General features: G+C 46.4%; 1 protein-coding gene across 1 annotated transcript; it reads left to right on the top strand.

The window, feature by feature from the left end:
* Positions 1 to 11,060: 11,060 nt before the first annotated feature.
* On the top strand, positions 11,061 to 65,591 carry Fstl1 (follistatin like 1). Its single transcript, XM_041673409.1, has 11 exons — positions 11,061 to 11,185; positions 11,326 to 11,382; positions 49,567 to 49,671; positions 53,248 to 53,377; positions 54,390 to 54,422; positions 55,822 to 55,952; positions 59,150 to 59,268; positions 60,441 to 60,553; positions 60,847 to 60,957; positions 63,220 to 63,296; positions 64,905 to 65,591. The coding sequence occupies exons 2-11, from the start codon at positions 11,326 to 11,328 to the stop codon at positions 64,947 to 64,949; spliced, it is 921 nt and encodes a 306-aa protein (XP_041529343.1). The 5' UTR covers positions 11,061 to 11,185; the 3' UTR covers positions 64,950 to 65,591.
* Positions 65,592 to 71,391: the final 5,800 nt, after the last annotated feature.

Genomic DNA, 71,391 nt, shown 5'->3' with positions numbered 1-71,391 from the left:
GTTTTTGTTTTGGTGACCCGCTGTATTTTATTAGAGCTTCTTAGAAAATTCTGGTTAGGGGATTGTTTACTAGAGCATTGCTCCCTATCCATGGCTAGACCACTGCAGACAATGTCTCTTCCATTCCTGCCAGCTACTAACTCCTAGAGGGAGGGCAGAACTAAGTGTAGCCAACATTATCTACCTATAGATATCTGCCCAGTCTTCGTGGAGTGGCAAAGCTTGTACTCCCATCCCTGTCCCACATGCACCATGACAGGTCGCCAACAGATCCAATCTAGGACAGATGTTATGCTGATAGTCACAACTTCTATGACGTCCAGTATGCAATGACGCTGTCAACTTCACCTCCCTCCGCTCCAGCCTCTGGCTCTCACATTCTGTCCACCTCACCTTCTGCAGTGTCTTCTGAGTCTTGTCAGGGGGTGATGGGAACATCGGGCTTATGACTGAGCATTCTGCAGCCAGCCCACCATTATCTTCATGTTGACTACTTTGGAGTCTCTATGATTACCACTGCCCACTGTAGAAGGGAGTTTCCCTGACCGAAGCAAACAGCAGCGCTAGTCTATGGGTACAAACACAACTCTTCAGAAAGTGATTGTGTGAACACATTACCTCTTCCCAAAACAAAAGCAGCAGCTTCCCCAATACAGCCTATAACCTCCCCAGCTGCAGGCCTTTAACTTGGCTTGCAGAACTGGATGTGGGTCCCTCTGGTGGGAAAGGCCTCGAGTGCAATCGGAAAGTGGATGGCAACCCCCTCCCCGGCCCCGTTCTGATTTGCCCTTGGTGCACCAGCAGGCACTTTTACCTGTCGTGACCATTCAGGTGAAGTTTGTTGTTGTTTTACAGATAATATTATATGTCTTCATGGTGTCCTTAGGCTGGGAAAGAGCCCAGACTTCGGGCCTATTGCCTCTTCATGGATATTTAGTCGTCCGATGCCCTTCTTTGGAAAGACCTTCCCCTCCATTCCATGTGGACTGTGAAGCTATTGATAACGGAGGGTATCCTGCTGTAGGATGGTATTAAGACCATTGCCAAAGCCAGAACCTCCTCCTTGGCAGGATGCTTTGTCCAAATGGTGAGCACAGGGTATAAACAAGGCTAATCAGAACCCTTCCCTGGATGGATTCTTGTGCCTTAGAAGAAGAAAGGCTTGTCTGATGCCAAGGCAGAGAGGAGATGTGAACGATCAGCCTTCTTTACAGCCACGTGAAAAACTGAAGCATCATCATAAGCTGAGAGACTAGCACGTGTTTGTGTGTGTGTGTGTGTGTGTGTGAGAGAGAGAGAGAGAGAGAGAGAGAGAGAGAGGAACACACAGAGAGAGAAAGGGACAGAGAGAGAGAGAAAGAGAAAGAAAGGGTGAAAGAGAGATAGAGAGAGAGAAACGGAGGCAGGGGAGAGAGGGAGGAAGGGAAGGAGAGAGACTAGGCTCACAACATTACATCTGGCATTGGTTTCCTAGAATTACCACAAGGTTAATGGATTAAAACAGGAGACTTCCATTCTCACACAAAGCTAGAGGTTGGAAGCCCCAAATCACCACGATGCCATTAAGGTTCAATCCCCTCAAGGAAGAACTTGTTCTCCATCTGTGCCACTTTGGTGCCTGGCATTCCCTGGAATTCCCTGGCGTTCCCTGGCGTTCCCTGGCATTCCCTGGCATTCCCTGGCACTCCCTGGCATTCCCTGGCATTCCCTGGCACTCCCTGGCATTCCCTGGAACTCCCTGGCATTCCCTGGCGTTTCCTGGCATTCCCTGGCATTCCCTGGCACTCCCTGGCACTCCCTGGCGTTTCCTGGGTTGGGGTTGCCAACACTCCATTCTCCATTTTCATCTGTGTCACCCTGTCCTCTGCATTTCGCTTCTCCTCTTCTGTCAGGGCCCGGTGCACTCTGCTCTGCTCCTCTTTAAGGGTGATGCCTTTAGGGGTGCCCACTTGGATAATCCTCCTGGGCTGAAGGACCTTAGTGACCTCTTTGACACTGAAGAACACATCCGCTGTCCCGCCGTGTGAGATGGCACTGACTACTGCAGGGACATTTCCTTAACCTGCCGCACATGTCCTTCAGATCTCTGAGCTGTACTTACTTCCGGCAGCTCCCCCAGACCCCAGGAGCCACCAGGGCTCTTGCCTTTCACCACGCCAGAACGTTTCCCTTTGGTTCAGATGAGCATGATTTGGACTCAGTGAGTCAAGTCAAAGGTGTCTCAAATCACACAGGTCTGTGTCCGCAGCAGGCCAGGCAGTGGAGGAGGTGCAAAGGGCTGTGGATGGAACCTTGGCTCTTCCGCTAAGCTGCGAGAAAACTTACTTCCCTTTTCCGGAAGTGTTAGTTCAGAACCCTGACAACTGTCCCACTTGAAGGACTAGTAAAGGCATCGATAGTATCTTATTGGCCAATTACTTAAGCATATTGCTAGCTAGCTCTTACATCTAGAATTAACCCATCTCCATTATTTTATATTTTACCACGAAGTTCGTGGCCTACTGGCAAGGTCTTAGCATGTCTGTCTCTGGTGGGGCTCCACGGCTTCTCCCCTGACTCCACCTTCCTTCTCCCAGGATTCAGTTTAGTTTTCCCCACCTAGCTCTGTCCTGCCCTATCAGGCCAAGCCAGTTTCTTTATTAACCAATGGTATTTACAGCATCCGGAGGGAAATCCCACATCAATGACGTAAATATTTTTGGAGATGGAGGTTTTCCACAGGCATCATGACCCACAGATTGAGAAGCGCTGCTCTGGGGGAGGGGAAGTGCGCAGCCACGAGTGGCACAGGAATGAAGTGGAAAGCTGTTACTGGAAGTGTAGTGACAGCACACAGCAGAAAAAGGAATGGGCACACCCTGCATGTCATGACTTTTAAAAATCCTCCCAGGTCCTGCTCTCTAGCCAACTGCATCTGCCTGTCAAGCTCACCTTGGATATGTGGCTATCATAGTTCTATAACTAGAATATGAAAATTTATATACCTAACATATAAAACTTTCCAAAAATAACTTAGAAGTCATCGTATGTGACTTGAGATACCCTTAACCTTTAGAAAACGATACTGCACTAGACGTATCAATGAATGTATAAATGTTGAATAAATACTTTATTTCCCCCAAGATGATGACCAAAGAATCTTGTCATGGGTCTTCTCAATGATTAGTCAAATGTCACCATGAGTTTGATTAACTAACCATGAAAATATTGTATTTAAGGAGTCCTTTTGGCCTACATGTGAGATTTTTTTTTCTGTAGCCAGTGATCGTCAGACTTCTAGTTATATACCACCACCAGTAACTGTGAGATATTTATACACCACAGCATATCCCAGCAAGAAAAGACACAAGGAATTAAAGATAAATCAATGCACACTTTAAAAAGCACTTTTTAACATTTGTGTGTGTCTTAGTTAGGGTTTCTACTGCTGTGAAGAGACAATAGACCATGGAAACTCTTAGAAAGGAAAACATTTAATTGGGGCTGGCTTACAGTTCAGAGGTCTAATCCATTGTTGGAGGCACACAGGCAGACATGGTGCTGGAGAGGTAGCTGATAGTTCTACGTCTGGATCTGGAGGCAGCAGGAAGAGAATGAGACGCACTGGGCATGACCTAAGCATCTGAGACCTCAAACCCCAGCTCCAGTGATGCACTTCCTCCAACAAAGCCACACCTCCTCCAACAAGGCCACACCTCCTATAGAGTCACTCCCTCTGGGCTCATGGGGGCCATTTTCATTCAAACCACCACAGTGTGTATGTGCGCATATGTGGTACCAGGGACCAAACTTAGTGTCTCATAATGTTACATATGCATTGTACCATTGAGGCCTTTCTCCCTTTCCTTTTCAACAGTCAAAACATTATTTTAGTTCATTGGAACAACAATAATGATAAAAACAATTTAAGTAAGTGATGTCATCATCCCATTTAGAAATATTTGCTGAACGTTCGTAGCAGTGTTGCAAGGCTAAAGCCACTTTTATTACACATTTGGCTTTTATGGCTGTCAAAGTTGGAGAAGTGAATTCATTGCCATTGCCTGAAGGGCATGTGCCCCAAACCTGTATGCAAGTTTTATTCTATTTGGTTAGGGAATTAAGATAGAGTAAGATCGTAGAAAGATTCTAATCTGGTACCACTGAGTAGAAGAGGGACAGACAGCAGACAAAAGGCCACATGAGGCCCACTGAGGAGAGGGATGATGGGTAAGCCGGGTATTGAGACCTCAGAGCAACTAGTTCATCTGGATTCCTGGATTTCTAGCTTTCAGAATGGTGAGAAATAAGTTTGGGTGGTTGAAGCCACCTCCTTCCGCAGTTTCTGTCATGGTTACTCACCCTCCAGGATGAATCCACTCCCAGACTCACAGATCTAATGAAGATGATGAAGATAGGTCCCCCCTCTTCATGCCCCAGACTCAAGTATTCAGTTCTCAGCCCTGGTAATCAGTCTTGCAAAGGTTTGTGTGGAAATTCAATGAGTAAATTTCCCTATAAACCAGTCATATTTCAATTTAAATAAAAGTTGCTGCATTTTATATTTGTGCTAAAAGAATAAACAGGCCACTGGAACTCTCAACAGATTATACCAGAGTTTTTTTTTTTTAAAAAATACACATCTGTGAAAGTCTTAATTTAGACAAAAATCACTTAATCATAAAATACATCCAATAATCCAATTTCAAAATATTTCTCCATAACATATTTCTTTGAAAGTGACTGCTCCTTAGCAGTCCACATTAGCGTTGTCCTCACTCCTGAGGGGATGGATTGTGTGTGGGTTTGCTTCAGTCTGGTAGGGAGTGCTGTGCGGTCAATAAGCAGACAATAACAAATTGAGGACAGCTACCTTTTTGTCAAATAAAGATGCAGATTTTCAAGTTTAACAACATCTAGAACCTCTGTCCCGAGATCTTCTGGGAGCATCGATACAGATAAAATGTTTCCAGCCACTTCTCGTCATGTCAAAGTATGACAAACACCTAGCTGTGTGGGGATGCATAAAATCTGTCGCGTTAACCGTATCGTGATTTCTGTCACGCACTGTGCAGCTCCGGCCTCAGGGTCCTGGGTGCAGTCCCTTCTCTATGGACAGGGCAGTCACGGTTTCGTGGTTGAGCCCTGCTAGAGCCCTTCCTGGGAAGCTGTCTCCCCTGTGCAGCTATATTCCCACAGCTCCTGTAGGAACTACTGTTTCCATTAAAGATGCAATGTATTATTAAGACTACATCTACCCTGATATTGCTTTCCTGAGCTGCTCATCAAACAGCAATTCTTTGCAGATTTCACACTAAACCTGGATGTAACCAGTGCAATAATCTCAGGAGGGTTTTTGAGACAATTGCGTTTTCATTCACTTTACATTGAGTCTCCCACAAGGCATAATTTGCTGTAATATTTGTTGTCATTGTTTTCCTTTATTTTGGCCTTTCTACAGCAATTTATATACAGTCATCCCTTGTTATCCTGGAAAGGTATTTCCAGGGTACCTCAGAAGTGTCCAGAATCCATGGATCATCTGTTATGTAAAATGGTGCAGTGTTTACATGTATCCCATTTTATATTTTCCTGTATACTTTAAATCCTATGTATATTGCTTAGAATACCCAGTAAAATATAAACACTGCAATAGACATTAGGTAGCATTGTTTAGGGAACAATGACAAAGTTGAGAAGTTGTGACAAGTTCAATACCAATGCAAACATTTTCCTGAATATTTCTTTTAGTGGTTAGTTGAATCTGTTTGTGTAAAGACATGGGAAAGCGATTATCCCTGATGTGAGTGAGGACCAGAGAAATGCATTTTATTTTCTCTTCATATTGTTCTTCATTTAATTATTTCTACCATACTTCTGTGCATATGTGTGAGCGTGTGTGCATGTGTATGTGAGTGCATGTGAAAAACAGAGAACCACCTTAGATGGCATTCTTGAGACAATGTCCACTTTGCTTTTGGAAACAGGATCTCTCTCATTGGCCTGAAATTCATGAAGTAAGCTAGGCTGCTGGTGAGCTCCAGAGAGCCACCTGTGTCTGCCTCGTCAGCCCAGGGATTATACAGGCTTGTGCCACTGTGCCCAGCCATTTTCACATGGGCTCAGGGGTTCAAACTCAGGCCCACCAGTTTGCGTAGCAAGCTAGCAGACTGAGTTGCCTTCTGAGCCCTTATCTCTACTATTGTCGAGTAAAACAGGAAGATACCTTCCCCCAAAGGTATGTATTTTGTGAAACACTTAATGGAGTGGAGTTTTCCAAAGTATCCTTTTGACTATCACAAAAGGCTGCCTTTGGTCCAGATACCCAGGTTCTAAAAGCCCCTGAGGTTTCTCAACATTTAGCTGGTACCCCAAGACACTTAAAGTCAGGGCTTCACTAACAACAACGAATGTGCATTGTCACTGAGTTAACTAAACTCTAACCTCTGCATTTTAAAGAGATTTATCATTTACTTTTGAAGTTTCAGTTGACCTAATAGATCTAATTGCTGTTATTTTCACCAGGTTAGTAGGGTAGAACTGAGCACTTTCAAAAGCAGGAACTGTGTCAACTCTACTCTTTCCTAAGCTTTTCTAGGAAAAGCTTTACTTTCAACTTAGAGGTCCTGGTTTTTGCTGTTGTTGTTGGTTGTTTGGTTGGTTGGTTGTCTTTTGGTTTTTGTTGTTGTTGTTGTTGTTTTAAGCTGAAATGTTGTTTAATATAATTTAAACCAAACAACACCCCTTGTAACTCAGTACATCACAGTCTATTACAGAGAACTGGCTCTTATTAGCCCCACTGACTCTCCTCGTGGAGTTTGGTAAATAGGATTTAATTGACGGTTGGGCACACTGACTGAATATGGGGCCAGATTTAATCTATGTATTTCCAAAGCCATGTTGTGTTTTTATACGGGTAAAAGTAAAATGAGAAGTTAGAATTTTATTTCCCATGTTTTCTGGAGACTCCACGACCCACTCCGAAGAGCAGAATTCACAGTGTGAGCTGTAGACTCACCCTGAGCATCCATCCCTGCATCTCTAACCAACATCAGCCTTGGCCTTCAGATGGATCTGAGGGTGGGTCCTCACCTGTCTGAGTCAGCCAATTCCCCCAGTCCCAGTGGCCAGTGAAGGGGACACCAGGAAAGCCAGTTTGGAGCTCTGTGGTTCACACATGCAATCCCAGCACTGGGAGGGTGAAACAGGAGGATTGCTAGTTTAAGGCCAAAGAGCAAGTGTAGCTGGGTTTTTGTTTGTTCGGGTTTTTGTTGTTGTTGTTGTGTTTTGTTTTGTGTGTCTGTTTTTTCTCTCTTTGAGGGGCCTGTCACAGAGCTCCCAAATAAATCACACAGAGGCTTATTCTTTCTTATAATGCCCTGCCTTAGCTTGGCTTGTTTCTTGGCCAACTTTTTATTAACTATCCTCTCTATCTTTCTGCCCTTGGGTTTTATCTTTCTCTATTTCTGTACACCTTTCTTTAAGTCTTACTTCCCTAGATAGTTGTGTAGCTGTGTGATTGGCCTCCTCTTTCTCTCCTTCTCCTGCTCCCTGATCTTTCTTCCCAAATTTCTCCTATTTATTCTCTCTGCCTGCCAGCCCCACCTAGCCTTTCTCCTGCCTCGCTATTTACTGTCCACCTTTTAAAAACACCAATCCGGTGTTTTAGGGCAGGCAAAGTAACACTGCTTCACAAAGTTAAACAAGTGTTAACATAAAAGAATGCAACACATCTTTGCATCATTAAACAAATGTTCTACAGCATAAACAAATGTGACAACAGATATACAACTAATATTCTGCAAGTGAGACTCTGTCCTGAAAGAGAGAAAGAGTGGCAGAGAGGGAGGGAAGAAGGGAGAAAAAACGAGAAAAAAAAAAACTCTTCCTGAATTGTTGAAGTGTGTCTTAAGACTTCTGTGACATCTCCAGAAAAAGGCCAACTCTGTTCCCTCCATGAGACCACTGTAAGTCAGTTTATCACCCTGCAGATGGCAGCTCTCAAGAGCCACCCTGTAAAACCCAGGAAAGAGATGGCTGTTGAAGGAAGAAACAAAGGATGTAAGACATTGGTCCTTGTGAAGACTTGCCTAAACCCAGCCATTATCCTGGGACTTCTCAGGTACACAGATCACTAAGCTCCAGTTAACTGAGCAGCTATTTGTTTAAATTGGTTCGACAGAGACACACTTAAATATCACTGACAATGAAGCACACCCCTTACCAACATGACTGTTAACTCCCTCTTAGAGTTTGTTTTGCTGTTATTTTTATTTCTTTTTTACTCAGTCTAATGATTTATTTATACTCTAAATCAAGAACAATTATGGCCTAAGTATTAAACAGAGAGTAATAGTGTATAATAAAACACTAAATTGCAAAACTATCTAACCTTGGGGAAATATCTGAATTTTTCTAATCTTCAGTTTTCTTATTGGAAGGTAGAAGCCACTTTTAAAAAGCCTGCATGTTTATTATAACAGTTACCTTAAAATATGGCATGTCGGATGTTACCGTGTACCTGGCACATAGTCCCGGGTACAGTGTAGATGCAAGGCAGATCGATGAAGCAATAATGATTATCATTTATAGAAGCCAACTATCTATCTGCCGGGCACGTCTTATAGCCTACCACTTTAAATTTCACAAACCCCAGAAGGGCATTATCACTGTCAGTCATCAGATGCCGGAACCTAGTTTGGGAGAGAGCAAAGGTGAGCGACTGGATAGATAGCCAGGTTGGCTTGACTTCAAACTTCAATATTTTCCACTACCCCAAGCTGTTGTTCAGAAAGCTGTGGCTGATGCAGTGAAACTCACTTTGGGTTCTGAAAACAAGAAAGGAGATTTTAGTAGAGGAAGGATGTAGCCAGCTTTGACGGGCACAGAACATTGCTAACTATTAGAGGACAGAAGCAAGACTTCACACATCAGAGCTCTCTTCTCCAGCCCTAGCACAACGGCAGGCAGGGTAGATGATGGAGCCGTCTACTTCCTGCTCATCTCGTTCCAGCAAGCTGGGAGGCATGCACTATCTGACCGGTACGCTTCAAAGAATGTGTCACGCTCCCCTTTTTCTCTTTTCCTTTCTGTTGTTGGGATACAACTCCCGAACCAAAAGCAACTTAGAGAAGAAATTATTTCACCATAGAGGTCACAGTCCATCACTGGAGGAAACTCATGGCAGAAGGAACCCCAAACAGGAACCTGAAGCAGAAACCCTGGAGGAATGCTGCTTGCTAGCTTGTTTGCAGGGCTCGAACATACCTAGCTTTCTTCTACAAGACGGGACCGCATGCCCAAAGAATGGTGCTGCCCAGGTGAGCTAAGTCCTCCAGCATCAGTTATGAATCAAGACAGCGTCTCCACAGACACAAGCCCATCTAATGCAGGCAGTTCTCTCCTAGATAACTTCAGGCTGCATCAAGTCAACAGTGAAGGTGAACTAAGTCATCCATCTTAGGGATAGAGAATAGCAAGTGTTTTTTGTTTTTTTGTTGTTGTTGTTGGGTTTTTGGTTGTTGTTGTTTGCTTTCCCATGTAGTTGATTTTACACAGGGAGGTTCCCCAACTCTACCTGTACCTATGAAATTTGTTCAGTTCTGGGGCTCTGCACTAGCAGACCCATGACCCTGTCAGCTCTCCAACCATGGCTGACATTCCAGTTTGACCAGTAATGGTGGTTACATTTTGCTTTCCATCTCTGTAAGGATCCATCCACTTGCAGCTATCTCCGTGTGGAATTTAGGCATAATTTTGAAACCTCCTACCCCTTCAGCATTCAGCAGGCCTTGGTAGAAGTCACATTCTGATATGGTCAGAGGGCACCATGACACCTGGTGTAGTGTGAGCAGAGGGTGTCTGCTGAAGAGGGTGAAGGCAAGCCAGATAAGGGGGGAACACGGAGTAATGGAGTGCTTACCAGGAAGACAGAGAGTCTGGGTTTGATGTGGGAGAAGAATGTGAATGAAGACGTGAAACCTTAGTGTCTGAACCCCAGAGTGAAAGAATAGCGATTTTGTTCCTCCAGTGCAGACAAGAATGAGTATGCCTGGAGTCAATCCACTGCCAGAGGCAGCTTCTTGAATTTCTAAGCGAGGAAGGATAGGCTGCACTAGAGAAGTAGACATGTGCACAGGACCGAGGGCTGCATAGTAAAGCTCTGCGGGGAAAGCGATTGGGTTATGGTGACAGTCCTGCTATGGGAAAGGCACAAGGGGTTGGGAGACAAGCTCTGAAAGGAGTAATGAGTGGAACCCCTGAGCTGGTGGGGAGTGGGGCGCAGCATCCAGATGTTGGGTTTGAAATGTTGACATAGATATATTCCTGGTCACCAAAGACAGGGAAGTCTTAACGTAGGGGGTCAGCACCCTTAAAGAGGTGGCACACCTTTGAAGATAGCCACAGAATGCATAAATATGGAAATGACCAGAAATGGCAAGGGTGCCTTACAACAGGGACATTGGTGAGGAGTGGATGGGGGAGAGGGGACCACGGTCCTGGCCTAGAGGGAATAATAGAAAAACGTTGCACTCAGGCTCTTAGCAGAGCAGGGCAGTTATGCCCTCTCTTCAGTACACTCACAGCTGAATGCAAAGTAGCCTTCTGCTCAGCAGCCCTTCCTGGGCTCCGGGGCCCACTTCTACTTGCTCCCTTGCATCCTCTGCTCCCTCTATCTCTTTCTGAGATGAGGAGTGGCTCTGGGATGCTCAGGTTCGAGTCCCAAGCCCGGAATGGGCGCCCACTGTGCTGCCCACCTGGTCGGTTCTGCAGCCCACAACTAGTTCCTGCTGTCATCCGGACTGCCGCAGGCCAGCGCTCCTCCCGCGGGTGGGGTTTCCGCGGTCCCCCAACCCCCGCCTTTGTTGTAGGTTCCCCCAAGACACAGACACCCCGTGTCTTGAGGTGCCTGAGGATTTTTAGTGAGGGTCCGGGAGAGGACAGGGATGCCAATGGTGCTTGGAAGCTCCTGGGCTCCGGGCGGGAGCCGGGAGGAGGGAGCGCAGCGGGAGCCGCGGGGATTGCGCTGCAGAAGGGGAGGAGAATGGGGAGGAGCTGGGGGGCCGGCGGGCGGGGAAGGAGGGGTCTTAAGGGGCGGCCAGCCCAGGTCGGACTTCCTTGGAGCCTGGCGGTCAGCGACGAACACACCTTCGACTCCAGCTCTCTGCCCTGCTCCGCGCCTTCCGGAGCCCCGGACCCGAGCACCGTGAGTGCAGAGAGGAGGTTGGGTGGCTGCGGGCGGCTGGGGTGCTGGGAGGAGGGGACGAGTCTGCGGGACCCGAGGAAGTTTCCAGGGTCCGCGCGGGGCCCAGAACCTTCAGTCTCATCCTATTCTCTCTTCCGCAGATGTGGAAACGCTGGCTGGCGCTAGCACTGGTGGCCGTCGCCCTGGTCCACGGAGAGGTAGGTGACCGGTCTCTGGGGGTGGGACGTGCGCCCCAGGGATGCTCTCTGGGGGTGGGACTGGGGGTCCCCACCCTTTCGATAGAGTGGGACTCTGGAGTGCTCCCAGCAGAGATTCTACGTAACAAACTTAAATCTCAATTCTGAAGTAGTTTGGGCCATTTAGCTGGAGCCCCACCACGCCTAATATGGAGGGAGGCTGGGTAGTGGAAAGAGGGGACAGACTGGGCGGATAGAAGCAGAGGCGGCGGCCAGAGCAGCAGCAGAGTTCAAAAAGGCGCCGTGAGTTCTTCTGTTCACTTCAGAGGAAACTGCGGATAGTTACGCACTTTTCCTTTCCAAGTTTTTCCTGGTGGGGGAGGATTTAAAAGATTTAAAATAGCAGAATGAAATTTCCTTTTTCTTTTATGGAGTGAATTGTGATCCCCCAAAATGTCTTCTCTTTGTAAAATGTCCTGGATTTTTTGTTATCTGGGCTCCATAAGAGCCCTTCACAGTCCAAATTTTCCCTCAAACTCTGTTGAGCAAGTGTGAGAATCTGGGTTCTGCCCTTTGCGGGGCCTCTGGTTCTTAGTTAAAACATGCAGCAGTTCGTTCTCTCTCTCTCTCTCTCTCTCTCTCTCCCTCTCTCTCCTCTCTCCTCTCTCTCTCCTTTCCTTCCTTTCAGCTCTTTATCCCCTTTCTTTCTTTCTTTTTTTCTTTCTTTTTTTCTTTCTTTCTTTCTTTCTTTCTTGTAATGTTTTCTTTTCAACTCCGGTGACCTTCCTGAGACACTACAAACAAACCCTACACTCACAAGCCCCTCCATTAACTCAAAGGTTTATGGGCAGAAAATAAACAATTCTAAATTCCCTGGGCTCCAGTCTCCAGAAGAGTGAGGTCAGAAACTAAACATTTGATAATTATGGCAGGAAATGTGGAAGGAATTAAAAAGCATGAGAAAGAAGTGGAATGTGCCTTACAAAAGAAATAGCTCCCTGGTGGGTGGTTTATGGTCCCTCTTTGAGTGTTTCTTTCATATTACAGTTTAGCCCCGCCCTTTACATCACAGCTTGATTCTGTCCCAGAATTCATAAATGCATGCAGTCTTCTTTCTTCAAAAAAAAAAAAGACACATTCTGTACTGATGTTTTCTTTAATTCACTCCATTATTGATTGAGGTAGAAGTAAAGCTATTTTTACTTCCATTGAAATAAAAGCAGCAAGTTTTTATTGGGTAGCTACTACTTGTAAGAAAATTCTTCTTCAATCATAAAGAAACCGAGTCAGAGAAGTTTGTGTAACTTATCAAATGCCTTCAGTTACAATAGTGGGGGCAAAATGGGAACCAAAGCCTTCTAACTCCAGACCCCAGACTCCTAATTACTGCCTGACCCCACTTGTAAGCATGAAGGCTTAGAATTCCACCAGGTATTGTGACATCAGACATTGGGTGCTTGTATCACTTGTATCATTTCTTTTAAAAGCCTTTCAAAGCCTGCGAGTGGGCTTTGCTAGTTCCATCTGGCAGACAAGGGACAAAGTTAAGGAAACGAGTTAAACCGTCCATGTTCATATAACCTATTAGCTCTGAAAGTGGATCAGTATGAGCCCTTACTACCCCGCAAACCCTGATCCTTCAGCCCCAGCTTGCTCCTCATTCATTTTTCTTTAGAGTCTGAGTGGAGGAAATAGCCCTGACTTTTTTAGTCCTGGTTAAAGAATACTCCTCCATCCCTGCTATGGCCCGTGGGTTGTTTGCCTCTAAGCCTAGCACTTGAGAGACTGAGGCAGGCTGATATCTGTGAGGCCAGCCTGGTCTACATAGTAAATTCCAATACAGCCAGAGCTATGTAGTGAGACCTTGTTTCTAATGATGATGATGATGATGATATAGAAAAGGCAGCTGCTGCTCTGTGGTAGATGAAGTGAATCCCTGGTTAGTTTTACAGCCAGCTTACAAATTGCCAGCCCCTTTGTAAACCCGCAGGAACTCTTTGCAGAGGTAAGGACTTCGGGGACTGGGACTCTTCCACACAAGGCTGTGTGCTTCAAGGTCTGGGTCTGTCCTAGGTAACCTGCCCTTCACTCTGGCCTCCTCAACCCACTGCACTACAGGGAACCACTCACCCAAGGTAGCTAGGCCCTCAGCTGCAATTTCCTGCTGGAGCTCTACGGAAGAACAGCCAGTATTCAGTTCCCAGTCAAAACCTTGGCGCTGCAGGGTGGGGGAGTTGGGGTGCTGAGGCATGAAAACCGAGGAGTTGATGCAGAAAAGAGGCAGTGAAGTCGGAACACAGGCACAATGAAGAGGGATTGTGGACGTGAGCCACAGCCATGCTATATTTCATGACTTCACTTTATTAGGGATTATTATCTTTCAATCAACCCAGCCTCTATTGCCTGACCTTTCAGGTAACTCTGGCGAGTTTTAATGCACGTGTTTAGTACGGCATCTCTAATCATGGTGGAAAAGTAAATTAACCCTCTGTGGGAGACGTGACTTGGCATACATTTTAAACACTGTATTTGCAGTTAATGATGCTTGCAGTACAATTTTTTTTTTCCTTGTTAACCATAAGAACATTCAGCAAACACTCAAATATGGTATTTCTAGTCTTTTGGCATGAGTCCATTTTAGTAAAATTTAGATCTGCGGCCATTGTGCAAATACTGTTGAACTCCCAAAAACTGAAACATAGAAAATAAAGTGAACTTTCTTGGTGCTATTCGCTGTCATAATCAAACCCAAGAATTTAATTCGCTTCTTAAAAACTGTGATGGTTCTACAACTTCTGTTGGCTTTTGAAAACCCAAAGCCTTTGGAGTCAACTTTCAGAAGCAGAGCTGTTCCTTCTCAGGGAAGGGTGGCCTATACATTCTTAATACTGGTGTAAATTCTACTTTGTTAACAGTTGAGAAACTATTACCAAATCTCACTAAAGAGGAGTATTACATTGTTTCCAATGTTTTCCAGTAGTATCATACCTGGGACCTCAGAGTAACAATGTTGGGGCCGTTTGCTCCCTCCTCCCATCACCTTGTCTCTACTTTACCACCAGGGTGTTTTTTTTTGCAACCAGCCTCCACCAGAATTCTGTCCCATCCATGTGAGCACACACAAGTGTTCTTCAGAACTCTGCATGTCTCTAGATCTACACATATTGGACAGGACTAGGCTGGGGGGGGGCAGCAGCAGAGAGGGGGCTTGCACTAACCATCAACCTGCCTGCTTTTTCTTTCGAGGCTTCTCCCACTGGGAATGACCACAGCTCTTTTGGAAGCTTTGGTAATGCAATATAGGGGTGATTTAGAGAATTCCAGGCATTAGTTTGTGTGCCCATGGAGTCTTGAGGAGTGTAATTTAGTTCCTTTGATATGACAGGCTAGAGGGGACACATAGCCCAATGGCCTGCTTTGGGAGGACAGTCTTTTTTTTTTTTAATTGATTTTATTGAGCTCTACATTTTTCTCTGCCCCCCTCCTTTTCTCTCCCCTTCCCTTCAGCCCTCTCCCATGGTTCCCATGTATCTTTTTATACTTCCCTTGTAGATTAGATCCATGTATAACTCTCTTAGGGTCCTCGTTGTTGTCTAGGTTCTCTGGGATTGTTGTTTGTAGGTTGGTTTTCTTTGCTTTATGTTTAAAAACCACTTATGAGTGAGTACATGTGATAATTGCCTTTCTGGGTCTGGATTACCTCTCTCAATATGATGTTTTCTAGATCCATCCATTTGCCTGCACGTTTCAAGATGTTATTATTTCTTTTCTGCTGTGTAGTACTCCATTGTGTAAATGTACCACATTTTCCTTATCCATTCTTTGGTCAAGGAGCATTTAGGTTGTTTCTAGGTTCTGGCTATGACAAACATGCTGCTATGAACATAGTTGAGCACTATGTTCCACAATTGTGGAATGATTGAGCATCCTTTGGATATATATACCCAAAAGTGGTATTGCTGGGTCTTGAGGAAGGTTGTTTCCTAATTTTCTGAGAAATTGCCACATTGATATCCAAAGGGGCTGTACCAGTTTGCGCTCCCACCAGCAATGCAGAAGTGTTCCCTTTACCCCACAACCTCTCCAGCATAAGTTGTCATCAGTGTTTTTGATCTTGGCCATTCTTATAGGTGTAAGATGGAATCTCAGAGTTGTTTTGATTTGCATTTCTCTGATGGCTAAGGATGTTGAGCATTTCCTTAAGTGTCTTTTAGCCATTTTAGATTCCTCTGTTGAGAGTTCTCTGTTTAGGTCTTTACTGCATTTTTTATTGGGTTATGTGTTCTTTTGATGACCAGTTTATTGAGTTCTTTGTATATTTTGGAGATCAGTCCTCTGTCCGATGTGGGGTTGGTGAAGATCTTTTTCCATTCTGTAGGCTACCGTTTTGTCTTGTTAACCTTGTCCTTTGCTTTACAGAAGCTTTTCAGTTTCAGGAGGTCCCATTTATTAATTGTTTCTCTCAGTGTCTGTGCTGCTGGGGTTATATTTAGGAAGTGGTCTCCTATGCCAATGTGTTCAAGTGTACTTCCCACTTTCTCTTCTATGAGGTTGAGTGTGGCTGGCTTTATGTTGAGGTCTTTGATCCATTTGGACTTGAGTTTTATTCATGGTGATAGATATGGGTCTATTTTCATTCTTATACATGTTGATATCCACTTATGCCAACACCATTTGTTAAATATGCTTTCTTTTTTCCATTTGACATTTTTTTGTTTCTTTGTCAAAGATTAGGTATTTGTAGATGTGTCAATTAATATCCGGTCTTCAATTCAGTTCCATTAATCCTCCTGTCTGTTTTTATGCCAATACCAGGGTGTTTTCAGTACTGTAGCTCTGTAGTAGAGTTTGAAGTCAGGGATTGTGATGCCTCCAGAAGTTTTTTTATTGTACAGGATTGTTTTGGCTAGACTGGGTTTTTTGCTTTTACATATGAAGTTGAATATTGTTTTTTGAGGTTTGTGGAGAATTTTGCTGGGATTTTGATGATCATTGCGTTGAATCTGTAGATTGCTTTTGGTAAGATTGCCATTTTTACTATGTTAATTCCACCTACCCAAGAGCATGGGAGATCTTTCCACTTTCTGGTGTCTTCTTCAATTTCTTTCTTCAAAAATTTAAAGCTCTTGTCATACAAGTCTTCCACTTCTTTGGTTAGAGTTACTCCGAGATTTTTATGCTATTTGTGGCTTTTGTGAAGGGTGATGCTTTTCTGATTTCTTTTTCAGTCCAGTTATCATCTATATACAGGAGGGCTACTGATTTTTTTGAGTTAATCTTGTATCCTGCTACATTACTGAAAGATTTATGAGTTGTAGAAGTTCCTTGGTAGAATTTTTGGGGTCACTTATGTAAACTATCACATCATCAGCAAATAGTGAGAGTTTGACTTCTTTTCTGATTTGTATCTCCTTGATCCAGGAGGACAGTCTTAATAAGTGTCCAAATGCACCTTCATGCGTTCCCCTCTCTGCATGCTCCTTCATGTGTTCCCCTCTATGTATCCTCTGACATATTTTTTTTGCTGTGGTTCCCAGCATTCAAGGTCTAAAAACTCATTATTGTAAATTTATATACATATATATATATATATATACACACACACACACACACACACACACACACAAAGGACAGGTTTACAGAGGAGATCACTCATTCCAGTAGGGGATCCATACTTGAGCTGTGAGCTGGGAATGTGTCTCTTGAGACAGTGGTGAGGAGAAACAGTAACAGCTCTACAGACAGATGGACTCTCCTTAGCTGTAGGTGTGCCACGCTAGCGGACTGTCAGGGCTTTGTCCCTTGGAAGCCTCACTGCCTAATGTCATTTATGCCCCCCCACCTGCATTTAGTTAACCCCTAGGGATGTCTCTGCCAGGATGGGAAGGGCTGGGAACACCTCTGCCTTCTGTAGACCCGTCCTTGAGCCTTCAGTGTAACCCACACCCTCCAGCTGCAGAGCACCAAAACCGTCTCCTGTTTATCCTGTTGCAAATAAACTCCTTGCTGTGATTCTGAAGGCACTGTTGGGAACTGAGCGGTTAAAACAGAGCAGGGGCACCACTGAATAGCCAAAGCAGATGGGCAAGCACCTGGCAGATGGAGGCGCCGCTGCTGCTAGTGTCTCTAGAAGGTGGACCCGTTACAGCTTCTGTCAAAGAGAGTAGGATGGCAGGAATCTCATGTGAACGAGCTGAAAGAGCTGTCCTAGGAAGAGCCTTGGGACTGTGGTTCAGGTGGATACAAGGACCCCAGAGGTATATCCCAAAGAAGTGGTCAGCTAGACAGCAGCACAGGTCTTGGCAAGAGATGAGCTATAAATACCCAGGGCCACACTGGGGGATTGGAAACGTGATGGTTTCTTTCTTTTTTTTCCCCCTCTCCAAGCAGCTGGACGTCCAGGGGACTGTTTTGAACAGACACTTATTTTATTGGCTCCATAACACCAGATATCATGCTCTAAGAAAAAAAAATATGTGTTCATTTTGTAAGTGAAGTGATGAGCGACCTTAGAGGTTAAATGCTGACGTCTTCCCAGATCACCCAATCCCAACCCCCATGGCTCTGGCAAGGGTGGTTTCTCCCTGAGTGAGCCATGAGTGGCACCGGGCTTCCTTGCTCTGTCTGGGTCAGGACAAGCTGTCCTGCACCTGTGCACAGAGCAGAATCCAGGATGATGTACAAGGCTTGGTCTCTGCCCTCTGATCCCTTAAGGTCCACTGGTGGTCCAGGAGCCTTCAGTGCTAACAGATAAAATGTAGATTAGAATAACATAATGAGCAGGGGAATTTGAGGACAGCCTGGCCAACATAGAGAGTTCTAGACCAACCAGACCTGCATGGTAAGAACCTGCATCAAAAAGAGAGAAAGAGGATCTGAGGGGGAGGGGGAGAGATCTGAGAGGTCCTTCCATAATTTTTTGTGAATTCCCATTTTAAAAAAGATGTTTATTTTATGTGTATGAGTGCATAATACACACAAAGTCTGCCTGGCTGTATGTGCACCCCCTGTGTGCCTGGTGCCCTTGGAGATCAGAAAAGGGCATCAGACCCCCTGGTTCTGGAGTTAGAGATGGCTGTGCTCCTCCATGTAGGTGCTGGGAATCAAACCTGGGTCCTCTTCAAGAACAAGTGCTCTTAATCGCTGAGCCATCTCTCCTGCCCCTGAAAATTCCTCTACATTATTGATGTTTAACTTGATACACTTCTATCCCAGACCTTCCAGGGTAGCCACTCCCCAGTGAAGACAGAGGGCATTGGTGAAGAAAGGCTGTAAGCTCAGGGTAGAAAGCCATGTAGTAGAAACGGTGTGTGTAAGGCTTTGGCCTAGCGCACACTTCATGGTTCCTTGTCCATCAGTGGTTTCCTTTTAATCAGTCTCTTGGTATTTGGCAACGTTTGGCAAATTTTTCGTCCACATTTTAGCAATAATGAGTTTTTACGAATCAGTGCAAAGGTTAATTAATTCTCTCAGGAGTCTTGCAACTCAGATGTTATATAACTATTTGCATGAATGTGTAGTTGATTATTCTATTCAAGGCTAGTCTTCACAAGATGCCAATCGTGTTATTTAGAACAGCTGTAAACTTAGAACTGCCATGACAACTGGTAGGAGAAGGGAAGGCACAGGCATGGGTGCCCCTCTGAGCTGTGCTCAAAACCTTACCTGTAAGTGGTGGGGTTGAAGGTGATTTTATTCTCATGTTATGTGCATGCGTTCTGTGTGTACGGGTCGGTATTGGAGACCCAAGATCAATGCTGGATGTCTTCCTCCATTGTGCTCTACCTTATGAACTGAGCCAGGGTCTTTCAGTTAAACCCAGAGCCTGGAGCTAGGACTAGATAGGTGCTCCGGGGATTCTGTATCTGCCTTCAAAGTGCCGGGCTTTATAGGCGGGCCGCCATGTCTATCCAGCATTTGTGTGGGTTCTGGGCATCTGAATTCTGTTGCTCACGTTTGCATGGCCAGTGCTTTTCTGCTACGCCATCTCCCCAGCACAGCATTAGGAGGATAAATTCTCCCCGAAAAAAGGAAATGATCACAGGAATCCTCATGACGTCAAGACCCTAGACGAAATACTGGAAGACGAACAAGGCTTACTTTAAGAGAATATGTTGTTGGATGACGCTTTATAGCTCCCAGGGAATTGATCAACTCAATACGTAAGGATTTGATAGAACACTATAGGCAGTGAAAATAAGTACCCCCAACACTGGAATGGCTTGCTGAGATGGCATGGACAAGCCCCTATCCACAGCAGGCATTACTAATCAATCATAGAATCCTTTCCTGCTGAATTCAGAGGAAGTTTGGAAATCTTATTCAACAGTATTCCATATAACCACTAGCAATCAGTCAAGAGTCTCTGTGTGAGGTGAAGGCTGTTTGTCATTCCTGCTGGAATACTCAGTCCAGTCTAGCAAGCCCTGACAGATTTGAACCAAAGCTAGGATAATAGGAAGGGTGAGTTCAGACCGGTGTGGTTGACGGAGAGAACAAGAGGTGGTGGACCCGAGGTGGGAAATGTCAAGAGAAGCCGCTTACCAGTTTCTGGCCCAAGCATCTACATTGTTTGAGTTACTGTAAACACCTTAAAGTAAGCCAAGCCCATCGTGTTGGCCATCAGCGAAGATTGGCAATGAGAGTTTTCTTGGCTGCCCTGGTGAAATCCACGCTTGCTCTGCTTCAGACTGGAAGAGAGGCTACTGTCACGGATAGCAGCTTCCGCATTAGCAGAGTCTGGCAATAACTTGCTAATAGAATGTTCTCTGGGTGGTTATAATGCAAAAATATAGCCTATAAATTTGCATTTTCTGCTGTGGTTGAAAGATTTCCGTGTAATCTCTTCACGGACTTTTTATGTCCTCATTTGGAAGTAATCATTATTTCACTATTTTCAGGAATAAGCCGGAATTTATGCTGCCTGATACGTCCTGTGTCCTGGATAATCAAGGCACTATTTGTGAGCACTCGGGCCATTGCCAAGTGAATCACGTAATATATGGCAAAAGCTATGTTGTGTCGCAGGCACATGCGTGTGTGCGCAGTGTGTGTGTGTGTTTCTGTCTGTCTGTCTGTCTGTGTATAGTGGGACATTTGAATCCATGTTAGGGAAAGTGACTCTATTCTCCTTTGTTATTTTTGAAATTAAAATCTTCTGGCTAAGTAAAAAAAAAATTGCCTTTCCCCGGTCTTTCCTGTATCCTTCAGTGATATTTAATAAATATGACTGATTAATCTGCAGAAGCCCGGGCCCTTGCTGGGGTGTGATATCCGTCACTTCACACGTGTCTTTCCATTAGCAGCAGCGTGAGACTCATAGGAATACACAGGTCTTTTCCTGGAGGCACTGTCTCCATCACAAACGGTGTGTAGCCTGAATGGGTCCGGCCTTCAGGGATCCCTGGAATGAGTAGCCAGCCCTTCCTCTCCCCTTGCCTCTGCTTTAGACAGTCCTGAAATGCAGTGAGAGGTGTGGCCCCTTCCTGTCCATAATTCCAGAGGCTGCCCCAGGCAGTCGGCATCATTTCTGCCTCCCAAGCTTGTTTTCTGTATCAGCATGTCGGCTGAGGCTGCATTTTGTAGAGAGCTTTATCTGAGATGCTGTCTCTTCTTGCCTAGTGTTTTCCCATTTTCTTGTCATTCAGAGGATCCTCAAGTTTCCTCCTTCATTGTCTCTTGTTCTCAAACTAGGTATCTCCAAGTCTGTTTTGCCTTTTTTCTTTACCTATTTTTAGTTATGCTAAAGCATTGACTCCTAGGCCTAGTCCAACCTAACCAAAATCTCTGCCATTGAGTTTGTTCCCCGAGTCCATGTGGCAGAATCTTGCTGTGCACCCCAGACTGGCCTCGCCTTTGTAATGCTCCTGCCTCTGACTCCCAGATGCTGAGATGACAACCGTGCCACCATGTCTGGCCGTCAAGCCTGTTCTTTAAACAGACTCTATTGCAGAGCGCTTTTGCTATTAAGTGAAAGTGTAGAGTATAAAATAGTTCGTGGCATGGGAAGTGTTCCCCAGCAGTGAGGACCACAGCACTGGTTCTCTGAGGGAACCCGGAATTCATGCCCTCATAGCTACCCAATGCCAGGCCAGGGCTCCTCACTGCTTTCTCACGCTCTCTTGTCCTTTCTGTCTAGCCTTTTCCTTCTCATGTTTCTCCTGCTTCCCTTCATCCCAAAAGGCCTGGTCTGTGTTAGGAGCTGACAAAATCCCTACAGTCCTCCTGCTTGTCTTCACACAGTTTAAACCGGCAAACCCATACACGCTGCTTTTATCACTCGTCCAATACAGTTTGTTTTCTCAAGGTCTACAGGAAAAAGGGGAGTCAAAGGTTTCACACCTGTGCCCCCTGTGGGGTACTAAGCTAGTGCTGGTGAAGCAGGCCCTGGTCACAGGAGCCTTCAGTCTAGTGGGTGAAGTGGGCAGGGATGGTCACACACGGCCTCAGAATGGTCCAGTGTGAGAAACAGGAAGATGAGGCTGAGAAGAACCTCCCTGCACTGAGCTTGAAAAAGGGCAGAAAGTGAATTCTCACACACTGATAAGTAGCTACTCTAATCCTCATTTTACCCGTGAAGAAACTACTCAGTTACCCCACAGCAGCTAGGGGCAGGATGTAAACCCAGGACTTGAAGCCCCTGCGACGGTGTCTTGTTTCTAGAAGTCAGAATCTGAAACTCCAGGACTTTGCTGGTAGCGTGGACTCTGTACAAACCCAGTCATCCCCCCTCTTCGGGGTACGCCAGTGGCTGGATGGCTTTGGTACCTGAGTTGATGCTGCTGCCTCGCCCGCTCCAGCCCCGTGAATGCGGTCATGAACTGTGCTTGGGTCCAGCCCCAGCTGCTTCTAGGACACATGCTGGACTGCAGTTATTGTTTGGGAACATTAGCAGCTAGTGGTCAGTGACCAAGATGTCCTTGAGATGCATTCATAACTTCCATACCACGCGAGGCCAACTGAAACCACTCTGACCTCCAATCTAGTTGCTAAATATGATTGTCTGTTGCGCAGACACATACCTGGGTGAGGGGCCAATGGGGCCAGTTCAGTCCTGCACTGTACTCACCGAGCCATGTCTCCTGGCACAGGCCCCCTCTGCCACCCAGCAGAAAAGGCCCCTTTCCATACCAACTGGTTAGTAAAGCCTCCTGAAGCCAGCATTACCTCAGAGTCAGGATCTTATTGGGCGGCGGTGGCCATTTCTACATCTGTACCAGTTTTAATCAACTGTTTTCATCAGAGGCTTGAGGCCTCTATCAAAAGCTAGTTCTTCATAAGGACAAGCTAAAACAGCGCAGTGGAAAGAACTTTAAAATACGGCCCTTCTCCCCTACAGTGTGCCTCTTTTGGCTGTTGCTCACTTCAGTTTCCGTGGGGGAACTAGGAGTTCTCAGGAATGAAGAGAAGCATCCCCAGCTCCCCTCGGATGGATGGATTACCAGAACCGCCCTCAGCCTATAGCTGGATTCCAGCCCCTGAAGGAAATGTCTCAGATAGAGTCAGCCCCCAGCCTGGAGCCCGTCAGGTTGTGTCATATGTTTGCGTTAGCTGAACAAAGAGCTACAGGCTTTCTGGCCTGGCTCCCCCGCCTCCCTCATTCGCCCCTCCACTGGGAGAGGCCAGCTAAAGTCTAGACAGCGTCTGCTTGGCACTGAGCCTTCCCAGCAGCCCCGGCTGCCTCAGTGGTGCTTGTACTGGTTCTTCTTGCTCATTTCCTGCCTTTCTCAAAGTCATCCCTGAGTTGGGGGACTGGCATGTACCCACACATGTAGGAAGCCAGTGAGTGGATGATGAGCCTGCCCAGGATTCAGCTGCCTTGTGAGGTTCTGAAGTGAGAAGTACTGACTGACGATGTGGCCGAGAAGTGCCCTTGGTCGAAGCTAGCTCGAGGGAGCCTCCGGCTTTGCCCAGAGGAGGCTGGAATGAATAACTCAATGGCACCTCAAGGGGGAACCGAGACAAACGTTTACCCCCGTCCCCCAAAAGAAGTGAGAGTGAACTGCAGTTTACAGTCCACCCAGTTTGGGTTGTCAAAATACTCTAGTTAGAGGAAGTAGGGTATTTGATTAGTTCTTACCTTAATTTTCCATCTTGGGGACCATTGAAAGAGGTTGGCTAAGGAGTAAGAACACAGAATGAAGGGAAGCAGGATGCCCCTGGGTCCTGCTCTTACGTACTGAGTGCAGCATAGAGGTCCAGGGTGTGGTGTCTGAAGAGTCTTTGTGCCCCAGAACCCCCAATCCTGGTTACTCCACAGATAAAAGTCATTTGGTTTTCTACTTCAAGTATCAACTGCATATGAACACCAAGAAAGAAATGAGAGATGCCAAATCCCCTTGGAATCGAGAGAAAGATCTTTTTTTTAAAAAAAAAAAAAAGTACAGAACAATACAAAATCCGAAGAGTGCAGTTTGAGATTTTGGTTTGGTTTGGCTGGTTTTTTGAGACAGGGTTTCTCTGTGTAGCCTTGTAGACCAGGCTGGCCTTGAACTCACAGAGATCTGCCTGCCTCTGTCTCCTGAGTGCTAGGATTAAAGATGTGTACCATCACAGCTCAGCGTGAGATTTCTTGACACAAACAAGTTTCTTCTGATTTTTTCAAACCTTCACGTTTTCTTTCAAAAAATGGTGCAGTGTTGCAAATGGCTTACAAAATAGCTGTGTAGAAAAGTTGCTTGGAATTCTTCTTGTCTCGCACCATGTTGCCTGGCCCATGACCAAGATCCAGGAGTTCCTGGATAGGTGCTGAATGTCCTGCCTTGGTCCGCTGGCCTTGATCTGTGAGTCAGTGTTGAGTGTTTGTGGCTGTCTCAGGCACTGGTCTTTTTGTCTCTGAGATACGCATTCCAATCAAGTGACTTGTTGGAATGGCCTTAGTGAGGAAGCCAAGGTCAACATGGATGCTTCAGTCCCACTGATGTTGGTGCCCTGTCCTGGCTCCTTTTTCTATGCCCCAGTAGATGGCCAGGTGCTCAATTACCCTGACGTCTGGTTCTGAATAGGGGCTACTCATGCACTGTGTGTGTCCTCCCTGATAGGGGTTCTTGTGCAGGTTAGAACATGTATGGACACACATTTGCACATGCACACCCATGCATACTGACTTGAATTTCACTCCTGGGGGAGCACAGGCATCTGCCAGTATCCCATAGTAAGACTTAGCCTCAACAACAAATTCCTGTGGGAACTAATGGAGAGGGGCAAGTGTGTATTGGAAGTCCCTCTGCTTAGCTCCCCCGTTTCACTGTGTGACTTCTGGTTATACTGCCATGTCGTCGCTCTAAGCCTAGGTACAGTGCTTACTTTTGTGACTACTAGTGAACCCATGTGTCATTCCTTCAGTCAGTCAATCATTCCACTTCAACCAAAAATGGCCAAACTAATGCCTGCTATTAGTTAAGCCAACTAAGTTCAGAGAGAGATCCATGTTTGGGGCATAACATTTATAAGACAGCATGAAAATGGATAAGGGACTCAAAGACAGCCCAGAGGAATTCCCGGTCACTGTCACAGAAATGCTTGTATCATTTAAAACTTGGGGTGGTACTGATAGAGGAGGAATTTCTGCTGGACCAGCTACTAGACAGTAAAGCAGATGTGCGGGTGTTCATGGCGACCGTCACAAATGCTCGCACACCCAGGTCCCCTTTACTGATGCAACCTCGGTTGTCAGGGCCCAGGGAAGCTTCATAGCTTCTGCTGGCCTATCTTAGTTCCCAAAAGCTTCTGTCGGAGAGAGAATATGTATGCACCAGTTCCTGGTGGGAACAGGCTTCTCAGAATGCTGCAGTCAACTAGGGCGGGGCCAGGCTGCCCAGAAACTCCAGGCTCCTCTGATCCCGAGAATCTCAGGAATGTGAATATGCCCCAGTGCTCTGTTCCCCCCTCCTCTCCTTCACTTTCCACTTCCTTTCCTGTCTTAGCCCGCGTTGCCTTGACTTTGCTGACAGGCATGCAGGGAATCGGAATTCCTGGGTAGGCATTTATTTTAAAGGCATGTGTCTGCATCTTGCTCAGCAAGATTTCTGCAGTGCAGCACAGGCTGGCTGAGGACCAGGAGGACCCCGGCCAAGGAAGACCTGCTGGCGTTGGCTTCCTCAGTTCCCTTCCGGAAGATGGCAAAAGAAGGAGAGGGAGGCTCTAGTCCAGGTGCTTGCTAAGGTTGGATGTGTCACGTGCAGCCTTCCCTATGGAACCGTCGTGGTAGGAATGACGGTACCTCATGCGTGTGCCCTACCCTTTGGCTATCAGGATGCTGAGACAACTGGCCACGAGAGAGTGGACTTGCTCCAGGAAGCTCATGGTGGGAAAAGCTGAAGCCTGGTGGTAGCCAGAGGGGAGGAGACCTTGTCTCCTAGAAGACGTCACACAGTTCTTACAACTTGTCAGACCACTTGGCGGTAGTGTCCGGAGCTAATGATGGGGGGGGTAGGACCCCACCTTCATCTGGACTCCACACCTTATATTATCTGTTTAAACCTTAATATCACTAGGACCTTAACAATGTACTTGTGTGTGTGTGTGTGGGGGGGTGATACTCTTTCTAATGTGGCCTCGTTGGAGAAATCTCCTTTTTCTACTTTCCACTATTGCTTGTTTGTTGATTGGCTTATTGAGGATTGGGAGGCCCAGCCTGGCTTATCTTAGGGGTTGCCAGGGCTGAGGTTATGTCCCTAATAACTCCAGTTAATAACTTCAGTCTATTCCTTTTCTAATTTTATTTATTTATTTAGTTGTGTTTGTGTGTGTGTTTGTCTGTGTCTGTGTGTGTAAGGGCCCATGGAGGTCAGAGGCATTGGTTCCCTGAGCTGTAGGTACAGGCGAGCTACCTGATGTGGGTACCAGGATTTGAACTGAAAAACCTGTATGCACTCCTAAGTGTTAACTGAGTCTTCTCTCCTGCTTGTTTGTTTTCTTTCTTTCTTTCTTTCTTTCTTCCTTCCTTCCTTCCTTTCTTTCGACAAGTTTTCTTTGTGTAACAGCTCTGGCTGTCCTGGAACTCACTCTGTAGACTAGGCTGGCCTCAGACTCACAGAGATACACCAGCCTCTGCCTCCCAAGCGCTGAGATTAAGGGCATGTGCCATCACTGCCCAGCCAGCTCCTTATTTTTTGATAAAATTTTCTAATTTTTTAAAGGGGCCATATTACTTTCACTACAGTTACAAAGTTAACAGCTTTCTCCTAGAAATATAACTGGGAAAAGGTCTGTTTATTTTCTACAAAAGGACCTGTATAGTCTGATCTGGATGAGATGTGGCACTGACTGTCACGCATTCAAAATCATCTTTAGGCATTTTTACCCCCCCCCCCCCAGAAAGCCGTAGTGGTGGTATAAAGTCCCATTAGAATAACTAACTTCCAAGGATTTTGAGCTGGTTCAGTCACTTTACAGCTTAGGAAATTGTATTTCCTTTCGAAATCCCCTTACACGTTTGATCAAACAGAAGGCTCCTCGTACCTTAAGTTGTTCCCCTGAACGGTGGTTATATTAGGGGCCTGCTGTCCACACAGGCTGTTCCCTTGGTTGGCTGGATTATTTTTACAGTTGCTGCTGTCACTGTGCTCACTGTAAATGGCATTGTCTTGGGACCTTAATTACTCATGTCCCAGGGACCTGAGATGTAGAGACCTCCTCATTCTCAGTTGGCTGGTTTTAATTACAGGAAATGTCTTCTTCTTGCTTGTGCTGGGAGTGGGGCAGGGCTGCCTTTCCGCAGGGCTGGCTGGCTCTTTGTGTGTGTGTGTGTGTGTGTGTGTGTGTGTGTGTGTGTGTGTGTGATGCATGCGCAAGTGCATGTTCATTCGTGTGGAGTGAGAATGTGTTTGACTCCTGGGTACCTGGATACTATCATAAGCCCTAGACTGCCAACCTGTGACCTCAGATGTGACAGGAGCCATATTCAGAAAGCCATAAAGTTCCCTTTATGGGAGAAAGGAAGGTTCAGAGCTTCTATGGCTGGGGTATTCAAAGCACTAACTGTTCCATGGTGATCTTGTCCTAGAAACGGGGGCTGGGAAGCTCAGATAGGAAGCATGAAGCAGAATGGGCACCACTGTGGGGAGGAAGGGGACCAACAGGAAGAGGATTGGAGGGGGGAACGAGGAGCAACAGAAATGTTGAACAAAGTCTGTATGAAGTTGTCGTAGTGAAAGCCAACGCTTTACACAGTCGTAAAAGTGGGAAAGTGGAAAATGACCAGGAGGAGGATGAGGAAAAGGAGAGCAGCTGCCTAAACGCTGTTGCTGCGGCTAAACAAATGAGAAGGGGTGCTGGGGTGAAGAATTGCTGATCCGCCGTCAGTGTTTCCCAACATAAGCTGTGAGAGAACACTGCGGATGGGATGCATGGTTGGAACGATACCTGGGCGGGTGGGTTGTTTTTGCAAAGTTAAGATAGGGTCTGAGAGGAAATGATGCTTCTGGGAATTTAAAAAGCATCAGTATGTGGTGTGTGGCCAGGGAGGCGAGGGAGCCAAAGTGTCTTGTGGAAGAAAAACGCTCAGTTGAGGCCGCTTATTCTGGTCACCGCGTCAGTTCTGGCAGGCCGTAGAACCGCAGGAAACGGCACGAAGCCTAACCTGGACTGTGTATTGTGCGACGTTAAAGTCTGTGCTACACTAAATGGTTTTTAAGTGCAGGGCTTTTCAGAAATTCGCCAGTATCAGAATATGTGAAGAGGAAGACAAAGTAAGCAGTGCTTTCCAATGATTTCATTCATTTCTCCACAGAACACCGTTTCAAAACCTAGTATAAATTACACACACAGATACATGTATACATACATACATGCATACATGTAGTATGGAGGCCGCCTGTTGGTTCCCAACTGCACAGATTCCCGAAATAATGACACCAAAACTGTATTAATTAAATTCCTGCTTGACCTTTTAGCTCTAACTTCTTATTGACTAGTTCTTACATATTAATTTAACCCATTTCTCTGTGTATCGCCATGTGGCTGTGGCTTACTGGGTAAAGTTCCATCTGGCATCTGTCTCTGACCGGGCTACATGGCTCCTCCTGACTCTGCCTTCTTTCTCCCAGCATTCAGTTTAGTTTTCCCCACCTAGTTCTACTCTGCCCTATCAATAGGCTAAGATAGTTTCTTTATTAACCACAGGTATTCACAGCATACAGAGGGGAATCCCACATCACCCTCTTTTCTGTTTAAATAAAAAGGAAGGTTTTAACTTTAGCATAGTAAAATTACATATAACAGAATAGGTATCAAGTAAGAATTACAGTTACAATACTTATTACTACACAAGCTTGGCTATTGTAAGTGATTATCTATTAACCTATATTTCTTAATTATACATTACATTTTTTAAATGAGCAGCACAAACACAATGCCTTAATCAAGAGCAAAAATATAAATACACAGTATAACAAAATTGACCTTAAATTTATATCAATAAACCAAAATCTAGACCAGTGCTAATCTCTATAGCATATCCCCCTTTAAATATAAACAAACATTTCTAAGCAATATTTGGGAATATGGGTGTGGTTATCTTCAAAGTGCTTTCTGCTGTTTACTAAGAGAAGTAATTTTTTGAGGGGTGTTCAAGGCAACATTTCAGGGGGTCTTGGTCCATCAAACCACATTAGCTTGGAATGAATCCACAGGTTCTCATCCTGTGTGGAAATAAAAGAAGAACATCTTTTCCAAAGCAACATCCTTAGACCCAAATTTTGAAGACAAGATACCTTTAAAGTATATATGTTGGTTTAGCAACCCGCACATTGAAAGGTCTCTTGTCACATAGCTCTTTAACAGTCAAAAAAATTCAAAGGAAACACAATAATATATATAATCCAGACTCTCTGTGTATATTCCGTCTTTATGTGGCTTATTATTTTTCCCAAGCCTATGTACATTTTTTAAAAACAGTGTGTCTTGTTTAGAGATCTTTTATGTCTGAATCTGTCCTATTGTGTATCTGAAATCATTTTCTTTCCAAGAGTACTTTTTAAAATGCTAAGCAACTTGGTCTCAGTGGCCCTGGGTGCTGTCTTCACTTCTCTCAGGCTTTAAATGTGGAGGTAGTTTATCGCAGGTTCTAGGACCACTAGGTGGGAACCATCCTCACCACCTCAACTCTGGGTAGCACCGTGCAGCATATAAACCCTTTTTTTCTGAGTGACAGCTGGAGTCCACCATGCTCTCCTGCCTGTGCACTCCTAACAGACCTGATCCAGCCACCTACCCAGGTTTGGGGGGCTGAGCAGCAGGCATGGTCTCAGCTACTTTTCCTACTAACCCCAAGCATACAAGCATCTGGGTGCACAAACCCCATTCAAGTGCTCTGTAGGCAAACCATCCAAAAGAGTCAGAGCCATTCATGCTGGTGAACCAGGAAGCCGCCATCTAACACTGAATCAGAAAGACCTCTCTTAAAGGAGCTGCAGCACACAGCCAGCAAGAAAAATTCAATGGAGGGGGGGGGGTGGCTAAACTTTTTGTTTTTGTTTTTGTCTAGAGTTCCTTTTCAACCTTTCTCAGGTTTTGTGTGGATATAGCCAACCATGTTGGAGCGCTAACACATACACACACACATGCACACACACACACACACACACACACACACATATATGGTATCACTCTGTAGCTCAGGCTGGCCTCAAATTCATGGGCCATCCTCCAACCTCAGCTTTCAAATGTTAGATTTATGTGTGAGCCCCACTGCCATGAATATTTCAAGGCTAATGTTCCGGGAGTAATCCAAATGAACTTCTGCAAGCAGAACCTATCTGTATCTATCCCCGGGTCTTGTGGAACTTGCTTCCCAATGAATCCCTTTCATGAGGATGATATAGGGCCTATCTGGAATCCAAGGCAAGTCCAGGGGGAAAAGTATTCTGGGGATGACTCCGGTTGGGGCCATCAACATGGCTCTGTCTGTAAGTGAAAATATTCAAGAATTCTCTCTGAATTAAGACAGGGTCCCAAGTTGCAGCTCTAGCTGGCCTGAACTCACTATGTAGTCCAGGCTGATCTAAAACCTACCCCAGTGCCAGGGTTAAAGGTGTGTGCTGCCACATCTGGCCTCCCTGGTATCTTATTTTCATTATCCAGTCTCTTAACAAATTCTGCTACAGGCTCTCCTGTCAGAATGCATCACCTGTGTTGAGCATCCTCTGTCTCCAACGCCACCCTCATCGCATGCCTGTATCACTACGGGAGCATCCTGGATGCTCTGTGTTTTCTCTGTATCGCCTGGCCATCTGCTTCTCTACACAGTATCTCTAGTAACCTTGGTAAAACCCCATCTACAGTGCCACTTTCTGTGCACTGCCCTCCGATGTCCCTTATTGTATTTATTTGTCTTCTCAGTGACCTTCAGGCCCTCGATGCTCTGGCCTTTGACAGCCCCTTGCCCCCCTCTCTTCCTGTGGTACCATGTACCATAGTCACAGTGGCCTTCTTCTTGCTCTGGGAGCAGAACATCCCATCCTACTTTGCCCTTCCCTTCCCTGTGGATGACCTGCTCATGCTTCAGTTTTCAGCTCAGATGTTACCGACCATACGAGGTAAGCTCTCTTCTTCCCCAGCTTTTGGTAATCTGTACCATGCGGCCCTCCAGCATTATGGTGCGAGATGGACTTGCTTTTGTTTGTTTATTCTCTGTCCTCCTAGAATACATGCTCCTTAAAACAGAACCCTTGATGGCTTCACTTACCACTGAGTCCCCAGCTCCCCTAGAACTGTGTTTATGGACTAATGGGTTATTGAATGGGTATCTAGAAAGTGCTGGTTGCATTGTCCACCGACTGGACAATTAATGAGGCTGTGGTCCTGTGCAGTGTGCTGCCCTGTCTTTTATTCTGAATCCGAGGGCCATCATCTCTGTGCCAAGGAAAGGGGTTGACCATCCCAGCTCATCGACCCTTTGTTTAACCTTGAACATCCTAGCAATGCTGACTTTGCTTAATCAGACTCCGGGATTCTAATCGTTTCGGGTCCTAAAGAAGCTGAAATTTTAGCAGAGGCTAGCTGAGTAGTAAATATTTTTGTTCTTTAACTTCCACGCTCAGCAATTCTGGTGTAACTGGGCACCATTCCCAGAGGAAGCGAATGCTCCCTGGAGTACAGCATAGAGCGTGACATCCCGTTGTTGGTGGACTGACTTCCTCTAGCCTGCGAGTCACTGTCCCTGTCCTGACTTTGCCTTTTACTGTGACCCTCACTTGGGGAAAGCGAGATGTCTCCAAACAAAGAAGCACAAATCCTCCAGTGCTGCCAGATGGACACACATGGGTCTCATGGAAGAATTCCTTTATTCCAGAAAAGACTCCCCCAACACAGTGAACAGCATTGAAGGAAGACCTGGCAAGCAGGGAGCTGCCCCTCCGAACCCCCAGCTCTCCTGGTACCCGGCTTTCCAGACTCTTACATTTGACCCACAGACCAGCTTTTTCCTGACTTATCAAAGCCTGTCATCCCACCTTTGAGTGGAGTCGGAGGTCTCTTAGGGTAACCAAAAGCAGTCAAATACGTGGCATTTCTCCAGTGTCAATCAGTTAGAGGCAAAGAGTGGTGGTTTCTGGAACTATCCTGTTACATAGTACTTGGGATATTTTTCCTCCATAAATGCAGATCTGACCATAGCAGCTAAACCAGTACAGCCACTGTCAGCCTTTTGCACAGAAAAGGAGGTCTTTGTGCATTGTTGGTACAACATGAGGGTCCTGTGGGATTTTGTTCCCTGCAAAAAAAAAAAAAAAAAAATAGAGGGTTTTACTGCAACGAATTCAAGTTCCTCACCCTCACCATCTCTCTGTAGGCTTCCTGTTAGCCGGGGCCTGGGCTGATTGGGCAGCACATGTCGATTTCCAGCTTTTTCTTCCCAGCTGCGCCAAGGGAAGAATGCAAGGCAGAAATGTTCCAACAGTAAAACGTGTGTTTTCAGTGATTTCATCTCAGAACACTAGTAGTGTGTGTGCGCACGCGGGTGCATGTGTGTGTGCGTGTGTGTGTGTGTGTGTGTGTGCGTGCGTGCGTGCGTGTGTGTGTGTGTGTGGAGAGAGAGAGAGAAAGGGAAAGAAAAAAGTCATGTAAATGATAAAGAGGAAAGTTTTTGACAACACATAGTTACCTTATTGTCTAATATGTCCATGAAAGCTCAAAATATGTTGTTTATTTAGCCGTTTGTTTATGTGATCCACAAGCCAAGCTGCTCAAAGTCTAAACGTAGAAAATAGCGAACTTTCTATTTTTGAACATTTTCATTTCCTTATGTGGGAAAGATTGGTGTGTGTGCCATGGCGTGCGTGTGTGTGTGTGTGTGTGTGTGTGTGTGTGTGTGTGTGTGTGTGTCAGAAAGCAATATGCTGGTGAGGTCCCGCCTTCGGCAATGTGAACTCAGGGATAAACGCAGATCATCGGGTATGTGTGAAAGCTCCTTCACCTGCTGTGTTGTCCTTCTGAACCTAACGTTTTTCTCACAGAGGAAACCATCCTGCTGATGGAACTGGGCTCCGGGCATTAAAAGCAGAGCCAAAGTGAGGCTTGTGTGCCCATGGCACTGGCCCACTGCAAAGTCTACTCCTTCCTTCCACATCTCGCTCCTAGACACCGCTCAGTCTGCTGCCTTGCCCGTATCTTCACATCATGTGAGGACTTCCATTATATATATCCTTCTAGAACATTCAAATCTCCTCCTCTGATTCAGTAAGGTCAGAACTGGGCACTGTCGAGAGCTGCACTCTTTAGTATGAGTGGCTTCTCTAGGCACCAAGTAGCTATAACTACTCCAGTGTGGCTAGTTCAGATGGATATCCGGGCTGGAGAGATGGCTCAGCCGTTATAGGCTAGGCTCACGACCAAAAATATAAGAGAAATATCCAATTATCTCATTACGACTTAGTCATCAGATGAGCCCAGAACCCCCACCCCCACCCCAAAACAACACAGGCTCTTGCCATTCACTGCCTTCCCACCAGAACTGGTTAACGACACCACACACTGCAAGACGCAGAGAAATAAAACTGGAGCTAAGGGGCTGGAGAGATGGCTCAGTGGTTAAGAGCAGTGTCTGCTCTTCCAGAGGTCCTGAGTTCAATTCCCGGCAACCACATGGTGGCTCCCAACCATCTGTAATGAGGTCTGGTGCCCTCTTCTGGCCTGCAGACCTACACACAGACAGAATATTGTATGCATAATAAATAAATAAATATGAAAAAAAAACAAAAAAAAAACTGGAGCTAAGGTGGATGCTTCCTTCAGGCTCTCCAGCTTGCAGAGTTCCCAAAAAGCCACTCTGCAGGCTGCCAAAGGCATCAATGACTCGAACCCACTGTGAATCCTGCAGACGTCAATGACAGGCTATCAGGTAGGAATTCCAGTCAAAAATCCATGGTTGAGGAGGTCTGAGGTCCTAGATGGTAAGTCACCATTGTGTAGCTAGATTGATATGTTCCTGAACTGTTGTAGAAATATTCATCTGGGAGCTGGAGAGATGGCTCAGAGGTTAAGAGCACTGGTTATTCTTTCAGAGGTCCTGAGTTCAATTCCCAGCAACCACATGGTGGCTCACAACTGTCTGTAATGAAATCTGGTGCCCTCTTCTGGCCTGCAGGCATACATGTAGACAGAACACTGTAAACAAAATAAATAAATATTTATTTATTTATTTATTTATTTATTTTGGCTTTTCGAGACAGGGTTTCTCTGTGGCTTTGGAACCTGTCCTGGAACCAGCTCTGTAGACCAGGCTGGTCTCAGATTCACAGAGATCCGCCTGCCTCTGCCTCCCGAGTGCTGGGATTAAAGGCGTGCGCCACCACCGCCCCGCCAAAACAAATCTTTAAAAAAATCTATTTGTCTCTAAACATAGACGCATGTTGCTCACCTGTATCTGAGGGTCATCCTTTGGCAGTGAATGCTACTGACTGCAGAGATCCATGGCTACTCCAGGTTCTTGGAGCAGCTGAGTTCCCAGTCCTAACCAGGACACTGATATCCCCCTCTGTAACTTTTAGGGAACTTTGTAGAAGAGGAGACAGGAAGACGGCAAGAGCCAGAAGTTGGGGCAGGGGGGGGGGTTAGAACCTGCAAAATGCTGTCTTCTGGGCACCATTCAGCCATTGCAGTCGTGACATCACAGCAGCTGAGGTTGCCGCCACTGGGCCTGCATAAGCCGAGGTCTATCAGTCATCAGGGATCAGGGATGACAGAGGTGTTCATCGCAACCGGGAGACTCTGGGCACTCATTGTCTTCAGTCATGTAACCATGATCCTTTCGGGCTCCAGCAGACAATTCCAAACTCATAGTCACACAGCTCACCCTGATTAAACATGGATCACAAAGCAAAACAGAAAGACCTCCACAGAGAGACTTAAGGAATCGGGAGTGTGGCAGAGAGGAGAGGATGGAAGGAAGGAAAAGATAACCAGAATGCATTGGGCTCCTGTATGAAATTGTCAGAAAAGAAAGTTAATAAAATTATTTTTTTACAAAATATACAATTAACTACCGGGCACTGGTGGTACATGCCTTTAATCCCAGCACTCAGGAGGTAGAGGCAGACAGTTCTCTGTGAGTTCGAGGCCAACCTGGTCTACAGAAAGAATTCTAGGATAGCCTAAGGCTACACAGAGAAACTCCATCTTGGAAAAAAAAAACAATTAAGTCAAGACAGTATGAAAAAATATGTAAGCTTTTCTAATAATACATTGAAAGGGTAACATTTGGGAAATACGGTTTAAAATAATTTTTGCTTCTATTTGTTTTTGCAAAACACTTCTTTTGGCTTTATAGAAAAATGGCTAGTATTAAATTAATAGACAACTTAGCAGTCTGAAGCTCGTATTCCGTGTTTGTTAGTTAAGAGTTCTCCAGACAACTCTCACTTACGTTGGTTGCTCTTCTGGCCAACAAACAAACCCGACAGATCAGAATATTCCAGCAACTCAGGGAGAACAGGCTTCCTCTGTCACACAGTTTCAGAGAGAGTTCAGTCTATGACAGCAAAGACGGTGACAGGAATGACAAAGTCGCTGGTGCTGGGAACTTGCTCCTATGGATTCTCATCACATGGCCACCAACCAAGAAGCAGAGAAGAGATGGAGTCAGGGATGGCCTAATCGTCAAAGGCCTGCCCCTAGTGACCTGCTTCCCAGCCAGGTCCTCCCTCATCAAGGCCCCATCACCTTCAAAGCAGTGATACAAGCCAAGGGTAAAATACTTGAAACATGACCCTGGGGTGGGAGGTCATTTCGGATTTGAGCTACAGCCTCACTTAGCGATAGATTGTATTGGCCTTGCATTGTCTCGAGTCAACATTATTAGACCACGGCGTTTCTGTTCCTCGAAAGCCCACATACATGTTCGCTCGTCACCTATCTGTGAGCTGTTCAAACATGTACTGTACTTTATTCTTCTTCGAGCCTACAGCACATGGATACAGCATGGTTTGGGGGAGAAAGGATAAAGGTGTGTGTGTGTGCGTGAGTGTGTGCATGCGTGTGTGTGTGTGTGTGTGTGTTTTATTTTACTGCTTCGTTATTTGACCTGTTTTTGTTGTTTTGTTTTTGTTTCCACTTTCTTAGAAATGGAGTCTACACATTCACCTTGGAGAAATAAGGATTGTTCAAAGATTCATCTCTGTTTAGAGTCTTACCTTTCTCCACAGGAACTGGTTTTATGTAGCTCTTAATTTGTTCTAGAAAGACTGACATTTCTCTAATCAGACTTGTTAAAATCCTGTGGAAGGCCAGAGCAGAGAGAGAGCAATGGGTAAAGATTGATCCTTGTACATCTTAAGGCGTCCTTCTTACCTCAGGAGTCTTGGGGAAGTCCCAAACTTGGCAGAGAGCTGTACCCCACTTTTCCAGTCCGATAGTCTGAGCCTGAGTACAGGTGAAAGAGGACATTAGCTCAGTAGCGTCCGGTCTAAAGCCAGACTGGAGATGGGGGCCACCGCCGGCGTGGCTGTGCAGTAACCGTCAGGACTCCTGCTAGACACAGATGGCTGGGACTGGCAGTGTCTGGGCATTACTAGAGGATGCTTCCTGGGTGGGCCTTCCCCTCTAAATAGCCTGCAATTTTCTAACTGTGCTTGTGGCTGAACCAGATGCTCATAGTATTCAGCCTGGCTCTCTTATGCCTAAAATATAGTCATTTCTGCTGGTCTCCCGGGGCACCCTGACCTTTCCCTGCACTTCCTGACCACAGGAACCCAGAGCCACTGCTTTTGGTTAAGGAATGTGTAAGAATGTACCCCAAGAAATGTCCCCTCTTCTGGGGAGATTTATTAAGCCTCCCTGCTGGGAATGATTAACTCCTGGCCCCTTTACCACTAGGAAGCAACTCAGAGGCATCATCTTCCGGTGACAATGTATGAAGTGGGTTACCTTTTTAGAGAAGCAGGTGAGAGCATTTATAATGACCAAGGTTAGAAACATGGGTGCCCCTCTCCCAAGGTACCCAGCATCATGGCTGTGGATGCAGGGCTGCAAGAAACAGCCCATATCCTGAGTAGTAATTTCTTAGGTTTCTCACTGCTCCTAAGTACAGAGGGAATTCCAGTTGCGTGTTTTAGTATGTGTATGTCCCGTTGAAATCCAGTCCTCAAATCTGTACCTGTTACTGGGGACCCGCAGACATCAAGGTAGAGTTCCTACTCTATAAAATAATCTCCCCCTTCCTCCCTCTGTAGATCTCATGATCAATGTGATTAGGGTCGTGGTTTGTGCTGCTGTCTGCCCCCTTTCAGTTGTCCCAGCGGATAGGATAGATGGCTGAAATCTGCATCCATAGACCCTATTCTGCTTGTCCTTCCCAGAGCCGATAACTGTAATAAAACAGAAAAGGAGCCTGTGGCCTTCCCTCTAGCGACAGGCAGCTCCCTTCCTTGGGATGATGCCAAGGGAACCATTGGCTCACATCACTGAAGGGTGGGATAGGGACCCAAGAGCCACCTGGAAGCAGGCAAGCCCGAGGAGTAGCACCTGCCTCAGGCAGTTCCCGGGAAGACTATTCCTGGGACTCCAGGTTTCTCCTGGCCAGCAGTTTCCATGGTAACACAGTGTCTGCACACTTCTAATTACATCTGTCTGCGTCTCCTAGAACCCTCCTGAGCCACACACATATGGAGACTTCATTTAGTTGGAAGTTTCTAAGTTTTAACCCGTTAGACACTTTTAGACTAGGAAAAAAAAAATTGTCAGGATGTTGGAATCTTGACAGCTGTTTTGCAACCACACATCCTCCAAAACAGTCTTGGAGCTCTGTCCCCCTTTTAAACAGAAGCCTCATCGTGCTGCCCCCGATACAAGTCTCCCAGTTCCACTGACAGAAGGTCTCTGTCTTGGTTGGGCCTCACAATCCCTTTGACAGTACCCAGTCCCGGGGAAAACACACTCCATAAGTCCAGCTAAGTCTGGGCCTTCCCTCCCAATTCAATTTCCAGTAAATTGCAGCCCATTTCCAGGCTTGCAATGAACCCGAGTTGGGTGCCAGGAGACCCAGATGTTCTGCCAATAGCCAGGAGACTCAAATGTTCTGCCACAAAAGGGACAGAGCAGTTTGTTGAGCAGCCCAGTTGCTTTTACGTCCTAGGATAATGAAGGCTCAGGGTTCCTAGGAAGAGGTTGCCAAACAGCGGCCCCAGGGAACCAGCCCGCTCCACTCTTTCTCTCGTCATGACTAGGCCACCAAGGTGTCAGGCTGCCTTTATCCAGCCTGAATATATGCCCTGCAGTCCCACCGGACTCCGTCCACCTTCCTTCTCTCTTTCTTATTGGTTCAGCATGTCTCAGCTGGAGCACACAGAATCATAGACACTGAAAGTCATTTCTGCCACCCCCTGCCTTCAAGCTGCCTCATCAGCACACACGTGCCCATAGACATACACCTGCGGGTGTCTATGGTGGGTCATAGTTAATCCCAGATTGGGAAAATCCCAGGCTGGATATTAATGGTCTGATAGAGATTTATGGCATCTTCAGTCTCTTTCTGCAGAAGACTCCACCCTTGGGTCAGTTCCAGGAGAGGATCCATACTGCCACTCTGTCTTGCTGCCGCAGCCCAGAGTGATGTGACCCAAGCCCTTTAACTCTTCCTTAAGGTTGATTGAGTGACATGGCTGATATGCTAGGGCCTACAAAAAGCTTGACTCCTGTCACCTAGAAGGTTGTAGCTCAGCTGGAAGCAATTACTGTTTTTTTTTAAAAAAAAATAATCAAAATGGGTTCATACAAGGGAGAATTACAAGTCAGACGAGGAAGGAGGAGTTTCTAACAATCAAAAAGAAAGGTTCACTGAGGATGAAGTAACATGGCCTGAGCTAAACCTTGAAGGACAGGAAGAATTTAGGGAAGCCTGTTCATAAATCAGACTTCCCAGATGGTGATAGTCTAAGCTGGTCTTGTGGGACATTCTCTGCCCATCTGAAGGCTAAAGAAGCATCCAGCAATCTCTCCTAACACCATTATTCTCAAAGGGTAATATGAGCTCTCATTTGGACTTGGAAAACCTCAGGAGCCCAGATTTGTGCTTTTAACCTGTCCTGACCACTTGCTCTCCTCACAGGTTCCCCCCACCCGCACTCTTCACAGTCGAGCAGTCTGAAAAGAAGAGCATCCCCGATGATGAGGTCAAGGATGCCACGTTAAACAGGGAAAGTCACACAGAGAGGGGGAAAGACCATGCCTTGTGGATGTGTCTGAGTAAGGGCTGGTGTTTGCGAGTCAGGCAGCCAACCCGCGTGGGAACCAGTGTGCAGGACAGTGACTTCTCTTGAGAATAGGGGAGCAGAGTGGTTTGAATAAGCTCTTTTATATTTGAATGCTTAGTTGCTGTTTAAAGGATTAGAAGGACCAAGAAATGTCATCTTGTTGGAGGAAGTGTGTCTCGAGATGGGTTTTCAGAGTCTTTCTAGCTGCTTGCTCTCGGCTGCTTCTCCAGCACGCTGCATACCTTCCACCATGCTCCCTGCCATGATAATAGACTAAACCCCTGAAGCTCCATTAATTGTGAGCCCCCCCCCCATTTAAATGCTTTCTTTCATAAGAGTCTTCTTAGTCGTGGTGTCTCTTCTCAGCAGTGGAACACTAAGTAAGACAGGGAGCTGTATGCAAATTGGGGTAATGGAATTAAGCCACAGATAGGGGTGAGGAGTAGAGTTCACTATTCCCCAATCACGGTAGTTACTGTGGTTATTTTGCCACAGCCCATGCCTTTCCTGGCAAGTGTGTGTTGCCAACAGCCACCTCCCAGGTATTGCTGGAATTGGCTAACAGAGCAAGATGCCTCTTGGTTGTATCCCTGTCCCCACTCCCTCCTACCAAGTCAGAACAACAACTCTGCATTCCACTCCGAATTCTGAAGAATGGATACTAATTGGTTCCTGGCTGGGGAAGCCTCGGGAGATGGAGGGTCAGTTTGCTCAGGATGGAGGGAGGGCTGGGAGCAAGCAGGGATGTCGCAGGTCCAGATGTGCCTTTTGCTGCAGGGGATGCTTCTAAAACTGGCTGTCTGGAATGGCTCAGCCAGCTGAGCTGGAGCCTTCTCCACCCAGAATTGAGAGTGTTGGGATTTAGGTGAGGGGGGACTTTTTTTTTTAAAAGAAGCTCTTGATGAGGCATTTTTCTCGAACTGCATGTGGAAATAATTAGAGCATGAATGCCGAGTAGATGTGAGGCCTGGCAGCGCCAGACATACTTCTGTGACAGGTTCTTGGCAGGAGAGGGGGCTCTGAATCACCAGGGAATTTCCGTTAGCCATTTTCTCGTTCTCCCCACTCTTTTTTCATACAAGGCAAACATACGTAGAATTAGAACTTTATTAGTAGCGTTCTAGTGGAGTAAAACATTCCAACAGGCTCCTCCCCAGGGAACTACGCCCACTTGGTACCCACTGTTCCCCTCTAGGTCAGTGGTTCTCAGCCTCCTAGTGCTTCGACCCTTTTTAATACAGTTGGTTCCTCGTGTTGTGGTGACCCCCAACCACAAAATTATGAATCATAATGTAAATATCTGATATTCAGGATTGGTCAATCCTGTGAAAGGATTAGTTGACCCCCCAAAGGGGTTGCAACCCACAGGTTGAGAACGACTGTTCTAGAGTGATCCAGGAGAAAGTAGAAAAGCGTTTCTTATGAAGTCCTTGGACTCTAGGAACCTACTCTAATGCCTCCAGCCAAAAGCCTTGAAATGCCGTCAAACTGGTGGGTACACAAGTTGGGTGTGGCAGACATGCCTGTAATCCCAGTACCCTGGAGACTGAGGCAGAAGGATTGCTGCTGGTTCAGTACCAACCCTGACATATACATAGCATGCTAGAGGTAAATCGGGGCTACTTAGTGAGATCCTGTCTCAAAAAGTCTGTAGACAATCTTTCTCTTAGTGTAGGCATTCCAGTGAGCTTACTTGGGAGATAAACATTACTGGGAGGATCGCATGGTGTGGTAAATGCTTGAGCTAGTTGTAATCCGCCGGCCTGGCCTGTCATCTGGGTATCCTGCCCCTTTAAGAGACAAGCACCACCCACTCTCAATCTCTCCCTTCCTACCACCAAGGCAAGAGGATCTCCTGCCTCCTCTCCAGCCCCCCACTTCCCTCTTCTAAAGAGGTAACTACAGCCTCTCTACCTTCTCCCCTCCCCTCCCTCCTCTCTTTTTTCCTCTTTCTTTGTACCCCCTTCTTTCCCCTTCTCCATAACCCCTTACTTTTATATACCAATACCCATTAAATAAACTCTATACCCAAGCTCTCTCAGCATTGATGTATCTCTCTGCCTCCCACACCGAGGCCTCGGGTCACCTGTCACTGCCCCTCGTGGGACAGGCCTTGGGTCACCCTCGTTATGAAAGATAACACTAGTTAATGGAATTCAAGCAACACAAGGGACCTGAGCATCATGTCCAACCCTTGTGTACCATAGACTGGTAAACTGAGGCTTGAAGATGTTAAGCTTCTTCCCCGGTCACACCATACCGGAGGCAGGTGCATTTGCAGGGTCCTCCTTCAGGTGTGTTTCTTGGTGACTGGCTCAGAGCTGCAGTTCTCCACTGCCTCATGCTAACATTTACCAGGCCACTTCCCACACCATTGTGACCATCTCTGGAGCTCTTTGGCGTGCTCAGCTAGCTGGGCTTCTCCCCGTTTCCCGAATCTTCCTCTGCCACTTTCTTATGGCTGTTTTCCTTTCAGAGCCCTTGGGCTGTGGGCAGGCAGAGAAATGAGAGGATCTGCTACCCTATCCGGATTGAGCTTGTCAGACCCTGTACCTGGCCCACCATTGCGTCTGCCTGGAGCAAAGGTGTCCTTTCTGATCACCCTGTGGGCTGGTGGGCACAGGCTCTCTCTGCCATTGCTGGACCCTGCTTCGGAGGCCTCCTCCCCTTCCCCTGCTCTCAGCCTCTACCCCACCCTTTTCCTCCTGAGTCCGAGCTCCTCTTCCCCCACCTCTCGTTCCTGCACAGATGGCATCTAGATGTGCATCTGTCCCTATTTCTGGCTGTCAGTGGGATGTCCTACTATCTGCTTAGACTTATGTCCATACCTGGCTCATCCCTGCCCACCTTGTGCTCATCCTACCCTCTTGCCATGATTGTATCTCTGACAGACTTTTCCTCTACCTGCTGGTCCCCCAAAACCAAAGGCTCACCCCTTCCTTCCCCTACACCCAGTATACTGCCAGACCTCAATATTCTTTAGAAAGTTCTAGACGTCTTTCAACCATATCTCTACCCTCCTCCCATGAAGCAGTCTCTGTGTACGCCCAATCCTTTCTTCTTTGTTTCTCCACTTGTCCATAGGGTTTTTGGGTAGACCCTGCCATCCTGCAGGGAGAGGTGTAAGCCCCATCTTATACCACTATATTCTATATCCCTTGTGCCATGCTGGTCACAGACTGTTATCTTGATTAGTTTTTTTTTTCACTTTGTTTACTTGTTTTGAGGCAGAGTGTCCCTATGTTTTCTAAACTAGCATGGAACTCCTAGACTTGGGTGACTTCCTCACTCAGAACTGGGGGTACAGGTGTGCTCACCATCATACCCAGCTGGGTCATCGAGATGTAGCCCTGGCTGTCTTGGAACTCCCTCTGTAGACTGGCTGGCCTTGAACTCCAGATCCACCTGCCTCTGCCTCCTGAGTGCTGGGACTGCAGGTGTGCTGCAATCACACGCTGCCCCTGTCACCATTCTCTAACTAATATGGGCCCTCATAAGTTCTAATTTTAAATACGTCTAAATGATTTACTTCCCTTATTTGAAGAAACCTGGAGATGTCTGTGTATGCCCCATACTGGCTGTTAAAGTGGACAAATCTTCGGCTGAATCTGAAGAATGAAAATGAATCTCTTGTGCAAATCCACTAGGATAATTTGGAATTGATAAGAAGTGTTCTGTGCTTGGAAGTTTCACACAGGCATTCTAAACTTTGACTGGTATACAAAAATTGTTATGTATTTGCAGTAAGCAACTTGATGATTTTTGCATCCCTATCTTTGGTTGCGAGCCTTAGCCTTCAGTGGTTGAACCATCTCTCCAGCCCAGTGTTTTCATATTCATACACAATCAAGCTCCTGTTACCTCTAGGATGTAGTTACTATTTTGTGCGTGCCCCGAGAAGATTTAAGGTCCCTTTTCTTGGCAAATTAAAAACACCCATTACAGTTTTAAATTTAAAAAAAAAAAAAGCAAGCATCATCTGCAGAGACTTTTCATCTTGTATAATTGAAACTTTGTATTCCCAAATGCCATTTAACGTGAAAGCTGTTCCCTGAGAGGGGGGGTCTGTGGGCAGCCCAAGTATGCAAGCCACTTAGTGCTTGCCTGAGCTAAGCCATATGTGCAAAGGCTATTCTGCAGAGCTGTAACAGGCTGACGAGAGGCCCAGAACCGTTGTTAGAAAGCTCTTGTTAAAGAAGGAACCCATGAAACAAAGGGAGAGTTGGATTGCCCCGATAGTAATTAAGCATCTGTTTCGTCGCTTTTGTTTGCCAAGTCCCTCCCAGAACCCTGGGCTCCATTTTACATTCCCAGTTGCCTGCTCTTATTGAAGTCCCCACCAAACAGTCAAGCTTTGGGCCTCTCAGAACCCATAAGGTGTTGGCTGGGAACACACACAGGCAAAGGACACTTGAGCGTGGAGTTGGCACAAATGCTTTGCCGACTGCCAAGCCAATCAGAACTACTGTTGTAGAGAGCCTCTCTCCCTTCCTCTCCCCCTGCCCGCAGTGATGCACTAGCCCATTCCTTCTCAAAGCAGGGGAGCAGAGACTCATGTGATGGATGCTCCAGTCAGATTCTAGCAGCTGGAAAAGCTCTCTTTTTCTCCATCACGGTCTACAGCTTTACTATGGGCTTGTACTCCAGCAGGGCTGCCTGCACAGCCAGCATCCTTACCCCTGTGTCCCCGGCCCCATCTCCCCAGTTCTGTAGATCCATTTGTCCCCAGCACCATGGCGCTCTGCATCAGAGAGCCCTTCTCCTTGTCAAGCAAACTGCTCTACTACAGGACAGTGGCAAACGGGGCCGGATATCTACCTTGGCATAAGCAGGATGGAGTGAAGGCGGGGGAGGGATGGATGGGAAGGGGAGAAGAACTAAGATGATGCTGACCCTGTTCCAATTAGTGAAGCGATGTATTAAGCTGACATTTATGGCTTTGCTTATGAGCTTCCGTCCTTGCCAGCGCACATGGTTCCTGCAGAAACTGTTTTACTTTGCAAGGCTTTTTAGAAACATTCCCATGTGTATTTTGTGATGTTTGGCCCTGAGACAGGATCACCTCTACCGGTTTTACAAATGACCTCCTTTATCATTTTGCTGGCAAAAAAACCAAAAACGATTGCAGGTCTGTAAGACCCTGGGCTGAAGAGGATCTGTTTCTTGACTTTGATTTGTAGCCAGAGAGAGTGGTTCATTGGGAAGAGGCTGGAGTTGAGAGCTGGAGGCCAGGGTCTGGTGTCATCTGAGGACAGTCAGGCATGGATTTCAAATCTGGAAGAGCCTAGAGTTGGGCTTCTTTTAGAAAGAAAAAAAAAGCCTATCAAATTTTCAAGCAGTGGTTAAGAGGATTTGTTGCCCTTGCAGAGGACCAAAGTTCAGTTCCCAGCACCCATGTTTGCTGGTTCATGACCACCTGTAACCCAAGCTCCAGGGGATCTAATACCCACAACATATCCCTCACACAGGATGCATACCCACAAATGCAAAATTTAAAAAAAAATTAAGTTTAAATTGATTTAAAAATTGCTGTGCAAGCAAGCAGCAGCATTAATATGCCTGAGCAGACAGGGCAAGTTTTCAACTGGGAAAAGGTGGAACTGCTGGGCATTCATTTGCCAAGAGGCATGTGTGGGGTGGAAATTAGCCAGGAGACCAACTCTTCCAAGTCTAGCTCGCCATGCACATCCAGAAAGCAGCGTGGAGACAGGTCAGAAGAGAGAGGCCCATGCTGGAACTCCATCAGGTTTCCCGTTTGGAGACTGTGCTAGTTCATATCAACCAGACACAAGCTGAGGTCACCCGAGAGGAAGGAACCTCATTGAGAAACCATAGATCAAGCTGTAGGCAAGCCTGTAGGGCATTTTCTTAATTAGTGATTGATGGGAGGGGAGACTGCTTGTGTAAGAGGTGATACCCCTGGGCTGGAGGTCCTGGGTTCTATAAGAAAGCAGGCTGAGCATGCCCTAAGGAGCTAGCCAGTAAGCAGGACCCCTCTGTTGCCTCTGCATCAGCTCTGGCCTCCATGCTCCTGTTCTGACCCTTGAGAATAAACAGTGATGTGGAAGTTTAAGCCAAATTAACCCTTTCCTCTCCAAGTTGCATTTGGTCATGGTGTTTCATCACAGTAATAGTAACCCTAACTAAGACAGAGGCAGATATTTTGTTGCTGTTGCTTAGGGTTTTTTGTTGTTGTTGTTTTTGTTTTTTGTAGTTTGGGATTTATTTGTTGTTGTTTTAGTATCTTTAGTATCTTGTTATGTAGCCCACTTGGGACCTCAGTGTCTTCCCGCCTCAGCCTCAGGTGCTGTGATGTGGGAGTGTCATATATCAATCTGTTGATTTCATTGGTTAAGTAATAAACAAACTGCTTGGGCTCATAGCTTAGAACATAGGTGGGTGGAGTAAACAGAACAGAATGCTGGGAGGAAGAGGAAGTGAGGTAAGAGGCCTCAGACAGAGACGCCATGCTCCGCTCTCCCAGGCAGACGCAATTAAGCTCCGACCCAGGATGGGCATAGGCTAGAATCTTCCCGGTAAGCGCACCTTGGGGTGCAACACAGATGATTAGAAATGGGCTAAATTAATATGTGAGAATTAGCCTAAAGAGGCTAGATAGAAATGGGCCAAGCAGTGTTTAAATGAATACAGTTTGTGTGTTGTTATTTCGGGCATAAGCTAGCAGGCGGCTGGGGTGCTGGGGACGCAGCCCCGCCGCTCTTATTACTAGAACAGTGCTGGGATGAGAGTCACATGCCTCCCCATTCAGATGGCTTGTTGGCTTTTAAAGCTATGTTTGGGTGTTCATGCTTCAAGAGCACACCTCCAGTCACGCACAGTGTCTGTTTCACACTTTTATGGACATGCTGGAGACCTTGCACAGCGACCCTGCAAGAGCCAGTGTGGCTAACTATCCCTAAAGTCACTATGGTTGATGACGGTGCAACAGTTCTATTGCCATCCCTGTACCAGGCCTCAAAACTGGCCCCTTTGCCCTCAGCGCCCTTCCTCGGCCCTACCAGAGAAGGGACCATGGAGACCCAGGGACCCGGTCACCTTGTGTTCCTTCTCTGACTTGCCTCTCCCCAGTGCTGCTGCATGGAGCTTTTCTGAATCTCAAACATCCCTGCATCTGTTATGTGCAACTGAAAGACACACAGACAGATGGTGAGGACAGAAGTCTACAGAGCTTTGCTCAGCTGCAGGTACTGAGTTAGCCTTAGACTTTCCAAGTGGAATCAGCCACTCTGCAGAAGCTCTGACCCCAAGGAAGTTTCCAGAAGCCTTGGGATTGGCTCTGACACTCCGGGGCTTAAAGGACAGCTCTGAAGAGCACAGAGACAACACTTCTAGGGAGAATGCCCTTCATCGTTGACCTTGATTTCTGCAGTCAAGCACGCCTGTGAGTGAGGAGAGGAAGGGCACTGAGTGCCCCAGGAGGGACGGCCTCCCCAGACTGGCAGCTCCTTCTGCCCGCGTCCCTGCCTGTCTTCCTCTTCTCCCTCATTCCTGCAATTCTCACTAGGAGGACGGAGCTGGGTAGAGCTGCAGCCAGGAAGGCTCTTCTGCATTGCGGCTCTGAGCTGTGTGAGACAAAGAGAGAGATTGCCACCTATTGACAGACACGTCACCTGCAAAGAGAAGGCTTGTGCAACTGGGGCCCCTCCCCCCATCGCTGTGCTCTGTCAGAGGCCCTCCAGGGACTGTGGGGGGGGGGGGCAGCTTTGTATTTTCCATCCTGCCGGTCTTGCCCTCAGCAGTACCTTCCACAGTAAGTGAGGACAGGGAAGCGTGGGGCAGTGACAGCAGTGCAGCTGGAAAACTGAAAATAAACCACCCACTGTAGTGACAGCCACTTCCTGTTGCGTAGCACACAGCCTGTCCCTTTTAATTCTCAACGCAGTTCCAACCATCAGTGTTGCGTGTTTGCACCCAAGGAGACAGGTTTCAAGAGACTGCCCTGCTCATGACCATGACCGCGGCAGATACGGAAGAGCGTTGGATATAAGAGTCGGGTATCGGATCTCAATGCCTAATGCACTCAGTCTCCTCACACCTCCTATTGTAGCACCCATATTCCTACTCTAAATTCCCTAACCAAGTCATATGGATGTAAAAATAAACCAAACATGGAAGAATTGCTTCCCTTTGGTTGGAGGAAGATCCACCTCGGTTGCTTTTTGTTCCTGGGCCTCTAAGGTCAGCTTCCTCACCTGTAAAATGGGATGACATAACATCAGGATTAGGGACTTACAGAGCTTAAGTAGCATCACCAGTACTTGGGCACGTTGCAGGATGCCAGGTGTTTGTGAATGGGCGATTAGGCACCCGTGCGCTGAATACAGGGTCCTCTCTTTTTGGTTTTAGGACCTTAGGCAAATTATTTGAACTTTTGGAGCCTCAATTTCCTCATTTGTAAAATGGGACTAATAATAGCCATGCAATAAGTATGCAATGTGTATGGAAACATTTTTGCAAGTTTTGATTTCCCTCTTCAAATATTAGTTGTTAGGCTGTAAGGAAAAAGTATTCTCCAAATGTAGCTTTGAGAATTGCTTCTGCAAACGACTTGGGTTGAATTCAGGCTCCACAGATCAGCTTTTATTTGTATTATTCACCAAAAAAGCAGTGAGGTGAGATAACTCAGTGGGTAAAGGCACTTGTGGCCAAGCCTGACAACTGAGTTTGATCCCTGGGACTCGCCAGATGGAGAGAGAGACCCCACTCCTGTAAGTTGTCTTATGACTTCCACACATACCCTGGCAGGTGCACCCTCCAGGACACAACAGATACACAGTAACCATACACACGAGACAAAGTGCTCTGAACGCTGCTGGTCTTCTAAGCTGTTCCCATTGATCACACTTTTTTATACTGTATTTACTCCTGTTTTGCAGATGAGGAAATAAGTGGCTAGAAGAATCAGGGGGACTAATTTGGGACATGCGGGGAACACTTCGAGTGCAGACACATGCCCAAGCTCTGCCTTGTGCGTTTGTGTATAGTGCTCATTTCGTGGACCCACGGGTTAGAGTCAGGGAAGGGAAGAGGCACCCGAGTTATTTTACAACAAGCAGCAATCGCTCTTCTTCTCCCTTCTAGCTTTGCTTTATGCTCCGAGGTCCAGCGCCCACAAAACGTCTGGATTTTTATCTACCCCACTCCCCACCCCACCCCGTTTAGGAAACAGACATCTAAGTCCATTCTTCCAACCTTTGAGAATTACTTCCTCTTTTCTTCACTGTTTGCCAGCTTTTTTGAATTCTCCTTAGCAACATAAAAAGGAGGGGAGAGTTTAGCAACAGCATGTAAACCAATGAGATGTGAAAATGCAAATGAGCTATAGACCAATGAGAACCCTGCATGGCTGGCAAGCTGGCTTATGGGAGAAAAGAAAAGCCTGGAGTTTGCAAAGTAGCCTCCAGGTGGCAGCAGAGCAGTTATTTTGGACCTGTCTCACGGCTCTCAAACCTCTACTGTTTTGGGGTTTTGTTTTGGTTTGTTTTTGACCTGTTCTTGGTTCCCCGGTTAAGATATATTCTGCTACAGACTTGAGGATTTGAGTCCTTTAGATAACACGGTAGGCGTGGGCTAGAAGCGTGGACTTTGTCTTAACCCCAATCATTCGTAGGCTTTTTCCATCTTTGTTTTGTAGCCAGCTCCAGCCCAGCAGGCTTAGGCGGGGAAGCCTGTAGCAAATCCCGTTTTCTGTTCAGACACCACTGTAGGGTGAGTGGTGAAAGTGGGAAGGCTGGCCCTCTACCACCAGGGAAAGGAAGTAAAAGAATATGCCACCAACAAATCGTGCCTATCAAAGCTCCCATTTTCATGGGGCATACAGACCTTCCTTTCCTTGGAGTTCTGTTACATCTGTCTGAACAGCAAGAGGCTGTGGGCTCTTCTGCTCTCCTTGGGTTGCTTTGGTCCTCTTTGTATTGTAGCCTGAGCATGCACAGTGGCTGAATATCAAACAATAGCATGTCCACATTTTAGCCATCCTTCTCCTGCCCCTTGAAATGGTATTGCTGTGAACACCTCTTGGTGTTCGGATGTCTGAATGCATCTTCAGTGTTGCCATTTCTTCCTGGCTAGGTCTTCTCATCCTTAAAGATGGAATCTTCAGAAAGTCTCTCCCTATTCTCCCGTACACAGTTGCTCCCTGGAGCTCCCACTGTGACATTTCCATATTTGTGTCCTAAGTGCTTCCTCTCTGGGAGCCACAGAGCTCAGGAGACCAAAGCCCTTTGTGTCTCAGCCCTGGCACAGTGCGAGCTTTATCACAAAATGCACAGTGCATTTTTTTTAAATGAGGAAGAAAGCAAGAAAGTCATTCTTGCTTTGCTTTTAGAAGAACAATCTGGGGTTCCCAAACCTGAGCCGGAACAATGCCTATGATGTTGGTGCGGGTTAGTGGAGGACAACGTCAGGGAGACAAGCCTGAAAGGTCGTGGCCAACGTTGTTTCATCCCGTAGAGGGCTTGTCTCAGTAATACGGCTCCCTTTATGATTTGTGTTTTAGGAAGAACCAAGGAGCAAATCCAAGATCTGCGCCAATGTGTTCTGTGGAGCTGGCCGGGAGTGTGCAGTCACAGAGAAGGGGGAGCCCACGTGCCTCTGCATTGAGGTAGGTCCTGATGGCGGCTGTGGGGGGCAGCGACTGGAAGGTTCCAGGAATCCCATCATTTCTATAAACGCGCAACTTGTCTGTTCTAAAGACACAAGGAAGATTTCCCCTAGGGCTAAGAGTGAAACTTCTGGTTTTTAAATTAAATTTTAAAAGAGATAGCATTTCATATATTTTTTTAAAAAAAAAAGTTTAGGGAGGCTAGGGAGCTAGCTTAGCAGGAAACATGCTTGCTGTATTATGTTCAGAGCCTCGGGACCTACACAGATCTCCGGGGTGGCAGCAGCAGTCTGTGACCCCAGCACTGGAGGACCTTGGGACCTACACAGATGCCTGGTATAGCAGCAGCAGTCTGTGACCCCAGCACTGGAGGCAAGGGGCAAATCCATAGAGAGCATTGACCGGTCGGTCATTCTAGCCAAATCATGAGCTCCAGGCATAGTGAGAACTCTGTCTCAGAAAATCATCCAGAGAACCAAGAACGATACTCAATGTGGCCCTCTGGCCGATATACGTGTGTGTGTGCGCGTGTGCGCGCATGTGTGCGTGTGTGTGTGTATGTGTGTGCATGTTTGCACATATGATACATATATCTGGAATTGGAACCACTTTAGATGTCTTCAGCAGATGAACAGATGCTGAAAATGTGGTCCATATCCACAATGAGACATTATTCAGCTGTAAAGAAAAAATTGTGTTTGTAGAAAATAGGTGGACCTGGAAGGTGATATTTAAGAGAGGTGACACAAACTCAGAGAGAAAGACAGAACACGTGTTCTCTTGTGTGGCTCCTGGACTGCTGTGCAGTGTAAAGAGGAAGAAGGGTGGGTGTAGTCTCAAAGGTGAAAATGGGCTTGAGAGACCGCGGTGACAGGTGAGGAAGCATGGAATGTGGACCCAAGGTCACGTGAGTCACGAAAGAGGATGTACTTACACATTTGTGTCTAGTTTCAAATCTGTCAGTTTCTGTCTTTTGAGGTTTTGGGTTGTTTCTCATGCTGGAGGTTGAAGCTCGACTTTCTAGGTGTGAAGTAACAAGAACTTCTTAGCGTTCCCTAGGAATCTAGTGTTAGTCCTTTGAGGCAATGATGGCAAAGCTGAGCTGTCTTTAATTCCACTGACCACAGGTGTAGCAGGAAGCAGCCACACCCGGTCTGGCACACACCTTTAATCCCAGCACTTGAGAGGCAGAGGCAGGCGGATCTCTGTGAGTTCGAGGCCAGCCTGCTCTATAAGAACTAGTTCCAGGGCAGGGTCCAAAGCTACAGAGAAACCCTTTCTTGAAAAACTAAAAAAAAATTAAAAAAAAATTTACCCGGTCACCCCATTGTAGTGTTATTTAATATGTAAAGTGTATTGAAATTAAATATGGTATTAAATTTAAAATTTTTTCTTCAAATTAGAAATTACCAATTGTTTTATGTCTCAAATAGGGTAGATGTTTAGACATTTGTGCTACCAAAATCTCGGTTCTCCTTAGTCTGAAGTAGCTGGCGTTAGCAGCATTTCTAAACACCAACCTTTCCCTGTTTTATCAAAGTACTATTTCCACACATCCGTGTGTGCAGTTTGTACTCTGCAGGCTGTGGTGTGCCATGGCCGCCTCTCGAATCAACACGGATTTGACCTTTCGTCAGACACCGAATAATATTTAGTGATGTAACTTTATTCACTCGTTTCCTTGACGACGGGTGTGTTAGTGGTTCTCTGGGCTCTTTGCTGCCACAGCAACAGCATCCTTTTGCCAATACCCTTTATTTCTTAGAACTGATGGTCACCGGGGGCGGCTGGGTCAAAGGATATGCAATTTTTTAAATTATCAGACAGAATGTGGACTTTGAAGTTATGTTTTTAAATGGCATTTGGAAGTCAAAATGAGCCTCTGAGAAATAGGCAAGACTTTAATTTTCATTCTTGATGTGGATGTAAATAACACAGGCCATGGGCTTTTCCGTCCTCCCTTCTGTCAAGCCGCTCCATACCCTGGAAATGGGCTCTTCTGTAGATAATACCCTGTTAATCCCTGGACCTTGATTCACTACATCTGAAGGGAAAGTGTACCAACTTCCTAAAACCTAGTCCTGCTAGGATCCCTTCACCCTGGCCGTCTGCACCAGAAGGACACTGACCACCATGTGGTGGCATAAATCAGACTCTGAGCAGAGTCTCTGCTTGTCCACAGATAGTCGTGGGATTTTGAGCAATTCCCAGGAGTTGCTGTAAAGATGAGCCCGTGTTGGTTTTGTACAGCACCCGAAACAGCAAGCACTCCATAGTGAATGTGGGCTGATGAATAAATGAAGCTCACCTTTCTTGCCTTGGGGATCCTCATGTATAAAATGGAGGGGTGGGACTTCTTTCCTTCTCAGGAAGGGCATGCAACCGTTTTAACATCTGTCCTCTTGTCTCCATGCCTCTAGCAGCCCTAGCTGGCCTGCAAGCCAGATGAACTTTATTCCATATTTCTGTCCATAATGATTTCCTGTTGTCTTTCACCCCTACTGCCAGCCGTACAACAGCGGTTGTGGAACTAGGCCGAAAGCTCAATGACTCCCAAATGCTGAGGAGAATATGAAATCCTTGTAATTTGGCTCTGGAAAAATCAGGTTGTGTGTGTATGTGTGTGTATGTTTGTATGAATGTGTGTGTGCGTGCGTGTGTGCATGCATGTGTGTGTGTTTGTGTGTACGTGTGTGTGTGCGTGTGTGCATGCATGTGTGTGTATGTGTGTACGTGTGTGTGTGCGTGTGTGCATGCATGTGTGTTTGTGTGTACGTGTGTGTGTGCGTGCATGTGTGTGTGTTTGTGTGTACGTGTGTGTGCATGCATATGTGTGTGTTTGTGTGTACGTGTGTGTGTGCATGCGTGTGTGCATGCACGTGTGTGTGTTTGTGTGTACGTGTGCGTGCGTGCGTGTACGAGTACATTTGCGCATTGAGTTTCCGTGCTCCCAGCTCTCAGCTCTGCTCTTCTGTGTCATGGAAACTAGGATTAGTTCATTTCTGTTTCCGTAACAAAATGCCTGAGCTGAGCACTTTAAATCATATAGAAGTATACTTCTCACAGTGTTGGAAGCTGTGGCATGCAAGATCAAAACAAATTCATTTAATGTCTGGTGAGGGCCTGGTCTCCTCTTGCAAAGGAACCGTTGAACACAGTGTTCTCACATGGCAAATGGGAAAAGGGCCAAAGGGTCCAATGCTGTGTGAAATCTCTTTTGCAACCTTAATTCATAACTCGTTCATGAGGAAGGAGCTCTGGTGACTTCATCTCCTGAAAGCACAGCCTCTTTGTGCTGTTGCATTGGGGATACATATGTGCAATCAAGTATTTCGGCCACAGGAGGGTGTTTGTGTACTCGCAAGTTGGCAATGAACCAGGATGCACAGAGAGACATGGAGAACTCGGGGTAACAGGATGCTTGTTGTATCAAGTGGAGTAGAGTCAGTGGTGGTGACCAGAGCTGGGGTTCCCTGGGCCCTGGTGGCGTACATGCTCCATCTCTGTTGATGGCTGTGTGAGTGCATGTTCTCGCCTGTGTGACTGCACAGACATCCTCCCACCCATCTGTTTCAGCAATGCAAACCTCACAAGAGGCCTGTGTGCGGCAGTAATGGCAAGACCTACCTCAACCACTGTGAACTTCACAGAGACGCCTGCCTCACTGGATCCAAGATCCAGGTGGATTATGATGGACACTGCAAAGGTAAGGCATGCTGTCATTGCTGAAGGGCAGGGCTTGTGACAGGGGGACAGAGACGGAAACCAGAGCAGTGTGGCCTGGCTGACCACACAACCATTTGGAGATGCTCCTTCCTGACCTTCAGGAGCCTGCTAGGTTTGACCTGGCCGACTGGGGCCTTCCCCTCTGCTTTCTGCTTCCGACCAGGGTCTGCTCTCTGCATCGCCTGCAGCCAGAGAGTAAACTATTGACTGTATCAATAGTCAACAATGGTAAAAATGGTCCTTAAAGGACTTCCACCCCGTTTAGAAAAAGTAGATCAGTTTCTCCTTTTCCTGCTTTTAAAATGTGGGCTTTTCTAGCCTCATAATATGCTTCCCTTGTTTACCTTCTTATCATATTGACCAGTTGGAAAGATGGATTCCCAAGCATGGTTGCTTGTCACCAGGCCTTTTCAAGTGTAGAGCCTGCCCAGCCGTTCCGTCTTTGGCTTTCCCTGGAAAAACATGAAGATTTATCCCAGACACCAGTCTCCTCTCTCCCCTGTACAAAATTAATCTCTATATGAAGTTTTGAAATCTCAGCCCAGTAGGAAGAAATATAAATTTGAAAAGGTAATTCATTGTCTGCAAGCAGGAAGGATCCCAATCCTTAGATCCTACAAGAAAGACAAGGATGTAAGAATTAAGACAGGGTGGGGGCTGGAGAGATGGCTTAGTGGTTAAGCACACTGGCTGTTCTTCCAGAGGACCTGGGTTCAGATCCCAGCACCCACATGGCAGCTAGCAACCAACTGTAACTCCAGTTCCAGGAGATCCAATGCTCTCTTCTGACCTGCAGGTACCAGGCATGCATAACAGTGCACAGACAGATGCAGGCAAAACACCATACACATAAAATAAAAATAAACAAATCTTAATTTAAAAAAAAAATTTAAGGCAAAGTGATGTCAATGTTACAAGACTTCACAGTTTAAAATCCTCAGCATATCCTTTTATCCTTCACTTAGTATTACAAATCTCCTTTCGTCTTGCAGAAAAGAAGTCTGTGAGTCCCTCTGCCAGCCCAAGTAAGTACCTGACCTCGCTTTGGTGTGTGTTCATCTTGGGGAGGAGCCTTATCACAGAGGAAGTGTCTTGTCTTCCGCAGTCCCCGCTGCTGGGCTGCCAGGGTCATCTATGGGGTCAGGACTTTTGATCCAGACCCGGTCTGAGCGCAACACAGCTCAGTAAAACCATGAGACTGCATTTTTTAAACCTTCGTTTGTTTTAGTGTCTGCCAATCAAAGCAGCTGTTTGGGTCTAAATGTTGGCTGTTCTGAATTTTTGCTAAGTGGTAAGTCCTGTAGGGACAGCAAGTGAGCCCTTCTTTTGGGGCCTTGTAAGACACGCTCATGTCGTGGGCCCAGAGAAATCAGAAGACACGGCTACTTTTGTAAGAGGACAGTAGGAAATGCCAGCACGGCAACTGTCGTTGCTTCCTATCAAGATGCATCAAAATCTCAACGTGGCTTCTAGGCCCGGACCTCACAGTGATCCTGCAGGTCTCACTGTGGTTGCCTTAGAGCGACGATTTAAAGGCTCATGGGATTGAGTCAGCTCCTAAATCGCGCAGCTAGGAAGGACAGACTGGGAAATGCCCATATGCTCACCCCTGGCCCTGTGCCCTCGCCAGGTCCTAGCATATGCTGTCCTCCAGGGATTTCCTTTGGCCGGAGCCGTCCTCCCTGCTTCCCTACCCTGACTCCCGAACAGCGGCCCAGAGCAGGGCTGAGGCGTGGCCCGTCCTTGTTTTCTCTTGTTTATAACAACGGATATTGGGAGAATATTTTGAAAGGCCCAGTCAGTGAGAAAGGGAGGATATGAACAATCCAGCAGCATAAATAACGCACGTTTTCATTTATTGATTTGTTAGGACGTTCAGCTCATCTCAGAACCAAGCGAACTACTTTAGATTTTTTCCCCCATGTCCCATAACGTTCATAAAAACGTCCTTTATTTTTTTCTTCCGTATTTTTTCTTAAATAACAATTCCTCTGTTTCACCATAGTTTCAAGTTTCTAGTCCAGTGCTTCTCAACCTTCCTAATGCTGTGACCCTTTAATACAGTCCCTCATGTTGTGCTGGCCCCCAACCATGTAATTCATTTTGTTGCTACTTTGTTACTGTGATTTTGCTACTGTTATGTAGCAAGATACATTGTAATGTCAATATCTGTTATGCAGGATATCTGATGTGCAACCCCAAGGGGGTTGAGGTCCGTAGGTTGGGAACCACTGTTCTAACCTTTATTGATGTTTTACATACATGAGCGTGACTACTGGGGTAGACACATTTCTGTACTCTGGGTGTGATAAGGGAAGACTGGATCGGATGACACATTCAGAACTGAGTGGCACTCTGGGCAGTGGGTGCTGATGACCCCAGGGTTCTCTGCCTCACCCCCACCTCACGCTCCTCCCCCCATAGTTGTCTGCTATCAAGCTAACCGCGATGAGCTCCGGCGTCGCATCATCCAATGGCTGGAGGCTGAGATCATTCCAGATGGCTGGTTCTCGAAAGGCAGCAACTACAGTGAGATCCTGGACAAGTACTTTAAGGTACCCAGCATTGGGGTCAACCAGCCATGTTCAGTCCTGGAGAAAGCGGGATTTCCTCCTCCCCTTTTGTGGCTCTCAGGAGACCCTAAGTGCGCCCTTATCACCAGGTCTTATTATGGAGTTGTGAAAGTTGTCTAGCGACCTCCTTGACCGGTGAGTGGGCAGCAGATGACCTTTGGGATCCATGCATGTGCTGTTCCTCTTGAGCATTTAAAACCACCAAAGGCTCGAGGAGCTGCCATGGGAAACATGGCCAGGCTTTCTCCTGCCCTGTGTAACTCTTCGGAAGCTGGTACAGAGAGCTTTCTGGTACACCAGACGCACTTTGGCCATTCACAGTGCTTCAGCTGAGAAGAGTCAAGGAACACGTGGGCCTGGAGATTGTTTCAGGATCCAAGTACTGCTGTTGTCTACCATGTTAGTAGAAGAGAGAGACGGAGTTCCATGTGGAGACCCAGAAGGAAGTGCTTTTGAAGGGGAATGAGTGAGGGGATAAATCATCAGCAGTGGGTATTGGGATCACATGAGGATCATTCCAGAACCTTGAGAGTCATTGGGAGAAGTAGTTAATGGGCATTCTCCTCGCTAACTGACGAGAACATAGACCCGCACCCACGGTATTCCAGACACACAAACCACACACACCCGTCCCAGACTCTTCTTACACTCAGCCACACATTCAGGTACCACATTCCCATGGGAGCACCAAGCCCTGTGCTTTCAAGATGCTCATATAAGGTCAGTGCCTTGGATGCTCACTCCAGGGCATGCTCACAAAGTCTGCTGTCCCAACAGCTAGCCAGCCATGCAAGGAACTTCCCGGGAGCTCTCGGGCCACACAAATACATTTAACACCATCCTAATCTGGATTCTTTAGCTGGCATTGTGGATACCCACAGATGAAGAGATGCTGGGCTGAAATGAGTTTTTGATTATTTAAGGCATCTCCTGTATTATTCTTATTAGATAGAAGTTTTTTTCCCACTACGGCAGAGATTTAAACTCTGGGATTCTAGTTTTCATCTTACACTGGAGAGAAAACATGGCTCTTCCCACTCGGAAGTGTCTCAGCCATTCTCATGTGACAGCACTGAAGATGTGGGTGAGTCCTCTTCTAGAGAAAACGCCATCACTTTGCTGAGCAGGGGAACAGACAGGAGCAGGAAGAAACATAAAATGACTCGGGCCTGGCTGGCCACCAAGGCTGATGACCTGCACTCAGTACCCAGGACCCACAGGGCAGAAGAAAACTAACTCTTGGAAATTATCCTTTGCCCTCCACACACATGTTATGGCATGACACCCCCACATACACACACCTACATACACAACAAATAAATATAATTTTAAATTTTTTAAAGAAAATGGTTTTTTTCCAAGCATTTACTGTATCCCGTCCTTACAGCATGGAGCTGTTGGCCACAGGACACTAATTCCAAAGGGCCACTTGGGATCTTGTAACCATTTGTAGATGGCAGATGGCCTCAGGCACTTATGATACCTCTATTAAATTTTATTGCCAAGTACCCAGGCCACTGTACCACTCAACACATCTCCTTGTCCCCAGGCAGTAACAACCTTACAGGCTCCTAGCAAAAAGAAGGAAGGAAGGAAGGAAGGAAGGAAGGAAGGAAGGAAGGCCACTTGGGAAAAGAGCTTTTTCTGGAGCTATATCCCATCTCAGAAAGCTTCCTCCCAGCTTACAAACACAAAGCTCCTCTTCCAAGACATCTAAGGGAGAAGCTGTCCCACCAGGCCTGATGCTGTCCCACCAGGCCCATAGCTGCTGTAGGTGAGAGAGCCAATGTCTCAGACTTCTCTGTGCCAGAGACGTGTTCTCCAGCCCAGCTGGCTTTCCTCACATGCTGAATGGCGAATCCAATCAATTCAAGTAAGGCCCACCCTGCCTTTCCTGTCCCAATGATCCAGTCACCATTTCTTTGATGAACTCCATACAGAATAGAAGGGGAGCCTGGTAGGGAGACCCTTTCATACCAGTCTGTTCATACCTTGTGACACTAGACGGGAGACTCTTAGGGGGCGGGACCTCTGGAGCCAGCCTTCTTCCCTCCCTGACCCCAGTGCCGTATGCCCATTGCTCCGGCTGCTTTACATGAGCGAATGCCTGGTTCAACCCCATCTCCTCTGAACACAGTTGACTTGCAAATAAAATAATATCTGTCTCCAGATATTCCTCTTCCTTCCTTCTAAAGCCACACAATCAAAACTGAACTCAGAAACAGAGCTACAGATAAGCATGCAGATGTAGCAAGCCTTGGTGGAGGGTTAGTTGAATCAGCTATGCTGGTTCTGGCCAGAGATTGAGATGCCACTGGGCATAACGCTATTTCTAGGCAGGTACCAGACTTAAGGGATGAGACTGAAAGGAGCTGGGATGCTCCCTTTTTCAGGCCTGCATCCTGGTTCCTTGATAGTTAAAGTGTACACCCGAAGCACTGACTTTTGAGAGCCAGCTGGACTGTCCAGAGTGCCCAGGCAGTGGCTGTGTACCTACTACAGGACCCTTTCTTTCCCTCTGTTGCTTCTGTCATGAGACAGGGGACGTGATTTGCTCTAGTTGTACTCAGAAACATTCTAGAGTTGTCGGAATGCTCCCTCTCTGATCAAGCTTACTGAATTGTGCACATTTAATTAGTCAAAAAACTCACAAGTGGAATTATGGGGAGATTTCCTCAGGGCAAGGGTATGGTGAGTACATAAAAAATGTCTCAGACCTGTTCCTGGAACTCTCAGGACAAGAGTGACAAACAGGTCCTAAGCGAAGATGTGTCCTCTTGTGTTAGTTACCCTCCCTGTATATGCCATGACACGTGGCAGTCCCGAGAGGAGACAGTTGGCTTCGTTTCTCCCCCTGCCCAGGAGTCTAGACAGACATTTCTTCCAGACTCTTCTTCACAGTGTAAGGAGCCAACTTGAAAGTAGCAGGATCCCATACTGAAAGAAACCCCCTGATGGCTTCTGTTCGGGCACTTTTACTTGCTCACCTTGAGTACCACTTCCTAGTTTGGGTGCCCACTGATCTGAGCTACTAATTCCTACTGTAGTTCCTTGTGGCTAGTTGAGGACAGGGTTGGAGTGTATTAAGAATAAGCTGAGCTGAGCAGTTAGGCCAGGGGATACACCATAAAACTAGGGCTTTCTAAACTCTCCTGAGAGATCTCTTCATCTCCCTCTAGAACTTTGATAACGGTGACTCTCGCCTGGACTCCAGCGAATTCCTGAAATTCGTGGAGCAGAATGAAACAGCCATCAACATCACCACTTATGCTGATCAGGAGAATAACAAGCTGCTCAGGTGGGGATTGAGGGCCTGGCCATAACCCAGGGAAGGGTGCAGGGGGGCAGGGGTTCGAACCTCTTCCGCCAGCAGAGGAGCTGCCAGTGCCGGTGTGAAAGAAACAGAAAAGTAGGATTTCTCTCCTGATCTAGTCTGGGGACGTTATAGAACTGAGATATCCAACAACATTGGTATCCGGTCAATCAGTTATTGTTTGGGGTCAGAACTTGCAAGGAGAGAAGACTGTCATTTTGGAACACATTGTCAAGGGCATACCAATTCCACGTTTCTTCCGAGTGTGGCAACTGATTCTGCCATTGATCTTCTGACGGAACCGTATTAATGTAGTCTCTAATTGTGAACTAAAATCATTTCATCCCCAGTATTTAAAATGGCCAGTGCTGTTCCATTTAGCATGCCCTAATTGTTATGAGTGTATGTCCTTCTTTTCGTATTAGCTTAGAATAAATATTAATAAACAAAGAAGTTTCTGGCATGGTACTAGTACATTGGGAAGGTTGCCTCTCTTTTGTCCAAAACAAGTTCAAAGTGCAGCTTCTTTGAATCTTTCTAACCATAGTCCTGGACCTTAAGGAATAGATAGCCACTCATATTTTGGTAACCTGGATTTTGATCATTTGATAATTTCGATGTTTGACCCTCAAAACATTCCAGTTGGGGAAGGACTTTTCTCCCTACCTTTAGAGGTGGGAACATAAACTCAGAAAGATTGAGTTTATGTTCAGGGACATTTGAGTAGGAAGTGGCTGAGTCCCAGGGCCCAAGTCTTAGTCAGCCGAGGGGGTGATGGAGCCAAGGTTCTATAAAACTTCTAAAACAACTCCTTTTAGAACAGTGATGGTGGTGATGCTGGCTTGAATTTCATTTTCTTTCAAGTCCTGTGTTCCTTTTCACGCCATCTGTCATCTGTCTTCTGCTTTGGTTTTACGACTGGTTGAAGTGACAGTCGTACCATGGGAAAAGCCTCTGTGATGTGAGATCCAGTCAAATAAGCTAAAGGTCGGGTAACTGGGTGATGGCGTGACAGACAGGTCAAGGAAGAGAGAAGTGTTTTCAGTGAGCAGCCATCTCGCCTGGGGCTCCAGGTTCTGTGAGCCTTGTGCTTGCTTCCTTTCCTAGGGAAGAAGCCGCGGCCTTGTGGATGACATTTCCCTTGTGTTGTGTTTCAGAGGACTCTGCGTCGATGCTCTCATTGAGCTGTCTGATGAGGACGCTGACTGGAAACTCAACTTCCAGGAGTTCCTCAAGTGCCTCAACCCGTCCTTCAACCCTCCTGAGAAGAGTATGCCTGAGCCAGAAACCGAGTGTTGGTGGGGCTGGGAGGGTTACAGGGAAAGAAAGGTGCAGCCAGAACTAACTGGTACCCAGATAACTAGCCCCCATGCATGGTACTGGGCTGTGCATCCTGTTGTCTCCATGATGGGGGTAAGGTCATGAGTTTATGGAGCATTTGCCATGAGAGACAAGGCAGTCCTTATCTGGGAAGGGGACCGTGTAGGTGCTCAGCCTGTACCAAAGACACCACTCCGTTTCACCCGCGTGTCCCAACTGCTGCCTTTATTTCTGGCCCAACAGAGTGTGCCCTTGAGGATGAAACCTACGCAGACGGAGCTGAGACCGAGGTAGACTGTAACCGCTGTGTCTGCTCCTGTGGACACTGGGTCTGCACCGCAATGACCTGCGATGGTGAGCCGTACTTAGGGCAAAAGGGGGGACCTGGGTGAGAGAAGGTGGCATGGGTATGGTAGGGAAAAGGAGCTGGACGTAAGAGGTAGGCCCACAGCCCCGCTGAGGAGCACTGTTGGTGGATCATGTGTTCCAGGGTCATCAAATGAGAGAGAATGGTGACCAATAAATGTCGATATGAGACTAAAATAATCATCATGAAAGAAAAACGTGTGCCAGCACTATCTATCCCACCACAGTCTTTGCAAATTAACCAACTTAATCCTTCGGATACTGTATAGAAAAGAGTCAGGTGGTCAGAAGTCAAAATGACTTAATTTGCCATACCATGCAGGAAAAAAAGTAAATGAAAAATGTAAAAAAAAAAATAAATTTAAAAAATGAAAAATTAAAATCATGGAGACAGGGGTAAAATGGGTTGGGGACATATAGGTGTCAGAGTTTGGGAGGCAGAACAGAGGTCAAAGGGTATGTTGGAACCACCCGTGTCCCATCAGAGACCTAAGCTGCAGGGATGCCTACGATCAAGAGGAAACTTACATCAAAGTCAGACCAAAGCAAAGAGCCAGATGAAAGAGAATCAGAGAAGGGTATTAAAGCCGGTCCAGAACTCAGCCACACCGAGTGTGAAAAGAAATGTCAGTTAAAACCAGACTTAAAGTTACACCTGCACGAATGACCCTGAGGTTTTAGTTTAAGAAGTTAACTGAGGCAAGAAAAAGTTGGTACTTAAAATTATGCGCAGAGGGATTGAGTGTGAGAGACACTGAGAGACAGCAACCAAAGACCCACGGAACACTCTAGCCAGGGAGCCCAGACGGGTATAGGTGGGAGCCAGTGTTATTCTAGGTCCAAGTCTGCTTCAGTGTGAGAGAATAGATCCTAACCTAACCATAGAAACAGATGAGAAAGCAGAAGAGACTGTTAGAGTCAAGAATTTACTGATAGCCAGACACACATACACAGTAGCTACGGAAACCATCAGTGGACATCTTTAAACAGGCACCCAGCCTGCCTCAACCAGGAAGCACCCCCAGTTTGTCTCCAACTCCCTTCCATATATCTTAACTGCTCTCGTTCTCTCTTTGGAAAGAATTCCTCCTCCATTTCTAGAATCTGTGCAGGAGGAGTAAGTGCACTGACTTAGGGAACCCTAAACACAAACATTGGTAATAAGCCAATCACCGTACATCAGACAGCATACCACTCCCATGAGCCTTTGTCAGTTTCCGTGGTCACGCTGTGAACTGCACACCCTCCTTGCAGAGAGGTCTATGGGACCTCAACATGTCTTGGTGTACAGGCTGTGACGTAAGAGGAAATTGAAGAGGCATTTTCAGGCCCATATCTGAAAATGAGCAATATCATCTTAGATCACACATCTCAAAGGCACAAACAAACAGGGGCATTGAGATAACACCAGGAAAGGGCCAGGGTCACAAGAACTGGCTGTGAGGGACAGACAGATGCCAGTGTCTGTTGTTTCCTAAGGATAAATGTTGTGTTCAGCAAATGGATTTCCGGGCACTCTCCCAAACCTTCTAGATTGTAATCTACAAAGCAAATATCTTGGGGACCTGGGTCAGGTTTTTGGCTTTTTGCTTGGTTGTTTGTGAGTTTTATTGTTTCATTTTGGTTTTTTTTGGTTGGAATGTTTTGGTTTTTTGTTTTGTTTTGTTACTATTTTTTTTTCTTTGTACTTAAGAAATGTTTGTTCCATGTCATAGTTATCAACCCTGAGTGTACAGAACCTTCCAAAAGGCAAAAAACTTTGGGACCCAGTTACCTCCCACCCCAATCAATTACATCAAAATGTCTACAGTTGAAAGCCAGGCAATTTAAATGTATTTGTTTGTTTTCCAGTTCTGAGGGGTTGAAAATGGGGGTGGGGGCGCGATTTGCATGCTAGGCAAACCCTCTGCCGATGACCTACATCATGGGTCAGAAATTGCATTTGCAAATGTTCTCTGGGACTTTGTGAGGGTGTGGGAACAGTGATTGCCCCAGGGGTGTTTCCTGAGTCAGGACCCGAGTTGTCTCCATTGCTGTTCTATAGGACCAGCCTGTCTTGTGGGTGTAAGTTAAAGAGAATAGCAGGAATGGAAGCCACAGAATTAGGAGAGGTGGCTTATTTGTATGACACTGGATGCCTTACTGCTCAGAGCGAGGTGGGCAGTTCAGCTCTCCTCCGAGAGTCTGTTAGGTAGAGTCCTCCCTGACTTACCACAGCCCCCACAGCTCTGAACTTTGATTTCCATACAGGAAAGAATCAGAAGGGGACCCAGACCCAGACAGAGGAGCAGAAGACCAGATATGTCCAGGAAATCCAGAAGCACCAGGTGAGCAGCCATGGTGCCTGTTCAAAAGCTGCTCTTTCTTTCGGGCTCTTAATGCCACTCCTTAACAGAGCCCCGCGAAATGAGAGAAACACATGTCGTTTACTACAGTAGATCCCAAAGGATGTTACCTCACCTGTACTACCAAACTGTGATATAGACCGTACCCTGAAGGAGTTGCTGTAGGTGAGAGGGGCTGGGGTATCTCTCCAAACCTTCCACCAGCTGTCATCTGAGAGCTGCTACCAGGAAACAATGTTTAGCATGTCCATCCTCCAGCTTGTGTGGGTAGACAGGCAGAGAAAGCCCCGAGGCAGAGATGCAGGTGCAGGCCCCGAGAAGGCAGCTGGACATGTAGTACCAGCCGGGCCTGCTGGGCGCCAGCCACTGTTGTCAGCAGTTTCCTAGGGCACTTCTGAAACTGAAATCGAATTCCCATGTCGTATAATTTACCCCTTTAAAATATGCAGTTATGCCAGGGAGTGACTGTCAGTTTGTCCCTAAGATTGTCAGCCATTCCCCACAGTCTATTTCCGAAGTGTTTTAACCCCCCCCCCCAAAAAAAAACCCATGCCCACTAGAAACAACTCTTTTCTTCCTTTCCCCCTGTCCCTGGCAATTGCTAACCTATTTTCTGACGCTGTAAATGGGCCTGATCTGGGCAGGTCATCTAGCACGCTCTTTTCCTCCTGATTTCTTGTACTTAGCATGGTGCTTCTCAGGTTCATGCTTGCAGCATGGATCTACTTCGTTCCTCTTATGTGAGTGCCGTTCCACATGCATGGTGTCCTGTGTATGTATCCAGTAGCTGACGAATATTTAGGTGGCTTCTGGCTCTGATGAATGATGCTGCTGTGAGCTTGACTGTATAAGTTCCTGTGGACATGGTTTCACTCCCTATATATTTAGGATTAGAATTCTGGTCATAAAATAACCCTAAGGGGTTGCCAAACTGCTTTGCAAACTCCGTTCATTGTATGTCCTCCCCAACAGGTAGCCATTTTCTTCACATCCTTACCAACATTTGTTACTAGTATTCTTTATTTCGTCTGACCTACTGGATGCATAGTGGCATCTCGTTGTGTTTTTATTTGCATTCTTCCAATGCCTAATGTTGTGTCCTTATTGCTGTCTGCACATCTTCTTTGGAGGAATGTGTCAGGCACCGTTGTAAAAGCTGGGACAGTATTGCCCTTGTGTTACAGTTGAAGACGCTAAGGTGTAGATTTCAAAATACTCCCAAGGACACTAGAAAAGTTGGACAAGCCAAATTCAAGCCCACACAGTCTGCCTCTGGGCTTATTGTTTATGTCATTTTTGTGGGACGTGGTATCCCTTTTAGTATCCTTTAATCTGGGACAACAAAATCGGATTTGCTTATTTTATAAGATGTTCTTATAGGGTCAGCTCTTAAAGTCAGTAAACTGTTTGACCGTGCACAAATTGGACATAGCTTTGTGTTGTTTATCACACAAAGAGGAGCTGTACAAGTAAGTAACTAAAGTCGCATAATCGTGTGACTATTGATGCTACGGAAAGTCTGGGGCCCCGGATAAATGCCATTAACTTCTTAATATTTGCATAATGATTATTTCTTCCTCCATCTCAAAGGAAACAGCTGAAAAGACCAAGAAGGTAAACACCAAAGAAATCTAACAAGAAGCACACAGCGCCGTGTCTGGAGCCCAGCGCCTCCTCTTCAGCGCTGAGTCCGGTACATACGAGCGTCTGCTGAGATCACCAAACCACCAGTATTTGCTTGTCTGGCAATGAATATTATTTCGTTTGTTTTGCAATGAAGGAAATGAGGGTGCTTGCTAGTGAGGGAAGGCCATGACCTTCATTTCTAGGAGTGCTTGAAGAGAAACTAAAGGGGGCTGTGGGGCCGGAGGCGAGTAAGGCAACTGCATCAGACTGGCAGAGGAGCAGGCGCGGGTCTGAAGGAACCCTTCCTGGGGTCACAGCAGCTGAGCGGAGGCCACAGGGAAAGCATGTGATGTTGTGGGGAGGACTGAGCTGGCTCTGCTGGAGGAAGGGAGGAGCCTTGCTGCCCCGACCCTGTCACCACTGTCGCATGCAGCATGTCTTCTGCCCCTCTTGGTCCCAACAATCACCTGAATACACAGCCACCCCACTAGTTACCTGTGCCCCTCAGATTTGGATGGAGTTTCCAGGAGGTTGTGTTTAAATGATGCAGATACTTAGTGTACTTCAAGCGCCATGGAGACCTAACCAAAATTTTAAAATACATTTTTTTTTACCAAAGGTGCTATTTCTCTGTAAAAGACTTTTTTTTTTGCAAGCTGACTTCATTCCTCAATTATTATCATTATATTATTATTGTCATTTTTTAGTATCTTTTTTTTGACTAGATATTAAGCTTTCGTAATTATTTTTTTCAGTAGTCCTACTGTTTCAAAGGTGAAAGGGGGTGGGGAGCTTTTCTTGGTACAGGGAACTCTGTAGCATAAATGGCCCTTTCCCCTGCCACACACTAGACTAGATGCACCCCAGAGCTGCACCGCCCACCCCGGGCTTCCAGAAGGTCTAAGCTACGTGCCAAGAAGCATGAGATCGATGCCTCAGACAGAAGCCATAGGACGAAGCATCTTCATAGACAGTTGACAAGATCCTTTCAGGTAGCTGGGGTGAGGAATTCATGGGTCAGTCTGCCCAGGAAGAGAGTGTGAAGGAAAACCCCCCACCCTTCTCCACATGGTGCACGTGAGTGCGGTCTCTAGTTGAAGTCCGAGATTTCCCCATACAGATGAAGGCAGAAGTTTTCAGAGTTGAAAACAGTTGAAAATGAGGACTGAATCTTAGCACAGGGGAAGGTGGGGGAGCGACACACGACTCAGTTATTGCAAGTCCATTTTTTCTTTGAACCTCTGAATCTTTAAAAATCCCCTATTACCATGTTTCATGTGCACTTAACACCCCCCCCCGCAAAAAAAAAATGAGACCCTTATCTCATTTGCAAAACTCACTATAGACCCTGCAGATGAAGTATTGAGGTTTTCCTGCACAGGCAACTGCAGAAAATCGGGATGGAAGTGGAATTCCTCCTGGATAGTTTCCCTGCACTCTTTCAAAAGGAGACGACTCTTTGTTGCCGAGGGTTCTGAGCTTTTAAGTACCATCCCATTTAAAAACTCTGTGAACTCCTGGTGCAGTCCAGATTTCAACCCCTCTCCAAGTGCCTTGGAGAACTCACAGCAGCAGCAGCATGCCTTAACCAAAAGTTTTGCCAGTTCTTGGACGTGCTGGGGGAGGGCAGGATTATCAGTTTGCTGAAGGCAAGCAGCTATAGTACCAGTCATCTTTAGCACAGTGCTTTCAACCTTGACTATCCCACCCCGAACACTGAATACCCAAGGGCAAGCCCACGTTCCTCTTGAGTCCGCTACTTCTGTATAAATAAGGTGGCTGTTGTCTACACACAATAGATTATGTGGTGCCTAAACCATTCATGAAAAGCTGCTAAGTAGCCTAGTTTGGGGAGCCTTAGGTAGAGCTTGGCATGGGATCAACAAGCAAGATTGCATCCAGTTTGGTTCTTACAGTCCTCCAGAAGCCTGTAGGCCACGGCTGCAAGCTCCTTGGGCTTTGTGTGTGTGTCTTTAATATTCAGAGTCTCTTAAAGATTCAGAGCCCAGGAAGGCCTTCCCATATACAGATGCCAGGACCATGGATGTTACTGTCAGTCTTGGGAAAGCAGGCTCCTCCGTCTACAGCCGAGTCCATGTGAACAGTCTGAATTCCTTCGTTATACCCATGATCTAAATGTTAAACTTCAGGAAACAGTTTCAACAGCTTTCTGGTACCCGTGTGATTATGAAAACGCGTTTGAATTTAGTGTGCTTCCATAGTTTCATTGAACTTGTTTTTGTAATTTCTGATTTTTGTTACTATTAATAAATAAAACTAAAATCATAGTTTTGTTGGTTCTCTTTATCTCCAATGAAGGCCAAATGAAATTATGAGAGCATTTACCTTTTACCACATAAAAGTAGGTGAGAAAAAAAAAAAAAAGTAGGTGAGCCTTGGTGGGGGTGATATTAATAAATGATTATTTCCTTCTATTTAATGCTCCACGTTGGGCCACCATACGTGGCAGCAATAATTTATTCTCATCAGCTTGACCATTTATGAGTTTCCGCAATAACTCCTGCCCATAACTTACCAAGGCTGACAGCAGCAAAAAAACTGTGGCTGTGAAGAAAAGTCTAGAAGGCAGTTTAACAGTCCCATCACAGCTGCCGAGAGCAATGGCAGTAGCTTCCGCCATTGGGATCTTCCGCCTCCCCCGGCTCTGGCTTGCAGTACCAAACGTGAGTCCCTGCCTGTGGCATGGGAAGGTAGTTGGTTGCACCAGTGGGCACATCTTGCCCGGAAGATGGTAGTGCAGCGTGCTAGCCCGTAGCTACAAAGTATTATGTGTAACACATCTCCCCAACAGCATTTCTGTAAGATGCTTAAAGACAGCAATCCTTGCCGGGCGGTGGTGGCGCACGCCTTTAATCCCAGCACTCGGGAGGCAGAGGCAGGCGGATCTCTGTGAGTTCGAGGCCAGCCTAGTCTACAAGAGCTAGTTCCAGGACAGGAACCAAAAGCTACGAAGAAACCCTGTCTCGAAAAAAAAAAAAGACAGCAATCCTTTATTTATTTATTTATTTATTAAGGATTTCTTTCTCCTCCCCTCCACCACCTCCCATTTCCCTCCCCCTACCCCGATCAAGTCTCCCTCCCCCGATCAAGTCTCCCTCCCTCATCAGCTCGAAGAGCTATCAGGGTTCCCTGCCCTGTGGGAAGTCCAAGGACCACCCACCTCCATCCAGGTCTAGTAAGGTGAGCGTCCAAACTGCCTAGGCTCCCACAAAGCCAGTACGTGCAGTAGGATCAAAAACCCATTGCCATTGTTCTTGAGTTCTCAGTATTCCTCATTGTCCGCTATATTCAGCGAGTCCGGTTGTATCCCATGCTTTTTCAGACCCAGGCCAGCTGGCCTTGGTGAGTTCCCGATAGAACATCCCCATTGTCTCAGTGTATGGGTGTACCGCTCGCTGTCCTGAGTTCCTTGCTCGTGCTCCCTGTCCTTCTGCTCCTGATTTGGACCTTGAGATTTCTGTCCAGTGCTCCAATGTGGGTCTCTGTCTCTGTCTCCTTTCATCGCCTGATGAAGGTTAATATTCAGGAGGATGCCTATATGTTTTTCTTTGGATTCACCTTCTTATTTAGCTTCTCTAGGATCACGAATTATAAGCTCAATGACCTTTATTTATGGCTAAAAACCAAATATGAGTGAGTACATCCCATGTTCCTCTTTTTGGGTCTGGCTTACCTCACTCAGGATAGTGTTTTCTATTTCCATCCATCGATTTGTATGCAAAATTCAAGAAGTCCTTGTTTTTTACTGCTAAAGACAGCAATTCTATAAGGAAACATTCTTAAAAGGATTGGAGAGAATCCTCTACTGTCCATTTCAAGCAAGCGTCAGTTGGCCTTGGGATTGAGCAGCTAAAGGAAGGTAGTTTTGTCTGACTCAGTTAAGGAGAGTTGGCAGATTGGAATCTGCTTCAAGAGAGAGCAAGAGCTTGAGAAGAGTATACAAGCTGAACACAGCTCCAGCCATTTGGCTTCTGCCCTAATCAGGGTTACTCCTGCTATGATGGAACACCATGACCGAAAGCAACTTGGGAAGGAAAGAGTTTGTTTGACTCATACTTTCATATAAAAGTTCAAAAGTGAGGGCAGGAAACCGGAGGCAGGAGCTGATGCAGAGGCCATGGCAGGGTGCAACTTACTGGCTTTCTCGTATCTTGCTCAGCCTAATTTCTTAGGGAACCCAACACCACCAACCCAGGGACAACACCACCCACAATGAGCTGGCCCCTACCCCATCAATCACGAATTAAAAAATGCCCCTTATAGGCTTGCCTACAGCCCAATCTTAGGGAGGCATTTCCTCAACTGAGACTCCTTTCTCTGACGACTCTACCTCATGTCAAGTTAACATAAAACTAGCCAGCATAGCTTCCCAGAAGTGTCATCTGAAAGGTAATCCAGCTAGTTCTGGTGACGAGAGACAGGCAGTTACACCCTCAGGACCTGGCATGAGATGTAATGAGTCTTTCTCTGTCCCTCCAGCTCCCAAATAATGACACAGAGACTTCTTATTAATTACGAAAGCTCAGCCTATAGCTTAGGCTTGTTTCTCACTAGCTCTTATAACTTCAGTTAGCCCATCTATATTAATTAAGCCACATTCTGCCATGTTCTCATGGCTGTTACCTCTCCTGCACATCCTGCTTCTTCTGTGTCTCCTAGTCCCTCCACCTTTCTTCCCAGAGTCATCTGTGTCCCCAAAAGTTCTGCCTACCCCCTTTCTGTCTAGCTATTGGCCATTCAGTTCTTTCCTAAACCAATCAGAATGTGCCCTGACAAAGATACATCTTCACAGCGTAAACAAATATTCCACAGCAGTGAGTCTTAAATCTAGCAGCAGGTTTTAGTGAGATGGATTCCTCTGGCGGACAGGTAGATGGAATTCCCAGCCAGTTTGTCACTGTATGTTTTGCCAGGCAGTGGCCAGATGCCATCTTTTGAAGGATCTTATTTAGAATTGAGATAGTCTGTGGGCTCAGAACTCAGCATAGCGCAGCCCTGGGCTGAGAGACAGACCTGGGAGGCAACTGTGGAGAGAAGGAAGGCCGGATCCTGACAGGCAGAAAAGTGTAGACTCTAGAAGGCTCAGCTCTGACAATGGGATACAAAACCCTGCCATCTGTGGCTAGGAGCAGATCTTATCCATTTAGAGTAACATTAGAGTTTAATAGCCCCTAGGCTGAGGTCAGCAGGATGGATCAAGCTCTAGGGCCACCTATTGCTATACTGCTGTAGAGCCCAAGGTCTATGAAGTGTATCTTTCTAGTAGGACAATTAATATTTAGGAGGACTTTAAAATATAAAGAGAAGGCCTGTGCTGCCTCGGGGCTCAGTTGCTTACCACAGTCCCAATACAGTTTGCCCCACAGTGACAGGTACAGTCTGGAGAGACTTGGGAGGGTGGGAGCGCCTGCAACAGTCAACAGGCTGCCAGGTGAAGTGAGGCCAGCAGAGGCCCCTGGTAGAAAAAGAAGAGAAGCTTTTCAATGAAGACAGCTTGAGCTGATACTGGACACTTGCCCAATGTAGTCACAGCAACAGCATAAACCACAGGAAAATAAGAGACCCCCCAAGTTCAGCTGAGAGTCCCCACCTGCCCATGCAGGAAATGTAGTCTCCAATTTCTGAGCAACCAGAAAGAAGCTGCTCTGACATTTCACGTTAAAAAACAAGCAAAAACCCGTACAGTTTCGCAGTATTTTTACTTGAACATGTTTAATTTTTTTTGATTATTTATGTATATGAATATTTTCCTGTATGTACGTATATGCATCACCTGTCTTTCTGGTGCCTGTGAAGGCCAGAAAAGGGTGTCAGATACTCTGGAATTGGAGTTACAGAGGGTTGTGAGCCTGCATGCGGGTTCTGGGTACCAAAATCAGGTCTTCTGCAAGAGCAGCAAGTGGTTCGCTGAGCCATCTCTCCAGACCATTCTTTATATGTTTTTAGTTTCCAAGATCTATTTATTTTATTTTACTTATATTAATGTTTTGCCTGCCTGATGTCTGTGGGGGACAGAAGAGGGCATTGGATCCCCTGAAACTGGAGTCACAGCCGGTGCAGTTGTGAGCTGCCATGCGGGTGCAGTTGTGAGCTGCTATGCGGGTGCAGTTGTGAGCTGCCATGCGGGTGCAGTTGTGAGCTGCCATGCGGGTGCAGTTGTGAGCTGCCATGCGGGTGCTAGGAATCAAAACTGTTCTCTGCAAGAGCAGCGCCCAGTGCTCTCAACCTCTGAGCCATCTCTCCAGTCCCCAGAATTTTAAAAATTATTCTTCATATATTAAAATTGCTTCCACCAGTATTTTCTATTAGTGGGCAATCTTTTCCTTATTACCCCATTTCTGTGTTTCCACCCCCCCCCACACACACACTAAATGCTTATCAGTTTTTACATTTCTCTTATTATATTTTAAACTTATATTTTTATATTTTA

This window comes from Microtus oregoni, unplaced genomic scaffold, assembly GCF_018167655.1.
Source record: "Microtus oregoni isolate MIOR12 unplaced genomic scaffold, Mior012 000023F_ref0000262, whole genome shotgun sequence".
In the NCBI taxonomy this organism is placed as follows: Eukaryota; Metazoa; Chordata; class Mammalia; order Rodentia; family Cricetidae; genus Microtus; species Microtus oregoni.
The sequence above is the reverse complement of the archived record's forward strand: the minus strand, read 5'-3'. Positions and strand labels throughout refer to the sequence as shown.

Coding starts and splice junctions, on each gene's coding strand:
- Fstl1 (XM_041673409.1), top strand. CDS start 11,326: ATGTGGAAACGCTGGCTGGCGCTAGCACTGGTGGCCGTCGCCCTGGTC. Junction 59,269..60,440: donor GAGAATAACAAGCTGCTCAG/GTGGGGATTGAG, acceptor GTTGTGTTTCAG/AGGACTCTGCGTCGATGCTC. Junction 60,958..63,219: donor CACCGCAATGACCTGCGATG/GTGAGCCGTACT, acceptor ATTTCCATACAG/GAAAGAATCAGAAGGGGACC.